Source organism: Canis aureus, chromosome 19 (assembly GCF_053574225.1).
Source record: "Canis aureus isolate CA01 chromosome 19, VMU_Caureus_v.1.0, whole genome shotgun sequence".
In the NCBI taxonomy this organism is placed as follows: domain Eukaryota; kingdom Metazoa; phylum Chordata; class Mammalia; order Carnivora; family Canidae; genus Canis; species Canis aureus.
In genome coordinates, this window is record NC_135629.1 from 50809821 (window position 1) to 50868987 (window position 59167).

General features: G+C 42.3%; 1 protein-coding gene and 1 long non-coding RNA gene across 2 annotated transcripts; both read left to right on the top strand.

Annotated features, from left to right (window-relative positions):
- The first annotated feature begins 717 nt into the window (after window positions 1-717).
- Window positions 718-23427, top strand: LOC144290514 (uncharacterized). The gene is made up of 4 exons (XM_077859830.1): window positions 718-897; window positions 19057-19183; window positions 19385-19445; window positions 20441-23427. Exons 1-4 carry the CDS (start codon window positions 895-897, stop codon window positions 22173-22175), a joined length of 1926 nt encoding a protein of 641 aa, XP_077715956.1. The 5' UTR covers window positions 718-894; the 3' UTR covers window positions 22176-23427.
- Window positions 23428-44365: 20938 nt separating this feature from the next.
- On the top strand, window positions 44366-56702 carry LOC144290519 (uncharacterized). The gene is made up of 3 exons (XR_013358130.1): window positions 44366-44980; window positions 45702-45851; window positions 56331-56702. It is a non-coding gene; the product is annotated as an uncharacterized LOC144290519 (long non-coding RNA).
- The last annotated feature ends 2465 nt before the right edge of the window (window positions 56703-59167 follow it).

Genomic DNA, 59167 nt, shown 5'->3' on the forward strand with positions numbered 1-59167 from the left:
CTGCAGTGTGGGAGGATTTAGGTGGGGGCAGTTTGACTCAGATAATCTTAAAGGTGACCTCAGGGAATTGAGAGGAAACGGTCAGAAATGGTCGGTGTGTCTGCTGTATACAGAGGATGCCTGCACGGAGTGATTCCATCATTGTCAGAATGAAGCCTACTCTCTAGGATCCTAGACTCACCAATCAGCAGGATTGTTATTTTATCGAAACCCAGTTTTCTGATAAGATGGATTAAATCGTGTAATCACAAGAAAGGGATGGATCAAGATTTTTCACGTCAGAAGCATTTTCTAAAAGTTAACCCACTTTAAACCCAGAAGTCACTTTTCATCTGAAGCGATGGTTTGTGTTTGGTCCCAACGATGTTTTCCTGAATCTGACTGACGTTTTGGAAGAGCGCCCACCTAGTGCATCCCTGGTTACCTGCTCGTGCACCTTTTTGGCAAAACTGCCATGTCAGACCCTGGTGGTCAACAAAGAGCTAGACTAATTACTGCGTCTGGAGAGCTGACGTCTAAGTGTCTGTGTCTGCAAAGGGAAGGTCAGACTTCTCGGTGTGAGGGCAGCTCCAGGTTCCGGCGCACACGTTCCGGGACCGGGAGCCTTGTGGCCGCGGTGCGGCTCAGACACCTAACCTCCGGCCCCGCTGTCACTCAGGCGTGAGGGGGCGAGGCCTTGCGAGCTGACCAATCAGGGGCGGCGGTGGCGGGGGTGGGTGGGGCGACGCTCCGCCACCACCCCGGACGTCGCGGCTCCTTTCAGCCTCCCTGGGGATCGCGGGTCGCCCGTATTTAAAGGTGCCACGTTGCTCTGCCGCTGTTTCTGTCGCGCCGTGAGCCCGACCGTGCGCCGTATTCTAGGGAGGGCCGCCGGGGAACCCAGGAGACCTTGCAATGGTGAGCGTGCCTCGTGGGGTGCAGAGACGGGCGCTGAGGGGCCGGTTGGAACCGGCCGGAACTGGCTGTGGCGGGACCCCCGCGGTCACCTCCGGAGTCTGCGGGTCCGCGGCGCCCCTAGGGCTGGGATCCCCTCCGGCGCGCGGCGACTTCGGCCCTGGAGCCTCAGGGCAGCTCTGCGCCGGCAGCCGCGTCTCCTCCGACTGTGCGGTGACGGCGAGGAGAGTCGTCAGGGGACCGTCGTGACTCCTCGTTCGTGCGTGGGAGCGGCTGCGGTCGGTGGGGTCCCCGGTCCCTGCTTTTCCCCCCGCGGGGGGCCCGTTTGCTCCTGAGCGGTCCAGATGTTTGGGAGGCTGGGTCTGCAGTCTCGGCCCCTGCCCCCTCAGCCCAGCTCTCCCCTGGGCAGGCAATAAATACCTCCTTTTCCAGTTCCTTCCCGCCGGCGCTCACGCCAGCTTCCCTTGGCCAGTTCACAGCATCGTTATCAACCATTGGTCCCACGGGTCTGTTTCAAACAGGTCCAGTATTTTAGTTCATTGTTTAGCCACAGTCAATGAGTAGCTGTTTTTTTTTTTTTTTTTCTTTTTCTTTTTTCTGTGTGGATATTTTACTTGAGAGAAACGCCGAGAATAATCACCCGGAGTTACTTTATCTGAAATCCGTGTGCTTCCCCACCTCCCCCAGGACGTGTCCTGGGCACCGACACCCTGTGGGAAGTACTTTGGGGGTGTGTGTGTGTGGTACCTCTTTGAAACTTTCCCGGGTCTTCTGTCCTTGTCAGCACAGTTCAGGCCCGCGCTGCCCCTCTCTGAGTAAGTCGCTTTTAAAAGATTTATTAAAAAAAAAAAAAGAAAGAAAAAAGATTTATTCATTTTATTCTAGTCTTTGTTTTTCAGTTTTTAAAAATTCACGTACTCAGTAAGAGCTTGAAAGACAGTATGAAATATTTCCAAAAAGGCAAGAAAGAGGTAACTGCAGAGAAATATACGCCAGGACTACATTGTGCGTATTAAAAGATTCTTGTTTCCCATTTCATGCCCCAGCATGGCTAATAGTCTTCTGAGGTTGGTTCTTTTACTCCGGATGAGTTCAAATGGATTTCCAGGGCTTAGATTTGCAGACCAGAAGTGTTCAAGTATGATTAAGAATTTATAAAACAGTTACTTGCCGTGTAAGTAGTAAATAACACCCTTCCCCCCCAGGAATGCAAGAATTACTTGGTGGAGGTTCTTGTTGAACTAGTAGAGTGCCTTACAGTTTTCGTCCCTCTTTTCCACATAAGCGCACTGGGTTTGGGTGATTTTGCTGGACTCTTCAAATTGTGGGTTCTGGTGATATAAAACACTAGTGGTGTCCAGCTCACTTTCAGGAGGAAGCAGAAGTTTGAGGTCAGGGTCTCTAAGCCGAGACTCCCTTATTAGGTCTTGTATTTTTTTTTTAAGGTGAATTTTGTACCCAACGTGGGGCTTGAATTTACAATCCCTGAGATGGAGGGTTGCGTGTCTCTGGATTGAGCCAGCTAGGTCCCCCTTAAGCTAAGATCCCTTTAAACCGGAGAAGGCAAATAACTTTTGAAGGCCCAGTGGTTCTGGGGGTCCTTCTTCTAGCAGGTGACCTACTTGCTCACCCACCAGGGAAGGAGCCGTTATTCTGAGAGAAGCTACCCACTCTTGGAATTCTGGGATAGCATTTGCATCACTGTTGGGGGGATGAGGCAGTAATGCCTTTCTGAAGGTAGCTGCGTACATGCACTCAGAGTATAAATTATGTACACTGAAGAAGTCTGTGAAAGTCAGGAATTCTGTGTCCTGGATTAGGGTCAGTGACTGGGGAGGTTACTTGGGTCAGAACTTTGAACTGAGTCCTGCTGAAAGTTTCCACACCTGTGAGAATGAATGGAGGCCTCAGGGAGGGAGCGGATCCATCATGCTGCGGGGTGGGATGGGTGTACGGGGAATCCCAGAAGTCATTCCTGTGACTGCTCAGGTGTCCCTACCCTCCGTCACCAGGGACTGAGCCACTCCAGGGCTTCTGTCTCCACCAGGAGAGTCTAGAATGTGGAACCTTCTAGAAGTACCTCTTTGCAGCTTTCCCTTTGAAACTTCTGAATGTGGGCTTTCCTTCTGTCCTGGGGAAGCAGGCTGCTCATCTGTGCTGAGTCCAGGGTTTCTTTCCTTTGGATTTCTTTATTGATTGACGAGGGCAGCCCTTTGGCCCTCCGACAGACTTGGGCTCCTACACTGTAAGTTGATTGAGAGATAGAGTGTGAAGAAAGGTAGAAAATTCTGGAAACCAAGTAGAATCTGTGATCTGTTTAATCACATGAATGTTAAGATATAAGATGAACGTGTTTAAGTTCATCTTAACATGTTAAGTCATTTGTTATTTTTAGATTAGTTTTTGTATGTGTATGTTCTGAGGCAACATAGTAAAAAAAAGATGAGCTGCCATGGTGCTGGAGGAGGTCCCCCCTTTCCCATCCCCTTTGGCTCCCTGGGGAGCTCCTTGGGCATACCTGAGAAAATCAATGGGAGTTCCTAGAGTTCAGGGATGACACCTCCCCATTTATACATGGTGCTTAGGCAAACTCACTGCTTTTCATGCCTTCTCAGCTGGGATGTAAAGCTGGGATGTAGAACAAGGCATTAAATGGAAGTTGGTCCTCTCTTCTAAGTCTTGGGATGCAGGCCTCAAGGAGCGCCATAATGGGTTATTGAAATGAGTTCAGATTAATGAATGAAAGATGTTCTGTTTCTGTCATTAGGGATGAATATTAATGCATCTGTCTTCATCTTTTTTTTGGCTTGTAGACTTTATTTTTCAAAAAAATTTTTTAAAGATTTTTATGTATTCGTGAGAGACACACACACAGAGAGGCAAAGACTTAGGCATAGAAACAGGTTCCATGCAGGGAGCCCTATGTGGGACTTGATCCTGAGACTTCAGGATCATGCCCTGGGCCGAAGGCAGGTGCTCAACCTCTGAGCCACCCAGGCATCCCAACTTTACTTTTTCTAATTTTTAAAAGATTTTATTTATTTACACATGAGACACACACACACACACACAGAGAAAGGCAGAGAGAGAGAGAGAGAGAGAGATCGGCACTAAAGCGCTGAGCCACCCAGGCTGCCCTATGTTTTTTTAAAGAGCAGTTATGTTTACAGAAAATTTGATCAGAAAGTGCAGACTTCCCATATAACTCCTCTGCCTGGACACTGTCATATATATATACACATATATATGAAGGGTTCATAAAAAGAAATATATACACACACATATCTATACACACATATTTCTTTTTATGAACAGCATTTTTTAAAAATTTTTTTTTAAATTTATTTACTTATGATAGTCAGAGAGAGAGAGAGAGAGAGGCAGAGACACAGGCAGAGGGAGAAGCAGGCTCCATGCATCGGGAGCCTGATATGGGATTCGATCCCGGGTCTCCAGGATCACGCCCTGGGCCAAAGGCAGGCGCCAAACCGCTGCGCCACCCAGGGATCCCTGAACAGCATTTTTTAACATTAATTTTTAAAAATCTCTACATCCAATGTGGGGCTTGAACTCATGACCTAGGGATCAAGAGTCGCATGCTGTTTCAGCTGAACCAGCCAGGCATCCCTGTCGTATATTTTATGTCTTGTATTACTTTGGTGCATTTGTTAAATTTGATGAGCCAACTTTGAAGTAGTTTACTTTAGGGTTGACTCATACAATCTCAGGTCTTGAGCTAACATGAAAAAACATGTTTTCATCGTTTCTGTAACATAGAGAATATTTTTATTGTCCTAAAATCTCATGTGTTCCCCACCCCTCCACCCTCGTTCATCCCCTGGCAACCAAAGATCTTTTAGTATCTTTTACTTTTATCTTTCCCAAAATGTCATATGCTTGGAATTGTATGGTGTGTAGCCTTGTCATATTGGCTTCTTTCACTTAATATGATTTTAAGGTTTCTCCATGTGTTTTTGGCTTTGTGATCTCATTCCTTTTTATAACTGAAGAATATATCATTCTGTGGATTTACCAGTGATTGTTTATCCATTCGCCTGTGTTTGTTTTGTTTTGTTTTTTTTTTAGTAAACTCTGTCTCAAACAATGTTGGGCCTGACTGAACTCACAACCTCAAGATCTAAAGTTACGTGATCTACCAACTGAGCCAGCCAGACATCCCCATTTGCCTATGTTTTGTGCTGGTCTCAGCTTGTCTGTACCAATTGCTGTGGTTGGACTGGTCCTTGTGGTTCCTATTCTGCTTGTAAGGCTCTCTTCAGCAATAACCAACAGGAAACTTTGAAAACAATTTTTTTTTTTATAACCTAGAGGATCTGGAAATTAGACAGCACACCCAGGGCTACACATCATCCATGTCCCGATAGACAGTACACAGGCTTGCTTTCTTCTTTTATTGGTCTAAGGGGGAGCTGTGGTTTTATTGACTACTCATTATTGGTGAATTAAAACTTAAAGAGCAGGAATTTTAATCACAAGAGAAAAAAACAAGTGGCCTGAATGGCCAGTTACTGTAATCAACCAAGATCTCTAAAACAAAGGAGGTGGTTTGGCTCTTTATCTAGTCATGTGGCTGGCAATGTGTTTATTCTAGATACTGTCTTTGAAGTGGATGCTTCTTTGAAGTGAATGCCTCAGCAATCAAAGCTTAGGTCAGGCACTTGCATTACAAAAAAGAGAAAACCCAAACTGTCCCGGCTTGTGTTACCATCCACCTTCTGAAGCAGAGGCCTGGAGTCAACGGTGAGAACTATAACTAACGGCCTGGTTAGCTAATCTGCTAGAAGTCAGGGATAGGATTTATCCAAACCCAGAAAATACACCTCTAAGTAGGATTAGAGTAGCAAATTCTGTAATAATTGAACAGACAGTAGTCTGAGGTCCAATCCATAACCATCGTCCCAAACTTGAAGAGTCTCATAATAAAACTAAATCAGTGGTCTCAGGGGCCCTGGAAATCTGTTCAAAGAATTGGGTAATATTGTGGAATATTTTAACATCATGGGCCATCTGGTTTAGGTAGGTTTGAACTTGTCCTGAGTTGGTAGATTAGTTCTGTTGCTCATTGATATAGTCTCTTAGTCCTGAGAATGGATCAGTTCAGGTAAAGGTTGTGTCTCATTGATGCAAGTTGGTTCCCAAAGTTAGGCCTATATGGTACAAGTATTTGAGTTGGGTTATTAGGAAGCATTTCTGTGGAAACAAAGGAAAATCTGGTTAATGATTGGAGCAGATTATAATTTCAGTATCTGAGTTTTGAAAGCAGGCAGTCAAGATGCTTCTAGATGTTGGGATTGCAGCATAATTAGACAGAGTGAGGGCAGGCGGGGGCAGTCTGATAGATTTCCCTGCCTTGTAGTTTGAATGTTTTGTGGTCTTTCTGAGTGGCCCACACAGCACTGACACTGAGATTGACCATATATATATGAGCTGTTGTAGTGGTTTCCTTCAAGTTTATGCCAAATTGTCCCACTTTAGCTTATGTGCTCTTTCCAGGTCAGAAAAATGGGAGAAAAATTGGAAACATTAGTTTGGAGAGTTGTAGCCAGATATTGGAGGAAACAAGAATTTAGCAACCAGTTTAGTTTATAGGTAGGAAACAAAACCTCAAAGATAATGAACATAACTAGAATCTAGTATCTGTAAAGGGGTATTAGTGACTTAATTTTTCTCTGTATAGTCACTCCCTTTGCTATCAAAGAGAACGATAATAAAACTAATTTGCTTGCAAATTAAGTCAGTTTTAATACATTTGGTCTGATATTTACATAAGTGCAATAAGAATAGTGATTGGCCATATAGAATGTCTTTTTTAAAAAAGATTTTATTTGGGCACCTGGGTGGCTCAGTAGTTGAGTGTCTGCCTTTGGATCAGGTCGTGATACTGGGTACTGGGATGGAGTCCCACATCAGGCTTTCCCACAGGGAGCCTGCTTCTCCCTCTGCCTATATCTCTGCCTCTGTGTCTCTCATGAATAAATAAATAAAATCTTAAAAAAAATAAAATTAAATAATGGGATTCTTTAATCTTTTGTTTTCTAGATACAAGGAAACCCTTGCTCTTAAGCTAGCTATGACTTACAGAAATTTGGTAAAGAATACCTTTGGGAACAAAGATGAAACAATCACCTTTTCTCCCTACTGGATCCCTCTAGAATTCAGAAACTTTTAATGAGCATTCGTATTGTCATGATGATATAATTAATTTACATAAAATAAAGAATCTAGTCTCCTTGTAAAAGAACACAGTTTAAAACAGTGGTTATGTTACCAAGTCTTGACTGCTTAACAGAGACGTACATAGATTCAGATATGACCAGACAGCTTTATGAAGCCAATAAAGCCCCATGGAAAAATCAGGGTTGGTACCTTATGGGGTTCCCAGCAGCCTTAATAGCAGGTTCGTAGGGAAGGTCATTTCCTGGCAGGTGCAGGAACTTCAGGATATTTTGAGGACCTCGAGATAGGAGGAATTAACTCAAATCAATGTGTTGCAGGCAAAGTCTGATGGTCTAAGAATCCCCGTATTTTAAATAAAAAGTCATAAAAATTCTAATCATCTTTATCAGTTAACTTAGTCCTATGTAATTAGTTCTTGATCTTGATCCTTGGTTAGCAGTTTTACAGATCCAGTTTTTCCTTATACCTGTGTGAATTCTTACCCAGGTCAGTGGAATGGTAAGAAAGTTATCAGAGACCTGTATTCTTGAGTACTTGTCAGAGTCCTTTCCATGAATATTTCTGAAGCTGAAACACTTCTGCAAAAGCATCATCAGAATAAAACGGCTGTCTGTAAATGACAAAAGACTTAAAAATGGCCATGGTTAAAGATCTGGTGAGAGTTCGTTATAATACAAGAAAATTTGTTTCTGTGGCACACAATATTCCAAGATAATAACTAGAATTAGGGGTGATAACATTATCCAAGACATGGCAGATTTTTAGGAATTTCATGTAATTTCTAGAACGCTTACCTTAATAACATTCACCCGTATCTTAGGACCTAAGAAAGTTTATCATCACTGATTTGACAGTGCTTCCGTGTAATTTAACATACTCGCTAAGCCTAATTAGTGACCTGTTTCTTTTTTTTTTTTAAGATTTTATTTATTTATTCTTGAGAGACACACACAGAGAGAAAGAGAGAGAGAGAGAGAGGCAGAGACATAGGCAGAGGGAGAAGCAGGCTCCATGCAGGGAACCAGATGTGGAACTCAATCTGGGGACTCCAGGATCACACCCTGGGCTGAAGGCAGACTCAACCGCTGAGCCACCCAGGCATCCCGACCTCTGTTTCTTCTGTCTGCAAGTGATGTTAGACATTTTTCATTCCTTCCTGGGGTGTTTACATTTCAAAGGCATAGTAAGATTTACATCTTCAAGGGACAGGGAAGAGTTTAGTGCCTTGTGGATGGTTTTGACAGTTCCAGTTAAATTGTAGTAGTGCCACCCTATAATTAGGGGGAGCGCCTTGCAAGGAATAATTCTCTGGACTCAAGGTCCAGCGGGGCTTCTTCAGGGTGGGAAATGGAGAGTTTGGGTTGAGGAATTCGTAAATCCATTGGATCATGCCAGTTTTGCACAGCAGGGAGGAGGACTTTCATGTTTTCCCTTCTCTGTGAGCCTTCCCTGTGGTCACTATAATGTCAGGATGGGCCTAGAGTGATGCAACACATACCCAGGTCTGGAGACGGTCTCTGGCATGAATATTGGTGGCTCTGGGAGCCTTTGCCTTCTCCTTTCCCTCTTTCTTCTCATGGGAGGCCTTGATAATCCCTTACCGGGATTCCATTGGTGGCCAGGGATGCCTTGTGAGTGTGTTTCTTGGTTCTGTCCTCTAAAGGGCAGAGCTGATGGAGCATAGGATCTGTAGTATCTCAGTGGGAAGAAGCGTAGAGCCCAGATGGATCTTTAAGAAACTTACTGGATTTTAGGGGCTTTGGAGATAGCAGCCAGTTGATGGGTTTTAGCAGCTGTGAGTAGCAATTCAGAACCTGTTCCAACTAATCAGAAACCGCGCAAATTAGCCAGCTAAGTCCCCTCTCTCCTTCCTGCTGCATAAAATTTTCAAGGAACATTTGAATTTTAGTTAAGGTATAGTTTTTGATCTCAGTTTCTACTTCTAGATGTTCTCCTGTTACGTTCATCTGGTATGTTGTTCCCAGACACTTCTGGAGATGTCGCTGTGAGTGAACCCTCTTAGCAGTTTTCTTCTCCAGGGTGTCCCAAGAGACTTCTGCTGTCTCCTTCCACCTGTGTGATACACACAGGGTCTTGGAGAAAAGCCCTTAGGCCTCTAGAACAAAAGGTCCAGAGTGTTGGCACGCCCAGGAAATGTCCATGGGCTTCAGCATTTATCAAGGAGCCAGTGTCCCTCTTCTGGATTCTTGGGTAGAAACCAGATATTGATGACCTTTATATTTGTCCATTAATTTTTTTTTTAAACAACACTCTGCCAGGGAGTGGTCCTGTATCCCATCCAGTCAGGGGATGAAGAGCCATTGCAGTGCTTGGGGTGGTGACACAGACACTATAGGCCTCTGTTGTGTTTTTCCCCTGGTGGTACCATTGGTTTCTTTTTGCAGGACTGTTTCACTCTTCTGGGCTTGGACTCCCAGTCCAGGCATGACCACAGACTCAGTGGTCACAGCTGGAGTTCTCTTGAACTGCTCAAATACAGAAGTATTTTTCCTTGAGCCTTTAGCCTAGAGCCTCTTTTTTGAGAAGTGCCAATAGCCTTGTGATTCAAGGCTCTCTCAGCCTCCAGGCGTGGAGGATTCTTATGCATATTAATAGTCCTTTAATAGGCCTTTAGAATTAGCAATCTAATTGTTCCATTAGAACAGGAGGCCTCAACTCTTGCTGCTCCAGGGAGATCATTTGATTAGTATGGCAGCTGTGACCTTTTAAGGGGTAGGATACAGCTGGCAGTGCAAAACAGAGGCAACATGTTAAAGCACTAGCAGTGTGACAGGCTCCCAGCAAGCAGGGCTCCTTTCCTGGATGGCAGAAGCAAGGTGCCGGTAAAGGGCATTTTTCTTAATGAATTTTGAGGGCAATCATGTGGTCCTTCCAACAGTGCCCACTGTTCTGTGCGGGTCTCAGCCTTTCAGTACTCAGTGTTGTGGTTGGATCGGCCCTTGTGGTTCTTGAGATTGCAAGACACTTTGCAGCAATAACCATCAGGAGACTGAGAAAAATGGGTTTATTAAAGAACCTGTTAATTACACAGCACACCTGGGGTCACACAACGATTTCAGATTAGTTGGGAAGGGGGCAGGGAGGACACAGGAGGCTTGGGATCTGCCTCTATTGGAGTAAGGATGGGCGCCTAGGGTTTCATGAGCTCTCTCTTGGTTGATGAATTTATTTATTTATTTTTATTTATTTATAAAAGATTTTATATATTCATGAGAGACACACAGAGAGAGAGAGGCAGAAACAAACTGAGGGAGAAGCGGGCTCCCCACAGGGAGCCAGTTGTGGGACTGGATCCCTGGACCCAGGATCATGCCCTGAGCTGAAGGCAAATGCTCAACTGCTGAGCCACTCAGGTGTCCCTTGGTGAATTTAAAACATCAGAGCGGGAATTTAAGTGCTGGAAAGAGAAAAAACAAGTAGCCCAAATAGTTATTGAAATCAATCAAAGGATCCTTTGGTGGAAGGCAGCCGCCTGTTATCTAGTGAAGCTGGCAGGCTGGCAACGTGTTTATTTGAAATGCCCATCTTTGAAGTGAATGCCTCAGCAATCTGCTTAATTCAGGCTCTTGCATTACAACAAATAAACAAAAAAACAAATATCTGGGCTTACCCAGGAGCCTGGTGATCACTCTTTCTTTTATGTGCAGTTTCCCAGCGACACAGAATTTTCAGATTGTTTTCATGTGCTTCTTTATCATTTCTTTCTTTCTTTTTTTAAGATTTTATTTATTCATTCATGAGAGAAAGAGAGGCAGAGAGAGACACAGGCAGAGGGAGAAGTAGGCCCCATGCAGGGCTCCCGATTCGGGACTCCATTCGGGACTCCAGGATCATGCCCTAGGGCCCCAAAGGCAGTCGCTAAACCCCTGAGCCACCCAGGGATCCCCCTGTACCATTTCTGTATCACTGCAGAAGTGCATGTTCTGATCTAGTTCCCATTTTTAATTGGGTTGTTTGTGTTTTGTTGAATTTTAAGAGTTCTTTGGATGTTTTAGATACCAGTTCTTTATTAGGTAAGTGATTTACCAAGATTTTCTGCCAGTCCAGGCTCGTGTTTTCATCTTAACACTGTCTTTCTCTGAGCAGTTTTTCATTTTAATGAAAACAAATTTATTTTTTTCTCTCTTGGATCTTGCTCTCATTGTTGTGTCCAAAAGGTAATCACCAAGATACCCTAGATTTTCTCCTATTTTACATTTTAGGAGTTTTGTAGTTTTACATTTTACACTAAATCTATGATCCATTTTCGTTTAATTTTTGTAAGAGGTATAAAACCTACGTATAGATTTTATTTTAAAATTTTATTTTTTGCTTATGGTTTAGTTCTCCCTGCACTATTTGTTGTTGTAAAGGCTGGATTTCCTATTGAATGGCATTGCCCTTGGTCCTTTCTCAAAGATCGATTCTATATACTTGCATGGATCTATAGAAGGTAATTGACTTTAATATATTGACATTTTTTCCTTCAGCCTTTCCTGATTACTCTCGGTGCAGTTGATGCTTGGACACAGTCTTGAACTCTGTGGGTATGCGGATTTAAAAAAAAAATTTAAAGAGGTGATAGCAAAAGCCACAAGGCATTTATTTACAGGTGCACACACCCGTCTCTCCTGGACTGAATCAAAAGTGACTGGCACAGAGGTAGTGCTTGCTGCCTTCTGAATACCAGTGGGAGGGGTGCTGCGGCTCTCAGCACAGCAGCCCCTGGGGACCCTGGGACTGGGCAGGGCTGCAGGTCACTCGTGTACTAACCCGGTGCTCAGGTGGAGTGCTGGAGGCTGGTCTTCAGGAGGCTGGGCTGAAATGGGGGAACGTGCCAGAGGCGGTGGGGGTGGGGTGGGGAGGTGGGAGAGGTGTGGTGTCAGCAATGCACTAGAAGGCCCACCCTAGTGCCCCCACCCACTGAGTCCTATACAAGCAGGTTGGCCTCTGGTACAGCCCGTGGGCCCCTTCTAGGCCCAACAGGGAACCTTTCTGCAGCAGGGCCTGGCCCAGGTTCTCCTGGGGCAGGAGCCCTCAGATGTGGCCATAAATGCTAGGGGCATGGGCCTGTGGTGTAGCTCTCGGCAGGTGGGCAGGTGAGCAGCTGTACGGTTCCTCCAGGCTGCTGTTGCCACCCTCAGGCCTGAACTGTAACTGCTGCTGAGCTGAAGCTACTAGGCCCTCTTGGGCCGGTCCCACAGTCACTACACACCCCTCTGTGCCCAGACCTGATCCAGCCCAGCTGGGCCTACCCATTGGCAGATTTTTTATTTATTTTTTTAAGGATTTTATTTATTTATTCATAGAGACAGAGAGAGGCAGAGACACAGGCAGAGGGAGAAGCAGGCATCATACAGAGAGCCTGATGTGGGACTCGATCCAGGGTCTTCAGGATCATGCCCTAGGCTGCAGGCGGCTCATTGGCAGATTTTTTTAAAATAAATTTTTCTTTATGATTTTATTACTTTTTATCTAGCTTACTTTATTGGAAGAATATATCATATAGTACCTATAACAAAAAATACATGTTAATCGACTTTATGTTGTCATTAAGGCTTCTGGTCAACAGTAGTTGTTTTTGGGTAGTCAAAAGATAGACAAAGATATTTGACTGCCTAAGGGTTGGTGGCCCTAACTAACTACCTGAGTTGTTCAAGTGTCAACTGTAGTTTATTTATTAAAAAAAAAAACATTTCATTTATTTATTCATGAGAGACAGAGAGAGGCAGAGACACAGGCAGAGGGAGAAGCAGGCTCCATAAAGGGAGCCCGATGTGGGACTCGATCCTGGGACTCCAGGACCATGCTCTGGGCCAAAAGGCAGGTGCTAAACCACTGAGCCATGCAGGGATCCTCTCAACTGTAGTTTAAAGGATTTTTCTTGTCACTTGGGACTCTTGGAGATTTTCTCAACCAACAGTCTTTGCCACACAAACAGTTGTATTATTTATTTATTTACTTAAAAAGTTTTATTTCTTGCTTCCCAGTCTGTGTAGTTTTTTTTTTTTTTTTTTTTTTTTTCCTTTTTGGGTCTAACTGCATTAGTTAAGAGTTCCAGCACAAGGTTTACTAGGACTGGTGAGAGAGGGCATCATTGCATTCTTCCTGATGTTACCAGAAAACATCTAGCTCTTTAAGGGTACTTCATTTCTATTAAACTAAAGTCCAGTTGATGTAGAGGCAGGTGTGGGCAGAGGGGAAGCATTCTCCATTCTAATGATTTGGTCTGAATCTCTAGGGAACCTCTGTACCTGGACTTTACTAGTGAGTAAGATATGTCATCTTTGTCCCTAGTTCCTAACAAAAATCTCCTGAAGCACTTGGAATTGCTCAAGTGATAAGGGTGATAGTATCTTTTATTTTTTTATAATGAGGCAACTCTTGGTCAGCTCTTAGATAGCTTCAGGATGGGTACTGGACACCAGGAACACAAAGCCTTGATTAGGGGTTGGGACTTAGAGCCCCAGCTCCCAGCCTCTGGAGAGAGGAGTCTATAGGGTTGAGTTAATCACCAATGGCCAGTGATTTAATGAATTATGTCAATTTAATGAAATCTCCGTCAAAACTATTAAAGACCTGATTCAGAGGGTATCCAGGTTGATGAACACATACATTTAGATGCTGGGGAGTTGGCGTGTCCAGAGAGGAGGTGGCAATTCTGCAAACGCCCCCCCCCCCAACTTCCCTCACCTATATGACCACCTTACTTTGACCTATGGGTCACTACCTTTTGTCTGTTTGAGTTGTATCCTTTATAGTAAACCAATATAGTTAAGTAAAGGGTTTTGCTGAGTTCTTACATCGTTTTGGTAAGTTACTAGATGTGATGGCACATGGAGGGAATCTGAATATGTAGATGGCTGAGCAGAAATGTCGGCAGCCTGGTTGGGCTCCCCATCTGTGGCTGGCATCTGAGGTGGGACCAGTGTGTGGGACTGAGCTCTTCACCTGTGGAGTCTGACATGAACTCTAGGTGGTAGTGTTAGAATGAATTGAACTGTGGGACACCTGTTTGGTGTCACAGAGTTGGAGAAGTGGCACTGGGACAGACATCACATACTTGGTGTCATGGAGGTGGGGGGGAACCTTGTCATCCTCAGAAATACTTCACCATTGAGAGAAGACTAAGGCTAGAAGAGACTCAAGTTAGCTATTTCCTTCCTCCCAGGTCAGTTAGGCTCTGGGAAAATCCCAGTCAGTTACACTCTTGTGAAATAGATTGTTTTGAGGACAGGCTTTGTTAAAATGCATAGAGTATTCTGGACATATCTTTAAATGTCTACTTTTTTGTCTTTCTAATTTTGGAGACAGTACTTTACCCTGGTACCTCAGTTCTGTGATGGAAGAGTTGATGATTCACATTTCTTGGCTCTTGTCCTCTGAGGACTGGAAGCCAGCTGCTAAGCTCCTTACATGCCCAATCAGAGACTAGAAGTGTGACTCCTTTTTTGATGTTTATTGAGAGCTTTAAACCCTCATCTCTCCTTTCTCCCCTTATGCCCCCCATCTGTACAAGGGGACAAGACAGCCCTGGGGGTCCTTCCTTTGGTTTTGGCAAATGATTCAATCTACTGTCCTGCCCCTGTTCCCCAAATCTCACATTAGCCCACCTCCAAACCCCAGTAAAAAACCCAGGCCAGGCTCCTTTCCTTGATCTCCCAAGGCATTTCCCACCTGCTTGAGAGGCCTGCCCTGCTCTCTCTGGACACTTGCATTATGGAAGCAAGAAACGCTTTCATATCCTCTAGGCATGTGTGTGTTGTCAGTGTAGACATCTGAACCAAATCTCAGGTGGGGGTACACCTGCCTGTGCGGTTGACCATAACAGTTATAAAATAGGTAACTGGTAAATACTTTGCTATCCTGTTTGCTTTATTGTTCTATTGATAAGTCCTCCAAATCTTTTGATATTAATGCATGCTATCCTTGTATGAGTCTCCATGTGCAAATGCACAAAAAAAATTCTATGGACATTGTTGAAAATTGCTGGGCTGTAGATAGTGATCAGGTCAGATTTACAGGAAATAGTAGATTAAATCACTTGACCCTCCTCCATTCTTACAATTTATTGAATAACAATTCACAATTCATGATGGTCTTCGACACTTGGGATTAGTAAAATTGATGAGTTTTTTTTTCTTCTCAGAATTTTTTGTTCTAATCACTGTGAAATGGCATCTACTGGACATTTTATTTATTTATTTATTTATTTATTTATTTATTTATTTTTTATTTATTTATTTATTTTTTACTGGACATTTTAATTCCCAATTACCTCTACCAAGGTGATGGAAATTTTTATTTTATTTTATTTTATTTTATTTTATTTTATTTTATTTTATTTTATTATTTTTCTAAAGATTTTATTTATTTCTTCGTGACAGACATACACACAGAGAGAGGGAGAGGCAGAGACACAGGCAGAGGGAGAAGCAGGCTCCTTGTAGGGAGCCCAACCAGGCACTGGATCCCAGGTCTCCAGGATCACACCCCGGGCTGAAGGCGGTGCTAAACCACTGGGCCACCAGGGCTGCCCAATGGACATTTTTAATACACGTATTTCATCTTCTGTTCAACATGTTTGACTTTTTTCCTTTTGAATCTGCATCTGTTCATATTAACTCTGGCAGTTGATCTTTCATATTGCAGGTGTTGCTGATGCTTTTTCTTTTCCCTGTTTGCCTTTAATTATCTTAATTTTAATATAATAGAATTTGTGTGTCTCCGAGTTTATAGCTTGCTGTTTTTCTTTGCTTTTTGTTTTTGTTTTGGCTTGCTCTTTTTCTTACGAGGAAATTCTCCCTATTTTGTGTCAATAAAATATCTGTGAATTCTATTTTTTTATTTTTATTTTTTTTTTAAATTTTTTATTTATTCATGATAGGCACACAGTGAGAGAGAGAGAGGCAGAGACACAGGCAGAGGGAGAAGCAGGCTCCATGCACCGGGAGCCTGACGTGGGATTCGATCCTGGATCTCCAAGATCGCGCCCTGGGCCAAGGGCAGGCGCCAAACCGCTGCGCCACCCAGGGATCCCATATCTGTGAATTCTAAAAGTTTCCTAGTTTTATCTTGCAGTTATTTTTTTAAAGATTTTATTTATTCATTCATGAAAGACACACAGAGAAAAGCAGAGACATAAGGCAGAGGGAGAAGCAGGCTCCATGCCAGAAGCCCGATGTGGGACTCCATCCGGGGACTCCAGGATCATGCCCTGAGCCACAGGCTCAACCGCTGAGCCACCCAGGCGTCCCTATCTTGCACATTTAAAGATTTTTAAAATTATTTTTTATTTTATTTTATTTATTCATGAGAGGCACAGACAGAGAGAGAGAGGCAGAGACACAGGCAGAGGGAGAAGCAGGCTCCACGCAGGGAGCCCGATGTAGGACCGGATCACGGGTCTCCAGGATCACTACCCGGGCGGAAGGCGGCGCTAAACCGCTGGGCCACCGGGGCTGCGGTATCTTGCACATTTAAATCTAAAGTGAATTGGGTATTTTCCATGGAATATTGGGGAATACAATGCATTTTCCAAGTAATTAACAGTGTATGCCTGCCTTTTCATAGTGTTCATGATATTTGCAACTTTGCTACAATGACTGCTCTGCCCTTGACTAATTTCATATTAAATACCAGCCTATTGAAGGCACTTTCTACTCTTGTCTGCTTATATCTCTGTCTGGAATAATATAGCTTAAAAATCCTTGATGTGTGTTAGGTACACCACCACCTTGTTCTTCAGAAGTCTCTGTCCGGTTCTCAGCATTTGTTCCTTCTATTGGGCTTGTATGAGTACTGTTGACTACTGAAGAATCTGTTTTGGGGACTCTGGAGTTTTATAAAGATACCATTAGGGAATGGTGACATCTGAGGGACACTGAATTCTTGTTAAGAACAGTTGGCATCTGTTCACTTATTTCATTCTACTTTGACATTAAGCAACAATTTTTGCATTTTTCCATGAGGATCATTAAATATGCTTTAGTCTCCTTTGATACTGAAATTGATGTGTATAAGTTAGGAGAAAGTTTTCAAATGTCATCTCTTAGTGTAATCACATAGGATGGGCTCAGTTCTTCAACATGTTGTGAGTATACATGTAAATTATTGTCTACCAGGGAATTTTTTTTTTAAGATTTTATTCATGAGAGACAGAGAAAGAGAGACAGAGACACAGGCAGAGGGAGAAGCAGGCTCCATGCAGGGAGCCCGACATGGGACTCGATCCCAGGTCTCCAGGATCACACCCTAGGCTGAAGGCGGCCCTAAACCGCTGAACCATCTGGGCTGCCCTACCACGGAAGTTTAATAGAGACTCAGTACTTGGAATGTTTGTTGGGCCTGGTCCTGTCAGCACTGTTTGCCAAACCTGTAACAAATTAGATTCTCAAAAGGAAGATAGGGGTTTATGTACTGTAATGTTTGCATAAGTGCTTCAGGCACACTGAGGCAGTCTTATCTGTAGGGTTGGTGGAGTCACTCCCAAAACCCCAGTTCCCAGATACCAACACAGGATGAACTTTGTCTTTGTCATCCAGGATTTCTAAGGGTAAGCAATCTTAGACCTGCTAATGTTCACTCTCTTCCTCACACTAGATAATAGAACTGTTTGTGAGCATGTCTGCACTTCCCATGTGGAAAGAGTTGTTAGAACTGACCCAGGCAGCTCATTTCTCCCTGGATTCACAACAAAAGAGGTGTTCCTAGTTTGCTGTCACTCTACAGAATAGGTCAGTTCTAGCATTAAAATTGCTGGGTGGAAACTTTTCTCTGTGCCTTAGATGCAGACATCATTGTGTCAATCAACATGATTGATCTCTTTCAGGGACCAGCATTTAGGGGAATTAATCCACTGAGGGATTCCTGTGTTTGGGTTGGACCATCCTGCTGCCTTCCCAACAGAGGAACTCAGAAATGGGAGGAGAGCCTCTAGAGTGACTGGTTGGGGATCACTTGCAACAGAAATCAGAAAAAAAGGGATTTGGTGAGGTTTTTGGAGGAAAGCACCATTGGACTCACATCATGTGCAAATTCATTATCAGTACTAACATGGAATTCAATGAAGTCACTTGTAAATTTCATGTCTTTACATACTCCTCAAGGTCACCAAGCCCTAGTTACAGTCATACAATTCTGTCAAAAAAATCTCTTCTGGGATCTTATCTCAAGATCTGTGCCTTTGTGTCTTAAAAATTGGTAAGAGGCAGCTGTGAGGCTTATGAATATATGGATTTTGAGGATGTCTAAGTTGTCATGCCTTTTCCTCATGTCTGAGTTGTATATTCTAAATATTTCCTGGTCCATGAAATGAGACAGAACACGGAAGATAAAATTGATTCTTTGATAAATATTATATAAACAAATTATAATTATACTCTTCTGTGAAAATATTCTTGTTCATCCAGCTGGATATGACTGTTTGTAATGATCTGGAGGACTTCAGCACACACTGGCCAACTGGATCTTGTAACAGTTTGGCTTCTCCTGGCTTCTCATGTTTGGGGTTGGGAATAGAAGAAAAAGTTTCCATTTTTCCCCGTTTTTGTTAATAAAATATCATGCATTTGTGACCCTGTGCTTCATCGGAGTGCTATGTGACATTGTGAGTATTTAAGGAGGAGGTAAAAGTTTTTCTCACAAGGAATTAATTGATGGTCTTAAGATGGAAATAGTTCTTTGATTCATACAGCATTTCTCCAAGGTGTTCTGTTTCCTGACAGTAGGGAGCAATGGAGGTTTAAAGTGATGACAATAAAAATGTAGCAGTGAATTCCTGTGGTCATGATGCTGTTAAATTCATGAGGAAGCAAGTGTGACCAGAGAGGAAGAGTCTGATGACCGAGTCATACAATAAATGTTGAAAAATCAGTCTTATGTGAATTTCTTATGAACTGAATATAGATCACCAGTGTTGTCCATCTCACTCCTCCTCCTGTACACATATATGGGATATTTTAGGACACAGTGGCCTTTGAGGATGTGACTGTGAACTTCACCCTGGAGGAGTGGGCTCTTCTGAATCCATCCCAGAAGAAACTCTACAGAGATGTGATGCAGGAAACCTTCAGGAACCTGGCCTCAATAGGTAGGGATGACATTATTCTTACTTACTTAATCAACCAGAAATCCAGCATCACTCACTCGCTCATCAATGCTGTTATAAGAGGTGATAGGTGGAAAGGGCATATGTCAGTAAATAAATCAGCCATGATGACAGTTCATCATGGACCTAGAATCTAAAAAATATTCTTTTATAATGTGTGCTTTTTCTTGGTCTGTATTTTAGGGGAAAAATGGGAAGACTGTAACAGTAAAAGTCTGTATAAACATCATCAGACAAATCTAAGGTAAGAACTGTGTCCCTGGGGATACCTGGCTAGCTCAGTTCGTAGAGTACACAACTCTTAATCTCAGGGTTGTAAGTTCAAGCCCCATGTTGGGCATGGAGCCTACTTAAAATTAAGAAACAAAACCAGTGTTCCCATGAGAAAATCTTTGTCATATTAAAAAAAAACACAAGCAAATAAAATGAATCAGAGCATTTCTAAGTTTATTTATTTTTAGGATATTTTCATCAAAATTTTTTTCCCTAATATGACCTAGATGTTCAGTGTTTGAAAGATAGTAACATGTGGAAAAATATCCAGAAACTATTTTTATTTTTTTATTTTACAAAATATTTTATTTATTTGACAGAGAGAGAGAGAGAGCGCGCACAAGCAGGGGGAACAGCAGGCAGAGGGAGAGGGAAAAGCAGGCTTCCTGCTGAGCAAGGAACCCAATGTGGGGCTGGATCCCAGGACCCAGGGATCATGACCTGAGCCAAAGGCAGACACTTAACCGACTGAGCCAACCAGGTGCCCCACAGAAACCCCATTTTTTTTTAACAAGCTATTTATTTTTTTTAAGATTTATTTATTTATTTATGATAGAGATAGAGACACACAGAGAGAGGCAGAGACACAGGAGGAGGGAGAAGCAGGCTCCATGATGGGAGCCCATTGTGAGACTCGATCCCGGGACTCCAGGATCGCGCTCTGGGCCAAAGGCTGGCGCTAAACCGCTGAGCCACCCAGGAATCCCCCAGAAACCCCATTTATGATTATCACTTTTGATAATAGCAATGATCATCTCCTTGCAGAACACTTAGGATATACTCACTTTCTTTTTTTTTATTTTTTTATTTTTTTTATTTTTTTTTTTTTTTTATACTCACTTTCAAACAGTGTGAAAGCATAGGAAACATACACATTTTTCGAAAAATGGTAAAAAGTCATTGAAATAATTTAATAAATAGGAAATTATTAAGCCATTAATAACATGCTTCTCATTTTTACGACAGGCATGTGATAGAGAGACCCTGTAAAAATAAAGAAGGTAGTAAATGTGGAGAATCCTTCAGCCAGAATCCAAATCATAAGCAGATAAAGAAAACTCCTACTGGAATAAAACTACGTAAATGTAGCTTCTGTGGACAAGTGTTCAGACATCATTCATCTTTTAGCAGGCACATGATCTCTCACACTGGCCACAAACTATATGAATATCAGGAATATGAAGAGAAGCCTTATAAGTGTAAGGAATGTGGGAAGGCCTTCAAGCATCGACAGTCCATTCGAGTACATGTAAGGACTCACACTGGAGAGAAGCCTTACAAATGCAAGCACTGTGGGAAGGCCTTCAAGCATTGCCAGTCCATTCGAAAGCATGAAAGGATTCACACTGGAGAGAAGCCCTATGAATGCAAACAATGTGGAGAAACTTTCAGGTATCGCCACAACTTTCAAAAACATGAGCGAACTCACACTGGAGAGCAGCCCTATAGATGTAAGCACTGCGGGAAAGCCCTCAGTTGCCTTAGTTACTGCCGAATTCATGAAAGAACTCACACTGGAGAGAAACCATATGAATGTAAACAATGTGGGAAAGCCTTCAGTTATGCCAGTTACATTCGAATACATGAGAGAACTCACACTGGAGAAAAGCCCTATGAATGCAAGAAATGTGGGAAAGCCTTTAGTTGTCCAAATTATTTTCGAAAACATGAAAAGACTCACACTGGAGAGAAACCCTATGAATGTAAGCAATGTGGTAAAGGCTTCAGTTGTCCCAGATCCTTTCGAAGTCATGAAAAGAGACACAGAGGCGAAAAGCCTTATGAATGTAAAATATGTGGTAAAACCTACAGTTGTCCTATATACTTCCGAAATCATGAAAGGAGACACAGTGGAGAAAAATCCTATGAATGTAAAATATGCGGTAAGTCCTTCAGTTGTCCAAAGTATTTTAGAAAACATGAAAGAAGTCACACAGGAGAAGAACCCTGTGAATGTAATGAATGTGAGAATACCTTGAGTCCTCTCACTATATTCCAAAGACACATGATGAAGCACACTGGAGATGGACCTTATAAGTGTAAGGAATGTGGGAAAGTCTTTGATTGTCCAAATTACTTTCGATGTCACGAGAAGATACACAGTGGAGAAAAGCCATATGAATGTAAGGAATGTGGCAAAGCCTTCAGTTCCTCCATGTCCCTTCAAAACCATGAAAGAAGTCATAGTAGGAAAAAACCTCATGAATGTAAAGAATGTGGTAAAGCCTTTAGCTTTCCATGTTCCCTTCAAAAGCATGAACGAAGTCATACTGGGGAGAAACCATATGAATGTAAGCAATGTGGGAAAGCCTTTACTTATCTCAGTTCTATGCAAAAGCATGAGAGAACTCATAGTGGAGAGAAACCCTATGAATGTAAACAATGTGGGAAAGCCTTCATTTATCTCAGTTCTATGCAAAAGCATGAAAGAACTCACACTGGAGAGAAGCCCTATGAGTGTAAGCAGTGTGGGAAAGCTTTCATTACCCTCTCAAACGTTCAAAGGCACATGATCAAGCACACTGGAGATGGACCTTGTAAATGCAAGGAGTGTGGGAAGGCCTTTGATTGTCCTAGTTCATTGCGAACTCATGAACGTACTCACACTGGGGAGAAACCCTATCAGTGTAAACATTGTAGTAAAGCCTTCACTCGTTCTAGTTCTTTACGAAACCATGAAAGAACTCATAATGGAGAGTAGCTATGTGAATGTCAGAAATAGGGAAAAGTCTTCAATTGCTCCAGTTCTTTCTGACTACATGAAATAACTTGCACTGAAGAGAAACTATAAACAGAAACAATATGGTAAATTCTTTATTCCCTATTATGTTCATATACATGAAATTCATACTAGAGAGAAACTCAATGTAAGGAAAGTTATGAAAGCTTTCATTTATCACACAGTCTTTCAAGGACACGTGAGAGTGCACATGGGGGAGAAACCATATAAAAAACTAAAGAATCAGGGAAAGCCATTGCTGCATTCCCATGGGAAGCCATGGAAGAACTCACTGGAGAGAATTACATTGAATGATAAACATTGTAGGAAAATGCACTTGCCCCACCTTTTTACAAAACCATGTGAGGATGTATAATGGTTAGATAGATACCTACCTTATAAATGAAAAATAAAGGAAGCTTTTTAGTTAGAAAAGGATTCTCAAAGTCACTTAAAAACTGCACTGTAAAGAAACTAATATAAGTAACATGGGTAAGCCTGGTGCAGATTACTGTATAATACTCCCCCAGGTTTGACAACACAATAGAAACATTATTAACATTTTACCTATGTTGTCTTCATCAGTGGCTTTTTTTTCCCTCCAGTTTTATTGAGAAAAGTTGACCCATTACTACATAAGTTTAAGACATGTAGTCTGATGGTTTGATTTACATATATTGCGAAAAAGTTACAGTGGCTCAGTCTTTTTTAAAGATTTTATTTATTTATTCATGAGAGACACACAGAGAGGCAGAGACACAGGCAGAGGGAGAAGTAGGCTTCCTGCAGGGAGCCTGATGTGGGACTTGATCCCAGGACCCTGGCATCATAACCTGAACCAAAGGCAGATGCTCAACCACTGAGCCACCCAGGTGCCCCAACGGTGGCTCAATCTTAATGTGATTCTCTGTTTGAGGGATTTCTACTTAGTTTTGCAAAAGCATTGAGGTGGGAAAATACTGTAGGTACTCATTAAGCAGTGGTTTCTAAGTCTGATGGGTTATTTTTCCCCCTCAGTAAACAGCTAACATTTCCATTTTTTAAAAAGATTTTATTTATTTATTTGAGAGAGTGCATGAGCAGGGAGGAGGAGACAGAGGGAGAGGGAGAAGCAGACTCCCCACTGAGCAGGGAGCCTGAGGTCTGGGGTTTGACCCCAGGACCCTGAGATCAGGACCTGAGTTGAAGACAGATCCCTAACCAACTGAGCCACCCAAGCACCCCGAGTGTTCCCATTTTGTTTTTTTTTTTTTTTTTTTAAAGATTTTATTTATTTATTCATGATAGTCACACAGAGGGAGACAGAGAGGCAGAGACACAGGCAGAGGGAGAAGCAGGCTCCATGCATCGGGAGCCCGACGTGGGATTCGATCCTGGGTCTCCAGGATCATGCCCCGGGCCAAAGGCAGGCGCCAAACCGCTGCGCCACCCAGGGATCCCAGTGTTCCCATTTTGAAGACTGTTTTTCATCCATAGATGAACTAAAGTATGTTTTAACATGCAAGTAGTTTTAATTTTTATACATTTTTCTTTTTCCTTTTTTTTTTTTTTTTTTTGGTAAGGATAGGACTTGAATAATGAGGTGTCATCCTTAAAAACTGCCAATTATTTTATCAGCAAAAAATGAGTTTATTCAGAATAGGAGAGAATTGCAATTCAGGGCAAAGATGCTATGCAATGCCATAGGCAATTTTGGAGAACAAAGGAGAGAAATACTCTATATAATAAAGCAGAGGACTTGGGAAGGGCTGTTATGAACAAAACATTTGTTGGAATAAACTGGAAGTTCAGAATATAGTGGCTTCTCATTGGCTGAGTTGTTACTGTCATTGGTTGCACTGTTGCTGGGTGTGGAGGAACTCTTCCTCCTGCTGGAATAAAAAGGTGGTTGCTAAAGTGGTATTTCAAGATATGTCTCTTCCTATTGAGTGTGTAACTGAGGAGGAGTGGTAAGGCTGGAAACTTCTACTACTGAACTGATTCCATTTTCAACAGGTTTCCTTTTTTTTTAATTTTTATATTTCTTTTGATAAGATATTTTTTCCTTAAAGCATTACCAATTAAGAGTCAGGTTTTCTGGGATCCCTGGGTGGCTCAGCGGTTTAGTGCCTGCCTTTGGCCCAGGGCGCGATCCTAGAGTCCCGGGATCGAGTCCCATGTTGGGCTCCCGCCATGGAGCCTGCTTCTCTCTCCTCCTGTGTCTCTGCCTCTCTCTCTCTCTCTCTCTCTCTCTCTCTCTCTCGTCTATCATGAATAAATAAATAAATCTTAAAAAAAAAAGAGACAGGTTTTCTGAGGTGGTTTGATCTTTCAGTGCCAGGAAGGAGCATCCCTGGTTGTTATATCCTACATTAGAGAAAAATTCATAGTTGTACACTACTTATAGCCACATTTGAGTGACTAGTATGGGTAGGGGGGAGAACTCTCAGGCATTTCCCTTCCAAAGTCTGTATCTTCGTTGTCTTTTTTTTTTTTAAGATTTTATTTATTCATGAGAGACACACAGAGAGAGGCAGAGACACAGGCAGAGGGAGAAGCCGGCTTCCTGCAGCGAGCCTGATGTGGAACTCGATCCCAGGACCCCCAGATCACAACCTGAGCCAAAGGCAGATGCTTAACTGCTGAGGCACCCAGGTGTCCCTAAAGTCTAGGTCTTCTCAAGGTGGGAAGTAGTGATCATCTTGGAGTGTTGAGCCAGCATCACCTTATTGGGTACATTTTTAAAAAGAATTTTAAAAATTATTTGAGAGAGAACTCAAGCAGGGGGATGGGCAGAGGCAGAGGAAGAAGCAGACTCTCCGCTGAGCAGGGAGCCCAACACAGGGCTGATCCCAGGACCCTGGGATCATGACCTGAGCCAAAGGCAGATGCTTAACCAGCTGAGCCACCCAGGTGCCCTTGGGTATATTGTTTTTAAACAGCTTGACAGGCAACCAAATATAACCAAAGAAACATGACAATTCTAAATTGTATGATGGTTCAGAACCAAGACTCTGGTAGTAGCTAGTATTGACAGTTATTCCAACTCAGGAAGAAGGTACACTCTATGACTGCAAAACTTGTATCTCTCTTTGAAGTCTCTGCTTAAAGCAGCCATGGATACAGAATAGTGACTATTGCAAAAACACATGGAAATAATTAACCACGTCCATTTGGGAAGATACAGTACAGGTGTAAACATGAAGCAATAGATGATGAATTTTTGGTAGAACAGCAAAGCTTCAAATAATTTTAAAAGAGTATTCTTATCTCAAACTGTAACCAAATATGTTATACCCAGTAGGATTGATTGCTAATTCAGAGATCAAGAATTTGGAGGAGAATCCAGAATCCATTAACATTTCAGATGAAAGACTTGTGAATTTTGAATCTTCTAACCCTTCAGAGTAAGCTATTGAGAAGTTTCTCACAGGATTATGATTAGACTATTTTTGAAAGGCCATGGTTAAAAAAAATTTTTTTTTGCAAGGGTTTGGGAAATGCAGACAAGGGCTTTGTGTTTCCACAAAAGTGGGAAGAGGCAACAGTGAGAAAAAGGTATACTGTCCCAGTCCAAACCATTTGGGAAAGCTATCTGGTCAAATGTTGGCCCGTTCAATTATGGGAAATCTTTACCTTCCATCCACCAGAAGGTGTGTGGGTCCAGTCAGTGTTTGGTACTTTCTTGAGATGTATATGTATTCAAGGGTCTGTTCCCTGAAGTTTGGCAACCCAAGGGTTGGTTAGCAGTTCTGAAAAAGACATTTCCAATGAGGTTGAAGAGTCTTTCTGGAGTTGTCTTTTCCAACACATGAAATCTCCACATTGCAAGATGTAATATTTTAAGGTGGTTGACTCTCAGAAGTGCACTATTAAAAGATTGTGCTACCAAGGCATGATTATTATTTTAAAGATTTTATTGGGCATCCCGGGTGGCTCAGCGGTTTGGCACCTTCGGCTCAGGGTGTGATCCTGGAGACCCGGGATCGAGTCCCACATCGGGCTCCCTGCATGGGACCTGCTTCTCCCTCTGCCTCTGCCTCTCTCTCTCTCATGAATAAGTAAATAAAATCTTTTAAAAAAGATTTTATTTATTTGACAGAGCATGCACAAGCAGGGGGAGTGGCAGGCAGAAGGAGAGGAAGAAGCAGGCTGCCTGCTGAGCAGGGAGCCTGACATGGGGCTCAATCCCAGGACCCTGAGATCATGACCTGAGCCAAAGGCAGACACTTAACCGACTGAGCCACCTGGGCACCCAAAGCATGGTTATTTTTAATAGAAGCAATTAGGCCTTTGCAGTATTGAAGTATATTTCCTATTAACTGGGAGTCACAGGAGGCAGGGCAAGTGCATTGGATGTCTTGTGACTCTCCAAGAGTGAGAATCTGTGAGTTTCAAAGAGGATGGTTCTGGGATTTTGGACTAATGGCAATGTTATTGCTAAGGTATTTGGAAGGTCTCTACAGATTTTGCCTAATGAGTCTTAATAGTGTCAGTGCGTTCAGCTAATTCTCAGGTTTGAGGACGATATGCATGATGACCATTGTAAAATCAGACAACACAGAGTTGTGGAAGCACCTGTTAACTTGGTTCCTTGATTGCTATGCAGTCCAAGAGGGGATCCCTAGGTAGGGATAATCTTCTCTAACAAAAATTTTTTTTTAACAAAGTTGTTGGGTTTTTTTAGTAAAGATTTTATGTATTCATGAGGGAGAGAGAGGCAGAGAGGCAGAGGCACAGGCAGAGGGAGAATTTCTACAAGTTTTGGTAGGACTGAGTTATTTGACCCAAACCAGTGTTCTTTTAATCAGACCAATGATTATTAGATTTCTAATATCCTTTATTTCCTGGGGCCAGTGTTGGGTGTCTGATTTTTCTGATTATCATTTGGGAGACTATCCCTTTGGAACATGATGGAGGTTTGGCTATTGATTTCCTTGAATGGCATATTTTGTGGAAATATTAGTGAGGTGGTTTCCTTTTGCCTTGAGGGAATTCAATATGGAATGCCTTTAAGAATAGTCAGAGCAGCTGGGTAATAAATGACATAATGAATTTTGAGCATAAGAGACATTTAAAATTTTTTATTGGAGATAAGGACACCTTGTTCCCATAATATTGTGAGGTCAGGAGCAACCACAAGTAGCTCAGTCTAAGCGTTTGTGTTTTTGCCCGTGGATAATGTATAATGTGAAATACAGGCTTATATAACATAGCCTATTTGGCTGAGATAGCCAGAGGTAATGGTGCTGTCTCATTGACTTCAGAAGGAGTTGTAATAGCATACCCAGCACAATAGTTTTTATCTTTTCAATAGGAATAATCAGTAAACCATTAAAAAACCTTCATTAGTTAGAGGAGTTTGCTATACATTTCCTTGAGGAGTCAAAAAGGTAATTTTTCAGCATTAAGCAGTTATGAGGGATTTTGTGTGGATCCATATATAGTTCTTGTTTTGAGATCAGATGCCCTTACTATCAAACTTGAATGAACAAAGTGCAAGTTTTTTGGGCACTTTATCTCTTGAAGGCCAAAAGTTTTGACAGATGGATACTGTCTCCTGTGAAAGGGAGGCAGAGAAGCTAATTATCTACATCTGTAAGAAAGTAGAACCTGCAGGAAACTATATCCTCCCAATCAGCTTATAAGATTTGTGAAAGGTTTCGAAAGACTGTCTGAAACCTGAAGCATGACTACCGTCCAGGTGTATTTCAGTCCTCACGTGAAAGCATAAAAGATACTGGGTATCTGTATCACCAGAAATACTAAAAATGCACTGCATAGATGAATTCTAGTGAAGAATTAGCTTTCAGTGGGTTGGACTGTATGGGAGTTAGAACAATGTAGGGGGGTGCTGGGGAATAACAATGTTATTGCTTGGAGGTCCTGTACAAACCCTCACTCTGCCCATTGCTTTTATTCATACGTATAATAGGAATATTACAGGGACTAGTGTAGGGGATAATGAGGCCCTGTGCCCTGTGATTGTTTTGGGTGTGACCCCTTGAAAGGCTTATTTGTAGGTTATTGATTAATTCTGGAGAGAGGTTTTGAAGGATCTGGAGCTGGATCATGATGGTAGGTATACTGTGGATTCTACCAGTATCAGTTGAAGATGTGCCCATTAAAAAAAAAAAATGAGGGATCCCTGGGTGGCGCAGTGGTTTAGCGCCTGCCTTTGGCCCAGGGTGTGATCCTGGAGACCCGAGATCGAATCCCACGTCGGGCTCCTGGTGCATGGAGCCTGCTTCTCCCTCTGCCTATGTCTCTGCCTCTCTCTCTCTCTCTCTCTCTGTGACTATCATAAATAAAAATTAAAAAAAAATGATAGCAGTTCTAATAGGGAAAAGTGATGAGTGTTTCTAGACTTAGATACGGTGTCTTCAGAGAGGGAGCAAATAAAAGGTATTTAAAGGTCTTTTAACTCACCAGTTTAGCTATTTTGATTACTCTAAGTCAAGTTTTAGGATTATATGCCCATCTGGGAGAAAGAAATTCCAGGTGATGCTTTTGTAAGAAATTTTGGCACAGCATACAAATGGGAGCCAGGAACTCAGGAGAAAAGCATGTGCATCTCAAAGGGCTATAGAAAAGGGAATTCAGAGACAGGAACCTACTAGCATTTATTACACACACTATTAGGAACTATTTTAATAGTCTGAGGCAGGGTTGAGTACTGAATGTGTAGCTCCATTATGCCAGGTCTTTCTCCAAGTTATTTAGAAGAAATGATTATGAAGAACCTTGATAATTTCAGAGCCCTGTCATTGAGAATTTGGAAAGACATTGGAAACACTGACTAGTGAGTGGGCTAAGGGCACCTGGAGGACTTAAATTTGTAATGGTCTTTTTTCCAGTTACTGGGCTGTTTTCAATGATAGAAGAAACTAGGTTTTTAATTTTATTTAGAGATCTTAATTTCGTGGAGTTGAACATTGAGAATTTTTTAAAATTTTTATTTATTTATGATAGTCACACACAGAGAGAGGCAGAGACACAGGCAGAGGGAGAAGCAGGCTCCATGCACCCGGAGCCCAACGTGGGATTCGATCCCGGGTTTCCAGGATCGTGCCCTGGGCCAAAGGCAGGCGCTAAACCGCTGCGCCACCCAGGGATCCCAAACATTGAGAATTTTATGGTCTTGTAGGTGACTAGGTAGCAAGCAAATGAGCCGATTTGTCAGATCTGGAGTGGATATAGTTTCTCATTCCATCTTGGTCCTTTTATTTTTTTAAAGATTTTATTTATTTATTCATGAAAGAGAAAGAGAGAGATGCAGAGACACAGGCAGAGGGAGAAGCAGGCTCCATGTAGAGAGCCCGACGTGAGACTAGATCCCGGGTCTCCAGGTCCTGGGCTGAAGGCAGCACTAAACCACTTAGCCACCCGGGCTGCCCATCTTGGTCCTTTTAACTAAAGGAGAAAGATTCTGGTTGACAGAGTTAAGTACTACCCTAGTGGATTCAGTGTTTAAAGACCAGGACTTTTTTTTTTTTTAAGAGAGTGTTTGTGCACACATGAGAGGGAGGGACAGAGGGGGAGAATCTTAAGCAGGCTCCACGCCCAGTGCAGGGACCAACACAGGCTCGATCTCACACCCCTGAGATCAGACCTGAGCCTAAATCAAAAGTCAGATCTTGGGGCACCTAGGTGACTCAGCTGGTATAAGCGTCTGCCTTTGGCTCAGGTCATAATCCTGGGGTCGTGAGTTTGAGCCCCACATCAGGCTTCTTGCTCAGTGGGGAGTCTGCTTCTTCCTCTCCCTCTACCCCTACCCCACTCATATTCTCTCACTTTCTCTCTCTAAAAAATAAATAAAACCTTGGGACACCCGGGTGGCTTAGTATGATTGAGCATCTGCCTTTGGCTCCGGTTGTGATTCCGGGGTCCTGGGATTGAGTCCTGCATCAGACTCCCTTCAGGGAGCCTGTTTCTTCCTCTGCCTATGTCTCTGTCTCCTTGTGTCTCTCATGAATAAATAAATAAATAAATTCTTTAAGAATAAATAAAATGTTAAAAATCATGCTCAACCGACAGACCATTATGAACCCTAAGACCAGGACTTTTTCAGAAGAGTTTGGAATTGGCTGTAATGGTCATGAATCAGATTCATCAGATTTTTGTGTAGAAGCCTCAGTTTTGTTTGAGTCAACAGGATTAGGGAAAAGCTGCTGTATTTGCTTAGTGTAGATTTCCAGTGAGAGTTCTAGAGTTTTGCTAAAAGATACAGGTTTGTTTCTCTAGATCTTTTTTTTTTTTTTAAGATTTTATATATTCATGAGAGTCGCAGGGAGAGAGAGGCAGAAACACAGCCACAGGGAGAGGCAAGGCTCCATGCAGGGAGCCTGACGTGGGACTCGATCCCTGGACTCCAGGATCATGCCCTGGGCCAAAGGCAGGGACTAAACTGCTGAGCCACCCAGAGATCCCCTCTTTTTTTTTTTTAAGATTTTATTTATTTATTCATTAGAGACACAGAGAGAGGCAGAGACATAGCCAGAGAAAAAGTATGCTCCATGCAGCAAGCCTGATGTGGGACTCAATCCCGGGACTCTAGGATCAAACCCTGAGCCGAAGGCAGATGCTTAACTTCTGAGCCACCCAGGTGTCCCTCTCTAGATCCTTTTTTAATAATTTTTAAAATAATTTTTAAAAATATTTTATTTATTCATAGAAACAGAAAGAGAGAGAGAGGCAGAGACACAGGCAGAGGGAGAAGCAGGCTCCATGCAGAGAGCCTGATGTGGGACTCGATCCAGGGTCTCCAGGATCACACCCTGGGTTGCAGGCGGCGCTAAACCGCTGCGCCACCAGGGCTGCCCTCTGGTGCCCTCTGGCTGCCCTCCTTTTCGTGAGGTTTTTTTTAGGCTAGTTTCATTCATTGTCTGGCCTGGCCCTCGTGAAGCATGTAGACTGATTTTTTAAAAAAGATTTTATTCATGAGAGACCCACCCACAGACAGGAGGCAGAGACATAGGCAGAGGGAGAAGCAGGCTTCTCACAGGAAGCCCGATGTGGGACTTGATCCCCACATCCTGGGATCATGCCCTGAGCTTAAGGCAGATGCTCAACCGCTTAGCCACCCAGGCATCCCTGGGCTCATTGATATGAATCTGGGAAACCAGGCTTGTAAGGTTGAATGACTTTATTAAACCCTTCAGGAAATCTAACAAGGACCTCAGCCATTTTAGGAAACATTTTTAACTATGGCTTGTAATTTACGTTTAGGGAACATAAGAAATCTGGGGTCTATTTAGATAATCAGAAGACTTAACTTTAAAGGGGTATTTTAAATAGGTTCTGGAGAAGTGGGAGTGGGGAGTTAGAGGGAAAAAATGTTCAGTAGATTGAATAGAGGAAAATGGTGCCAGAGTAGGAGACGGCACAAAATGGCTTCCATGTGTTTGGTTATAAAGAAGATGCAAGAGGGTAAAAAGAGGCCACAAAAGCCATTTAAACTTTTTTCAGCTGTTTGCCTCAAGTTAATTTAGGAGAATTTTGCTGAGAAGCAAACTACTAAATATAATAATAAAAAATAATATAATAAAACAGACATACTATTTATTCTGTAGGCCATTTTTAATTTTGAGAGAAATGTTTAAATTTGGGGAGAATAGGGCAGCCCAGGTGGCTCAATGCTTTAGCGCCGCCTTCAGTCTAGGGCGTGATCCTGGAGACCTGGGATCGAGTCCCACATCAGGCTCCCTGCATGGAGCCTACTTCTCCCTCTGCATGTTTCTCCCTCTGCCTCTCTCTCTCTCTGTCTCTCATGAATGAATGAATGAATGAATGAATGAATGAATGAATGAATAAAATAAATTTGGAAAGAATAAAAGTTCACAATGCCCATTGAGGTTCAAAATTACTTTAGATTGAGTCCATCCACTTAGTTAGAAATGCATATGAGGAGAGACCATTGTTTTTTAAAAACATATATTTGTTCCACACCCAGGAGGCCTTGACACCCTCAAAGCATTTTCATTACTGGGATCCTATTTCTGAGAGTTTTTTTTCTTCAGAGCAGAGAGAAAAAAAAATAACATAGTTTCAATAGGAACAGCCTGGTTCCAGAAAGAATTGGTACAAAGCATACACAGTTGGAACAGGACTGCCCAGTTCTAAAGGAATTAGACCAGAGGTCATACAGTTTCAGTAGGGACTATCCAGTTCTGAAAATGAATCAGTTCAAAGTTAATAACACAGTCTTAAGTCCAATTCCAAACAAGAGAGGAACTGAAGGCCAAAAAGGTACTCACAGAAAGGCCATGTCCTGAACAAAGCCTAGAGAGCTTAGTCCTTGAACTGAAACCATAGCTTCAAACTCCAGGGATAGCAAGAAAGCAGTGAGCTCTGTTACCTCTGTGAGTACTGGCACATTTGTACACCATCCTGAGTTGGGGGTTGTCTCAGGATCCCATTTCTGACACCAAATGATATTTTTTTTTTTTGACACCAAATGATATTAACCAGCCAGTTATTTTACCAGCAAAAAAGGATTTATTTGAGTGTAGCGGATTCAGGAGAAGCAAGCTCTGCCAAAGCCATAGGCAGGTCTGGAGAACAAAGGAGAGGAATACTCTTTTTATAAAGGAAATGGAAAACAAGAAAAAAATAAAAGGAAATGGGAGGAACGCTTGGGTGGCTCAGCAGTTTGGCACCTACCTTCCACCCAGGGTGTGATCCTTGGGTCCCAGGATCGGGTCCCACATCAGGCTCCCTGCATGGAGCCTGCTTCTCCCTCTGCCTGTGTCTCTGCCTCTCTCTCTGTATCTCTCAAGAATAAATAGATAAAATCTTAAAAAAAAAAAAAAAGGAAACAGGAGGTTGAAGCCTAGTGAACTTTTATTGGCAGAATTGTGAGTCTCATTGGCTGGGCTGTTGTCAGGGGAGGAGAAAATCCTCCTAGGGTAGTTAAGTAGTAACTAAAATAGTTGTGTCTCTTCCTGTTGGGGGTGCTATAGTCAGTGAGTGGTGTGAGAGCTCCCCCTGTTGGCCTCCTGACTGCATTCTCTCTCTCTTTTTTTAATATTTTATTTATTTATTCAGGAGAGACACAGAGAGAGGCAGAGACACAGGCAGAGGGAGAAGCAGGCTCCACGCAGGAAGCCCGACGTGGGACTCGATCCAGGGTCTCCAGGATCAGGCCCTGGGCTGAAGGATGTACTAAACCGCTGAGCCACCTGGGCTGCCCCCTGACTCCATTCTCAAGGAGATTTCTTTGTACTAATTTTCACAGAAACTTTGTTATTTATTTATTTTTTCCTATTGTATTATGATATCAAGTACTAGATAGGCCTTACTTGTTTTGAATATACATTTTATCTTTTTTTTTTAGATTTTATTTCTTTATTTATGAGAGGCACAGAGAGAGAGGCAGAGACATAGACGGAGAAGCAGGCTCCCTGTGGGGAGCCTTAAGTGGAACCCAATCCCAGCACCCTGAGATCACTACCTGAGCCAATGGTAGATGCTCAACCACTGAGCCACTCAGGTGCCCTTATCTTTTTCTTTTTTAAATATTTTATTTTTAAGTAATCTCCACACCCAGTGTAGGACTCAAACTTACAACCTCAAGTTCAAGAGTTGCATACTCTACCAACTCAGCCAACCAGGTGCCCCTACACTTTACCTTTTTTCATCAAAAATGTTTTCATTGGCCTGAAGAGCCTTACTCTGTTTTCTTTGCCAGTAAATGTTTATCGTATATTTGTAAGTATGCAAAGTTGTTCATAGAGTATAGTCTCCTGTAAATATTTAATCTTTTCTCTTTCAGTTGTCTTTTCTTTTTGGGATTTGAACTACAGATTGTGAATTAAGAATAGAGACCTATGCAAGGACAATAAAATCTAGAGCTAGGAATGACTCTTCTTGACTATGTCAGAATGAGTAATGTTGGGAACTGTAATTTTTAGAATCATGATTTTGTGTTAAAATCCACCAAAGCCTCACACACATGAATCTTAGGATGCAGAAGTGAACTAGGATTTAGTCAGGTTTTGGAGCCAACTTTGTAGAAGGAGATAGAAGCATAGGGCCATTGCAAACATGTGCTTCCAACCTGTATTCCTTATTCCTTGCGCTGCCAATCAAGTATATCCTCCAAACCACCATTGCCTGTTAGACTTCCATTTGATCTGAGCAGTAGGGATCTACAGTTGTCTCCACAGTTTAACTTTGAAGATCCAGTGCAGTTTGGATTTCCTGCAAGTTGTCATGCATTCACCAGGAAACAGATTTATATAATCATGGTTGAGAATGTTTTCTGAAGCACTACTCTCCTCTTCTCTCGCTTATTTTTAGATAAGGTCTAATTTGTATAGTAAAAACTTTGTTCTGTTAATACCCCTAGTGACTGTGTGTTCCTGATTCCACTATGAGAGCTACATGGTGCAGTCCAAAAGAACTATGTGAGAGTTTTCTTCTGCACCGTGCAGTAACTGCTGTGACCCAGTCCTTTCCTGTGGGAATTGACACCTTTCTCATAATTAGCAGATTCTGGGTGTTTTGTGTTATGACTCATAGCTAAGTGTAATCCATCAGTATTTTTTCAGTTAAGTTGGATTCTGTGTGATTAAAAGTATGTGCATTTTTTTCTCTAATGAGTGTTTGTAATTTTTTCTTAGAAATATTTTATTAAATTATCCCTTTGATTTAGGGATTTTTCAGATCAACTTTGTCATTTTCTGCATACAACTACTATATATTCTGAATCAACTTTGTTTGGGATACAAGTTCAGGTATTTTTTTTTCCTCAGGTAAATTTTATTTTATTTTTCAAATATTTTATCTATTTGACTTGGAGAGAGGGATGGGGAGAGCAAGCACAAACAGAGGGACTGGCAGAGGGAGAGGAAGAAGGCTCCCTGCAGAGTAGGGAGCCCAATGTGGGCCAGGACCCTGGGATCATGACCTGAGCCAAAGGCAGATGCTTAACCAACTGAGCCACCTTGGTGCCCCTATTTTTTTTCTAAAGATTTTATTAATTTATTTGACAGCATAAGCAGGAGGAGTGGCAGGCAGAGGGAGAGGGGCTCCAAGAGAGCCTGACATGGGGCTCAATACCAGGATCCTGGGATCATGACCTGAGCTGAAGGCAGCTGCTTAACTGACTGAGCCACCAGATGCTCTGGCGCCCCTATTTTTAATTCTTTATACTCATTTTTGTCATGAGACTAGTTTCTCATTTATTCATAATACCAAAAACTTAATTCACTTTTTTCAGTGCCCTCTTCCCAAAGACCACCAGTATCATCTATTATTAATGTGAGTGATATATTATCTAATTTTAAGAGTGACAAAAAAGTATAAAAAACTGTGTGGTGTAACAGTAACAGTGCACTCAAAGGACTTCTTAATTGGATTTTGTTTGTGTTAGATGAATGCTTGTTTAAAGAAGCAAGAATTTTTTTTTTTTTGTATTGGATGCCCTAAGGAAGTGAGATTAATTCTATCTTGGGAAATTATGGTAGTTTTTATCTAGAAGGCAGACTGAATGGCTTGATGCTAAACCTAATTTGTAAGAAGCACCATTTGGGGGATCCCTGGGTGGCTCAGTGATTTGGCACCTGCCTTTGGCCTGGGGCATGATCCTGGAGTCCCAGGATGGAGTACCATGTCAGGCTCCTTGCGTGGAGCCTGCTTCTCCCTTTGCCTGTGTCTCTGCCTCTCTCTGTGTGTCTCTCATGAACAAATGAATAAAATCTTTAAAAATAAAAAAGCACCATTTACATTAGAAAAGAATTTTGGTCATTTTAAGTCTTTGGAATGTTATCATTTATAGAGACATGGTTACAGAAAGCATTTGTCTTGATTGTGGTCAAAGAGTAGCTTTTTCTGATAATGGACATGTGTGATATTTATCTCTTCAGGGTATATCTAGGCCTTGTTGGCAGTGCAAAGGTCAGTTCCTAGTCCTCTGGAACAATTTTGCTTTTGTTATCTAGATACTGAAATAATTTCATACAGTGTATTGGATGGTTTCTATAATGTACCTCCATCAAAATGCATGTATTTCTAATCACACATTTCTTAGCAAAGTATATGACTTTTGTTACCTCTTTTATGAGTCAAGTGAGGGTTATAAATTTAGGCAAATTGCCAAAGAATACAAACCAAGCAAGAGAGAAAGTCAGGATCTCTTTTCCAATAAAGATTTTCTTGCTTTAGGGACTATGGTCCTGGTACTAATTTTTCAAGATACCTCATATGCTAAACAGTCTGAACTGAAAAAATAGCCAGTTTAGGACAAATATTCAGAGCACTCCAGGCGGGCAGCCTGGGTGGCTCAGCGGTTTAGCGCCACCTTCAGCCCAGGGCATGATCCGAGAGACCCGGGATTGAGTCCCACATCAGGCTCCCAGTGTAGAGCATGCTTCTTCCTCTGCCTGTGTCTCTGCCTCTCTCTCTCTGTGTTTCTCTCATGAATAAATAAATAAAATCTTAAAAACAAAAAAACCGAAAGCACTCCAGGCTGTGGATATAATGGTATGAAGGTAAGTTTTTGTTTGTTTGTTTAATGATTTATTTATTTAAAATATTTAGGAAGGGTGCTCGCTTCGGCAGCACATATAATAAAATATTTAGGAAGGGAGAGAGCATGAGAGAGTCAGGGGATAGGCAAAGGGAGAGAAGCAGACTCCCTGCTGAGCAGAGAGCCCAACATGGATATCAGTCTCATGACCCTGAGATAATGGCCTGGGCTGAGATCAAGAGTTAGATGTTCAAACAACTGAGTCACCCAGGTGTCCAAGAAAGAAGTTTTTGTAGTGTTAGTGCTTATGTTTTTGTTGGCTAAGGGAAGTAGTAAATGAGAAAGCTTTACTTTCTAGGTAGAAAATTAAAGGCATTGAAGGAAAGGCAATGCTAGGTAAGATAGGGAAGTAGGTACAATGTGTCTCTTGTCTGTGGAAGGATCGGGGCCTCAGTGAGTGAGAATATCTTTGATCGTTTTCTTCCCACTAATATAAATTAAACACTGTATGAGAAACTGCTTGTATGTAGATGTAAACAGTGGGAAGCAATGCCTAAAGTCCTGCATCCTGGGATTAACAACGATGGTTCCCCATAAAGATGAAGATATAGACATGGTTCTTGGTGTGTATGACTGTGTGTATATCTATACTTATGTATCTACTCGGGAAAATTGCTGACTGTATGACTGGTAAGAAAATATAATAGATGAGCCTGGAGCATCTTATTTTTTTTAATTTTTAAAAAATTTTTATTTATTTATGATAGTCACAGAGAGAGAGAGAGAGAGAGAGAGGCGCAGAGAGAGAAGCAGGCTCCATGCACCGGGAGCCCGATGTGGGATTCGATCCCAGGTCTCCAGGATCATGCCCTGGGCCAAAGGCAGGCACCAAACCGCTGCGCCACCCAGGGGTCCCCCTGGAGCTTCTTATAAAATTGGGAAGTATTAAATAAACCACAATTGGGATGGTATGTCAAAGGGACACAGAACCAACTGAGATCCCAAATGTCAGAGCTGCATCAATTCGAGCAAAAGAGGAAATAGGGCAGCCCCGGTGGCACAGCGGTTTAGCGCCGCCTGCAGCCCAGGGTGTGATCCTGGAGACCCGGGATTGAGTCCCATGTCAGGCTCTCTGCATAGTGCCTGCTTTTCTCTGTGTGTGTGTGTGTGTGTGTGTGTGTGTGTGTGTGTGTCTCTATGAATAAATAAAGTATTTTTTAAAAAAAGAAGAAATAGTGTTGCTTTATATAACCCAAAGTTTAAAATAAATATATGTGAGCAGTATGGTTCTTGTGATGAGTAGGAAATAGGTAAATATGCAGATGCCATGATTTATTGCCTCAGTATACAGAAATGCTTTCCGATGTTCTCTTTTGGTATGTTTATCATTTTTAACACTTAACTCTTTAATATGTATAGAATTTGTTTTTTATTTTTTGTTTTTAAAGATTTATTTATTTGACAGGAAGAGCACAAGCAGGGGGAGTCAGAAAGGGAGAAGCAGATTCCCTCCTGAGCCCAACAGGGGGCTTAATCCCAGGACCTGGAATCATGACTTCCCCAGAAGACAGACTCTTAACCGACTGAGCCACCCAGGCTCCCCTAGAATTTATTTAGATATAGTAGATAGCAGAATTAGAGATTGGCACAATTTATCATATATTTTGTTAAATCCTTATATGTGTTTGTAGATAGACCTTCAAGGTATCATCTGAGTAGCTCACAGTTTTGCAACATTGACAATACTGACTTCTTTTTTTATCCATGTTTTGTCAGAGGACACACAATGTTGTGTCTTGGAGGATCACTAGATGTCTGCGATAGCACCACTACCACCTCCCTGCATCATGACACCCAAAGGTGTCTCCAGGTATTGCCAAATATTCCTGAGTGGCAAATCCCCTCTCTGCCTCATGACAACCAACTGGTCAGTTCCTGTGGTGACAACAGACCATGAAATGATCACTTCTCATTATTTTTGTAATGGGTACCTCTGGGGAAACTTGAGCTTCATTCTTTTTTTTTTTTTTTTTTTTATGATAGTCACAGAGAGAGAGAGAGAGGCAGAGACACAGACAGAGGGAGAAGCAGGCTCCATGCACTGGGAGCCTGATGTGGGATTCGATCCCGGGTCTCCAGGATCGCGCCCTGGGCCAAAGGCAGGCGCCAAACCGCTGCGCCACCCAGGGATCCCCGAGCTTCATTCTTTATTTGCACTACTTTCCTGACCCTTTGGAGTTATTTGCAGACCTATTATTTAGAATTATGTCATGATGGGGCAGAAGAGAAGATCCTGAGGCAAATTCGATTGGAAATTTGTAGGGAGATCTGCATCATGAGTTCAGGACTCTTCTGTGCACCAAAATCGATTACATTACCGTGGAGGCAATGCTTCTGTCCTTCGTCAGAAACCACTAAACTTCCCTCCATGTAGATCCCACACATGGCATTAGACTGCCACCTCCACATTTTACATATATCTTGCAAGATGTGTTTTTAGTCCAATAATACATGTTATGTGTATGGTATGTATTTACACAATGTTTGACTAATCAACTCCTTCATCAGTGGTAGTAGTTTTCCGGTTGTTTCATCTTTAGTTTGCTAAGTAAACAATGCTGTCCCCTCCAATAATAATATTTGCTTCTTCCAACCTATTCTTCGTATTGGTCATTGTGTTTTCTGACACGAAGTTAGAAATGAAAGCTAGGATAAGTAATTGGAGTGTGGATAAACTTCTTTGGATTTTGATTTGATTCCTCCTTTCAATGGGAGGCTCCTCACACACTGGTTCCTCATCATGCTGTGCTCCCAAACATCTTGAATGAGTCCTAGGCCAGCTTGGTACTTACTGTGTCTGAAAATGACCCCAAGAGCTGAGCACTAAAAAGTGGCTAACACTAGTATGGCACCCTTCTCAGATTTCTTTCTTTCAAGATTTTATATATTTATTCATGAGTGACACACACAGAGAGGCAGAGACATAGGCAGAGGGAGATACAGGCTTCTGCAGGGAGCCTGATGTAGGACTCGATCCTAGGACCCTAGATGATCTGATCCAAAGGCAGATCCTCAACAACTGAGCCACCCAGGCATCCCTTAGATTTCAACCAGGGGCCAGTGAAATCGATTCCATAGTGGGGATTTTATTTTATTTTACTTTTAAAATACTTATTGATTCTAGAGAGAACATAAGCAAGAGGGACAGAGGGAGAGAGAGATAATCTGAAGCAGACTCTGCTGAGCACAGAGCCTGATGCAGAGCTCAATCTCACAGCCCTGAGATCACAGCCTGAGCCAAAACCAAGAGTGGGATACGTAACTTACTGGGCCACCAGGTGCCCCTGTAGGAGGGATTTTAATAAGGCTAGAGGAAAATAATAAAGATGTTTCTGAGTCACACAAAGGAGTCCACTCTAGGCAATGAACCATTTGTCCCAATTTCCTAATGAGACGTGAAGTCTATTGGGTGGCAAAGGTTGGTCTGAGTCAGACAGCCTGGTGCTGAATCTGAGCGCCCCTACTGATGGCCTTTGTAATGTGAAACAGGTCACTCTGTCCTGCTACACCTCCATTTCCTCTCTCATCAAATGGGATCATATTAGTACTTCCTTGCTAAGAAGTCTGTGAAGCTAATGAGTAAAGAGCTGATCCAACTGTAGTACTGAGTGGGGTGCCTAACCCTTAGTAAATCTCCGTAAAGTAATATTGGTGTTAGCATTCCTGTTACTACTCTCATTGTCATGGTCTTCATCATCTCTATAAAGACTTAGGATTAGGAAGTAAAACTTCTCCTAGGGGTGTCTAGGATATTTTACACTGCAGATGAATCAATGTCCCTAAAAATGTAATAGTACACTTGACTGTAAAACTGAGAAGTAGTGTTCATAATGACATTCTGTGATGACTATTTTTATTTATTTGGGTGATACTTTCCCATACTTTGAAATCTTCACTAAGTAAATGCTGTGATTACTCACTTTTGGTAATTCATGCCTTCTTTACCAGATAGAACAGTTTGGTTGATCCTTCCTCCTGTTACTACCTAAAACACCATGTCAATATTTCAATCAAACCATGAAGAAACAATTAAAAAATACAAACCTAGGGGCATCTGTTTGACTCAGTCACTAGATCATGCAACTCTTGATCCCAAAGTTGTGAGTTCAAGCCCCACATTTGGCATAGAGCCTATGTATATATATATATAAATCCAAACATACATGTATTTTTTAAGATTGTTTATTTTAATAAACAGAGGGGCACCTGGGTGGATTAGTGCGTTAAGCATCTGACTTTGGTTTAAGTCATGATCCCAGGGTCCTGGGATCAAGTCCTGCATCAGGCTCTCTCTCTTCAGTGGGGATTCTGCTTCTCCCTCCTCCTGTGCCACTCCCCCTACTTGTGTTCTCTCTATATATCTATCAAATAAAATATTTTAAAAACAGAGCAAAGAAAAAAAAAAAAAAGGACAGCCTGGGTGGCTCAGCGGTTTCGCACTGCCTTCCGCTCAGGGGATGATCCTGGAGACCCGGGATCGAGTCCCACGTTGGACTTCCCTGCATGGAGCCTAATTCTCCCTCTGCCTGTGTCTCTGCCTATCTGTCTCTCTCTGTGTCTCTCATAAACAAATAGATTTTTTAAAATCTTAAAAAAATAAAAACTAAAAACAGAGAGCGTGTTGGGGTAGGAGGGGCAGAGGGAGAGAGAATCCTCAAGCCAATTTCCCATGGAGCATAGAGCCCGACTCAGGGCTTGATCCCAGGACCCGGAGATCATGACCTGAACTGAAATCAAGAGTTGGCTGCTAACCAACTGAGCCACCCACATATTCCAAAATACAAACCCATATCTTGATGTTCTACTTACAGATAGTTCATGCTTTCTACCACAAGATGGATTGGTTGCTACCTTGTCTTTCATTCAGAGCTGAGAACAACTTCTTGAACCTTGGGTAACTCATTCCATTAGGGGCATACCTAGTTCAACATCATGGGAGAAATATCTCCATATGTACAAAGAACTCCCTGAGTTCTGTAAGTGGAGCTTTGTGTTTGGCTTAGGAGACCGTCTTTTAGGATGGGCCTTGAGTTTTCACATGCTCTCCTCAGGGCAGGATGTACCAACACTCTAAGTACATTCTGGCCCACATGTTGCCATGATTAGAGGTCAAAAACTACCTGCTCTTATGAAACACAACCTCAGGATTTAACATGTTGAGTGTGTCAACCACAGTGATAAAAGGGCTTTTGAGAGCACCATGATGTGACCTCAGGACATGACCAGACTATCCCTATTGTTACTGAGCAGAACAATTCAGTATATGTATTTTTTGTTTTTAAGTAGGCTCCATGCTTGGCATGGAGCCCAAAATGTGGTTTGAAATCATGACGCTGAGATCAAGACCTGAGGTGATTTCAAGTGTCAGATAGTTAACCAACTGAGCCATCCAGGCACCCTGAGAAGCAGAACAATTCATGACTATCTGTGCAGGAAGCACATCAGCATTTTCTGTCTAGATGGGGCCACTACTGGAACTGTACAATCCCCACAGGTGTAAATGAAAGTAAGGTGGGAAATGCAGAGATGGAATGTAGCTTTATCAGCACCATATTCCTGCAGCTCAATAGTGTGAGAGCAGGGAGCTAGACTTAGGCATCTTCTCTGGTGAATGCATATTCTTAGTATGGTGGGTGTTTTATATGAGGTGGAGATGAGTTAGGAGATAAAACAAAAAAAATCCAGAGGTGTTCCTGACTTTAGGAAATCAGTGATTTCCTGGGAACCTGCTCTCTAGCTGTTGTTTTCAAGTCAGTTCTGGAATGGACAAATGAAAAACAGAATACTGAAATTAAAGTATCTTCTCCATCTCCTGATTCTTGAAGCTGAATATCCACAGAACTCTTCTGTTTTATGGGGGACCAGTTTATGATGCTACTGCCTGCAGTGTCCCCTTTGTGTGAGGAGCCCTCGTTGACAACTGGCCCTTTTTGTCTCCTTTCATTGAGATTAGTTATGGTTCTTTAGCTCTCCCTTTCCGTTGCCACCTGATAGATGTCTCCAGGGATGCTTCTTAATTCTTGGTCATGGTGGAGATTGGTCGGAATGGTCATTGCTGTAGTCTGGGAGGATTTAGGTGGTTCAATTCGATTCAGGTGATCATAACAGTGACCATTTTCTCAAATAATTGCAAGGTAGTAATCTCTCAGTGTGATTCCATCGTTGTTAGAATGAATGCTATTCTGTTATCCTAGTCTCATCAATCAGCAGGTTTGTTATTTTAATCACAGGAGAGAGACCACTGGGAGTGATTGGATGACTGGTGAGAAAGAGTCCTGTTTGTATTTTCACATGGTATCTGCATTTTCATGTCAGAAGCATTTTCTAAAGTTAACCATTATAAATACCGAGAAGTAATTTTTCTTCTGAAATGCTGGTTTGTTTTGGTTCCAGTGTTCTTTTTCTGACTGTGAAGTTCTGGAAGGATGCCCACCTAATGCATTCCTGGCACTGTGCCTGTGCACATTTTTGGCAAAACCACGACAGAGTCCAGCTGTCAAGAATCAAAGAGTAAAATGGGGCTGTAACCAAACCCAAGTCTCTACCGGATGCACAACAAAGCTAATTATGGAGACAACAGGTTTGCAGCAAGGAAAGATTGTTTGATTGGCAGCCAAAGGAAAAGATATAAGGACAAGCCTCAAATTCACCTCCCTGAAGTGGGAGAAAGGTTTCTTTCTTTCTTTCTTTTTCTTTCTTTCTTTCTTTCTTTCTTTCTTTCTTTCTTTCTTTCTTTCTCTTTCTTTCTTTTTCTTTCTTTCTTTCTTTCTTTCTTTATCTTTCTTTCTTTCTTTCTTTTTCTTTCTTTCTTTCTTTCTTTCTTTCTTTCTTTCTTTCTCTTTCTTTCTTTCTTTCTTTCTTTCTTTCTCTTTCTTTCTTTCTCTTTCTTTCTTTCTTTCTTTCTTTCTTTCTTTCTTTCTTTCTTTCTTTCTTTTTTTATAATCAGGGGTGTGATAACACACATTTCAATGAAAAGGGTGTGCATGAGGAAAAATGGAGCATGCACATTGAACAAACATTAAGGTGGAGACACCACCAGGAAGAGGCAAAATTCCACTCCTGAGGTTAAGAGGTTCTCTTAGGAAAAAAAATAAATAAATAAAAGAGGTTCTTTTAGGATAGGAAGGCGCTTTGGACATGCTCTGAGATCCTGTAAAAACTGGATGGGGTCTTAGGCTGGATTAATTGATAAGGAATGTAGGGCCTTTCCTGTTCATAGGCTGGAACTATACTAGATGACCTTGAGTCCTGGCTTCTGCAGAGATCGCTGGTGTTTTCTTTTCTTTTTTTTTTTTTTTACTGAGGTCTGAAGAGACACAATAGCTGATAAGGGGGTAAAAGTTCTCCAAAAAACAAGCTTTAAATTCAGGTAGTTTCAACCACCTGAACGCCATGGTGAACGGTTAGAGTAGACTATGTGAGTCTGGAGAAGTGATTTTTAAGTGTCTGTGTTTGCGAAGAAGGATCAGACTTCCAGGAGTGGACTGGCAGCAAGCAGTACGTTACCACGCACAGGTCCGCGGACCGGGCGTCTTAATAGCAGGTGTTAGGCTCAGACACCTAACCTCCGACCCCGCGGTCACTCAGGTGTGTGTGTGGGGGGCCGAGGCCTTGCGAACTGTCCAATCAGAGGCGGCGGCGGGGCGGTGGGTGGGGCGTTGCTGCGCAACCGAGGCGGAGGTCTGCTCTTTTCAGCCTCGCTGGGTACCCCAGGTCGCTTGCCTTTAGGGCCCACGTTGCCCTGGCCTCGCTTCTGTTCCGCTGTGATTCCTTTGTCCGCGGGAGTAAAGGGAAACCATTGGGTAACCCAGGAAACGTACAAAGGGTGGTGCGCCCGTGGTGTTGGGTGACGAACGTGTCGCTCTCAGCAGGCGCGGATCCGCAGTGGCCCGACTGGCCTCCCCGCGGTCATCTCCCGCGTCTGCGGACCCGAGGCCCAGGTGGCGCCGCTCGGACTCTGATCCCCTCCGGCGCGTGGCGTCCCGGCAGGTCCGAGAGCGGGGACCCCATTCCAGCGCACCCCGACTTCTGCGCCCGCGGCAGCGTCTCCGACTGTGCGGTGACCGCGGGGTGTCGTCAGAGGACCATTGTGACTCGTTCTCGTTACTGCGTGGGAGGAGCTGTGGTCAGTGGGGTCCCCGCACCCTCCTTGGTCCCCATCAGCGGCCCGTTTCCTCCTGCGCGTTCCAGACGTTTGGGAAGCAAGGTCTGAAATCCACGACTGTTTCCACGACAGCCAAGCCCTCCTTAAGGCTCGGAGTAAATGCCTGAACTTCAGGTACATCCCCGCCTGCCAAAACGTGAGATTCCCATCTTCCATTTACAGCGTCATGACCAACTTATTTTTTCTCTGTGGTGCAATTCTAACAGTCCCAATATTTTACTTGTTCATCATTTTCCCACAGTGAACGGATGGCTCATTTTAAATGGTTTATTTTTTTGTCTGTGGATATTTACATCTGAAGATGTAAATCTGAAGATAGCAGAGAATAACTACTTGGAATTACGTTTGTGAAAGAAATTTTTTTTAAAGATTTTATTCATTCATTCATGAGAGACACACACACACACAGAGGCAGAGACAAGGGCAGAGGGAGAAGCAGGCTCCAAGCAGGGAGCCCAATGAGGGACTCGATCCCGGGTCTCCAGGATCATGCCCTGGGCCGGAGGCGGCACTAAACCGCTGAGCCACCCGGGCTGCCCACGTTTGTGAAAATCTTGTGTTTTTCCTCCCAGGGTCTTTATTGGGTGCAGGCGCCTGGGTGGTTCAGTGGGTTAAGCAGCGGACTCTTGGTTTTTGGTTTAGGTCAAGTAAGGGTGGTGTGTTGGAGACCTGCGACCAGCTCGGGGCTCAGTGAGGACTCTGATTCAGGAATCTCTCTCTCCTTCTGCCCTCTCAAATAAATAAATACATCTTTAAAAAAATTCTTTAAAAAATAAATAAAAACTACTCTTTTAAGTATAATTTTAATTATTTATTTTTTATATCAAAAAAATAGGTCTTCTGTATTTATGTAAGCTCTACACCCAATGTGGGGCTTGAACTCAGAATCCTCAAGAGGAAAGGTTGCATGCTCTCCAGCCTGAGGCAGCCAGGTCCCCCTGCTTGTATTAAAAATTCTTGCTCCCCTTTTCTCCTCATACCATGGGTGAGTAACATTCTTAAATATATTTTTTTAAATTTTGGTTTGTTCAATGGATTTCCAGGGCCTATATGTGCAGACCAGAAGTGTTCAAGTATAATTAAGAGTTTTTTTTAAAGAGTTTATAAAACTTTTTCTTGCCCTGGAAATAATAATTAGCTTTTAAAAAAATAATTAACATTTTTCATTGAATTTTATTTGTTTTTTAAAGATTTTATTTATTTATTTGGGAGATAGAGCACAAAAAGGGGGAGGAGCAGAGGGAGAGGGACAAGCAGACTCCCTGCTGATCAAGGAGCTCTACTGGGGCCTCAATCCCAGGAACCTGAGATTGTCCCCTGAGCCTAAGTCAAAACTTAATTGACTGGGCCAACCAGGCACCCTTAATCTTTTTTTGAATCTAATAATTACTTGTGGGGTTTCTTTTCCTTTTTTTTTTTTTTTAGATTTTATTTATTCATTCATTCATTCATTCATTCATTCATTCATTCATTCACAAGAGACACAGAGAGAGAGAGAGAGGACATAGGCAGAGGGAGAAGCAGGCTCCATGCAGGGAGCCTGATTTGGTACTGGATCCTGGATCTCCAGGATCACGCCCTGGGCTGAAGGTGGCGCTAAACCGCTGAGCCACCGGGGCTGACTCCTTGGGCCTTTTCTAGATAGAAATTGGAGTTTTGCATCCATAACATTGGTGCACCTCAGAGTGTGAATTGTTTACATTGAGAAAGTCTGGGAAAATCAAATTCTGTGTTCTGGATTAGAGTCAGTGACTGGGGCAGTTATTTGGGTCAGAACCTTGAGTTGAATTCTGCTAAGAGTTTCCACACCTGTGAGAATGGAGGCCTGAGGTAGGGAGCGTATCCATCATGCTCCAGGGAGGGGAGGGTGTGTGGGGCACCCAGAGGTCATTCCTGTGACTGCTCAGGTGTCCCTACCCTCCCTCACCAAAGACTGAGCCACTCCAGGGCTTCTGTCTCCACGGGGACAGTCTAGAATGTGGAACCTTCTGAATATGGCTTTCCTTCTGTCCTGGGGGAAGCAGGCTGCTCATCTGTGCTGAGTCCAGTGTTTCTTTCCTTTGGATTCTTTTATTGATTGATGAGGGCAGCCCTTTGGCTCTGGTTTCCCCCAGTGCTTGGGCTCCTAAACTGTAAGTTGATTGAGAGATAGGGTGTGAGGAAAGCTAGAAAATTCTGGAAACCAAGTAGAATTTATTTAAGTAGCATTCATTTAAGTTCTCAGGTCACTTTTCATTTTAGGATCAGTTTTTGTTTGTGTGTCCCTAGAGAACATTGATACTCAACAGGCTAAAAGCAATTGAATTCATTTTTTTTAAATTAAGATTTTATTTATTTGAGAGAGTGTATGCATGAGTATACACACACACAGAAGTGGAGGCAGGGACAGAAGGAGAGGGAGAAACAGACTACCTCTCAGTGAGGAGCTCCTCATGGGGCTTGATCCAGGACCCTGAGATCATGATCTGAGACACGGTCAGATGCTCAACGGACTTTGAGCCACCAGGCGCCCCTAAATTCCTGTTTTAATTGATGTGAGGAAAACTGCTCAAAGCTTATATTAATCTTTGAAAATCCAATGCATTTAAGGAGCTAAACTCAAACCTCTATATGCTACTTAATCCTGAAAATAGAAAATATCCCAAGTGGTGGATAGAGGAAGGACAAACTACACTGCTCCATGTTGTGTTTGAAAGAGACTTGAGGAGGGAAAAGAGACTTGAGAATTTTTATTTTGTGTGGTTTACACTTTTTTATCTGTTAGTATTATAAGGAATTAAATCTTAGAATGGCTTTTTAAAAAAGATTCAATTCGTTTATTTAAGAGGATGGGGGAGGGCCAGAAGGAGAAAGAATCTGGAGTGGACTCAGTACTGAATGCGGAGCCTGTCTTGCACCTCAGTTCAGTCCTGGGGCTTGATCCTGTGACCACACAATCTTGACCTGAGCTGCAATCAAGACTCAGTAGTTTAACTGACCAAACCACCTAGACACCCCTTAGAATGGCTTCTCATATATGAAAGTTAAAAATAAAAATAGGGATCCCTGGGTGGCGCAGCGGTTTGGCGCCTGCCTTTGGCCCAGGGCGTGATCCTGGAGACCCGGGATCGAATCCCGCATCGGGCTCCCGGTGCATGGAGCCTGCTTCTCCCTCTGCCTGTGTCTCTGCCTCTCTCTCTCTGTGACTATCATGAATAAATAAAATCTTAAAAAAAAAAAATAACCATTTAAAAATAAAAATATAAATATGTCTTTATTATAAGGAAATCTGTAAGACAGGAAGTCTAACTTAAGAAGACTCAATGCTCATAAATCCTGGACCCCTCTAGGTCATTTCTTGAGCCTCCTGTTAAGGTTTCCTTTTTCTTAATTTAAATTCAGTTTATTAATATATAATGTATTGTTAGTTTCAGAGGTAGAGTTCAGTGATTCCTCAGTTGTTATCACACCCAGTGCTCATTATATTACATGTCCTCCTTAATGCCTGTCACCTAGTTACCCCATCCCCCCCACCTCCCCTCTAGCAAACCTCATTTTGTTTCCTATGATTAAGAGTCTCTTATGGTTTGTCTCCCTCTCTGATTTCATCTTGTTTTATTTTCCCCTGCCTTCCCCATGATCCTCTGTTTTATTTCTTCAATTCCACATGAGTGAAGTCATATATTTGTCTCTTTGATTGACTTATTTTGCTAAGTATAATCCCCTCTAGTTCCGTTCATGTCATTGCAAAAGGCAATATTTCATTTTTTTGATGGCTAATATATATATATACACACATTTTCTTTATTGGTTCTTGTGGACATGGCTGCTGTAAACATTGGGATGCAGGTGCCCCTTTAGAGCACTACATTTGTATCTTTGGGGTAAATATGTAGTAGTGCACTTGCTATATTGTAAGGTAGCTCTATTTTTAACTTTTTGGGGAACCTTCATACTGTTTTCCAGGGTGGCTGGGCCAGCTTGCATTCCCACCAGCAGTGTAAGAGGGTTCCCCTTTCTCTGCATCCTTGCCAACATTTGTTTCCTGACTTATTCATTTTAGCCATTGTGACTGGTGTGAAGCGACATCTCATTGTGGTTTTGATTTGTATTTCCCTGATGCTGAGTAATGTTGAGCATTTTTTCATGTGTCTGTTGGCCATTTGTATGTCTTCTTTGGAGAAATGTCTGTTCATGTCTTCCACCCATTTCCTGATTGGATTGTTTGATTTGGGGAGGGTTTCTTAATATTAAAACAAGCAATTGCAAATTCCTATTTTCTTTGCTATGTTTATTTATTCTTGGAACAAGTCTTCAGGCTCTTAAGCTAAGAGCTTAATTAAGCCTCACCCTGCCCTCTGCCCTCTGCCCCTTGTGCTCCCTGCTTTATGAGTGAATGAAAAAGCCTAGGTGGTCTCTCCTCTAGAGCAGGTGGGATATTCCAACCAGAAAAGTTCCTGCTTGTGTACAGAACTCTTGCCCTTTCCCCACTTCCCAACTGCAATGAAAACCCAGGCCAGGCTCATTTCCTCACTTTCTGATGCTATTTCAGAGCTGAGCTCTTTATTTTGGGAGTCATAAGCTTTTTCTTCTCTTATCTGTACAGGTGAGCCCACATGTGGGACACTGCTCTCTGTGTGAATCGCACATCTGCAGGTGACCATAACAGTTGATGCTCTGAGCAGCATGTCCATACATGACCATGACCCATGGTTCTGTCTTCTCTTGCTCTGACTTGCCCATCTGCTCTGCTGTTTGATGAGGTCATATACTGTGAGCTGCAGGGTGCTGGGGAGCTTATGCTGTGACCTGTGCTGGCCTGTGCTGCATTCGTGACCCCATCAAGCCTTAGGTCTAGATTAGGTTTATCTGAGTTGGTAGTTTGGAGATTTCCTAGGCATTTTTTTTAAGTTTTTATTTATTTATTCACGAGAGACACACACACACTCAGAGAGAGAGAGAGAGAGAGAGAGAGAGAGGCAGAGACACAGGCAGAGGGAGAAGCAGGCTCCATGCAGGAAGCCCGACATGGGACTGGATCCCGGATCTCCAGGATCACGCCCTGGGCTGAAGGCAGGCGCTAAACTGCTGAGCCACCTGAGCTGCCCTTCCTAGGCATTTGGGAACAGGAGTATAGGTTCAGGGCTCTCCTCAATGTGGTCCTGGGTTAGGGTCTTTGCCAGTGTCTACCTATGTTTTAGAATGAAACTATGACAGGAGCTGAGTTGGTCTAGATATACCAGGGGAATGGGAGTGGCAGAGGAGAGTATACCCTGTGGAAGAGGAGGGCCCAATGGGAATTGCTCCTAAAACAACTGTCATTTATTTTATTTTATTTTAAAGATTTTATTTATTTATTCATGAGAGACACACAGAGAGAGGCAGAGACATAGGCAGAGGAAGAAGCAGTCTCCCCACAGGAAGCCCGATGCAGGACTTGATCCCAGGATCCCGGGATCATGCCCTGAGCCAAAGGCAGAGCTCAGCTGCTGAGCTATCTAGGTGTCCTGAAACAGCTGTCATTTAAAAAGAGACAAGAGTGGCTCAGTCAGTTAAGTGTTTGCCTTTAGCTAAGGTTATGATCCCAGGGTCCTGGGATAGAGTCCCACATTGGGCTCCCTGCTCAGTGGGGAGTCTATTTCTCCCTCTCCCTCTGCTCCTACACTCTGCTCGTGCTTTCTCTCCCTCTCTCAAATAAATAAAGAAAATCTTTTTTAAAAAGAGAGAGATAAAGATGAGAAAGGAGAAAGGTGGCCATTAGAATACAAGCTGAGTCCAGACTCTTAACCCTAGAGGGTTCACCAGGACACTGAAGTCCCTCTGCTGCTGCTGCTGCCACTCACGTTCCGTCACCCACTCTTCATTCTTATTTCTCTTTAGAGTTTCCCTCTGTGGATGAGGTCTCTACTATTGCAAAGATCCTGAGCCTCTAGGTATAGGGGACAACACAGGTCCCCCTGTGGCATAGCAAAAGGATTAATTCAAACCTGACTTAGGTCCAGGGTCCTTAAATCCTATAAGGCAACCAGTTGTCATCAGGGAGGCTCCTAATCCTGATGGCACTGCTTTGAGGGTCTCTGAAGGGAAGAAAGAAACTTTACATATATATACCAATCTAGAGAGGACACTCCCTTCCCCCAAAGTGCATTCAGTCAACAACAACAATAACAACAACAACAACAACAACAACAACAACAAACCAGAGAGGGCAGCCTGGGTGGCTCAGCGGTTTAGCGCCGCCTTCAGCCCTGGGCATAATCCTGGATACTGGGAATGGAGTCCCATGTTGAGCTTCCTGCATGGGGCCTGCTTCTCCCTCTGCTTGTATTACTGCCTCTCTCTCTCTCTGTTTCTCATAAATAAATAAATAAATAAAATCTTAAAAAAAAAAACAGAGGAAGACAGGAGGGAGGGAACAAAAGGAAATAATACTGAAACAAAGGTTTATGACTTGACCCATTTGGAAATCCAAAATATACAAAAAGAACTGACATAACAAAGCAGATAAAGGTCCACTGATTGGCTTTTCAGCCTCTACAACATAAATTCCAGATTGATTTTTTTTTCAGATTAATTTTTCTAGTGATGTTGTGCACTAACCCAGAAACCTTCAAGCAGTTAATCAATACTAGGTCTCAAATTACAGATCTACCTGGGATCTCACTACATTTAAGCAGGGTGCCCCGATGATCTCAGGGCTGTAACTGTAGGGGACAAATAGAGCAGCTATTTCTCCTTGACCATCAGAAGTATGATCCTGTCTAAACCCCCATGATCATAGCACGTACTGTCCTAAAATATCCCATAGTGAGCTGGGAAGCTCTGAACAAATGATTCGTAGACTAAAATTAAAGAAAGCCATTGCCACTTACAAATGATCTTGAAAAAATGGGACCCCATGAACCTTATCCTTCAAATAGAGTGCTTGATATGGCCCAGTGGAAATTGCACAGGCCCTAAAAGGATTGAAAGCATATACAAAGTCTGCTTAGTGAAGGGTTGATTATTCCCAGTGCCTTTCCTATGAACAGCTGAATTTGGCGTGTTAAATCTGGAATGAACAAATGATACCTCCCAGTGGATTACCACCACCTTGTAGCTGTGGTTGCACCCAATAGACCTCTATGCCCAGTCCCCAGCTTTATGGAAATTACTGACTCCCACTTAGGACCAACAGGCAGCTATCCTGCCACCACAGATTCAGTGGGGTCTGTTCTGTCTCAACAGCCTTCACTTTGAAGGAACAGAATATACCTTTAATGAGTTTTCCTGACAGATCTTGAACACCTTTGCCATCCCACACAGTCATTGCAGGCAAGATCTGAACTGTGTCCTAAGTGCTCCAAGAACACAGGTGCCACATTACATTAATGACTTCCTCCTCCTCCAAGGACTTATAGGAAATTCAAATACCAAAAAGAGTGGCTAGCAAAAAGTAGAACATTGTCATGCATATAAAGTGAGCACTGCCAACTTTGTTAAATTTCTGGAACTTTTTAAAAAAATTAATTTATTTATTCAGGAGAGAGAGAGAGAGAGAGAGAGAGAGAGGCAGAGACACAGACAGAGGGAGAAACAGGCTCCGTGCAGGGAACCCGATGTGGGACTTGATCCCAGGACTCCAGGATCACACCCTGAGCCAAAGGCAGGCGCCAAACCAATGAGCCACCAAGGGATCCCCCTAAATTTCTGGAACTTATTGATAATCTGATACCCTGTGCTTCCATGATAGCATGACAAAATAGCTGTTCTCCCCCCAGCACCCACAACATCTGCTACATTTTTTTGTTCCAGAGGTAACATATTCCTTGTTTACAAATCTTACTTGAACCCATTTATGCTTATTAATTGCAAATTGGCTCAGCTCTAATGGACTCCTGTACCACAAATGGGTGGAGGCTCTTCAAATCATCATGTAATTGGCACTCCTAGCACCCACAGACTCCCTCACTAGAGACTTCATTGACTTCATCTTATGTTTCCTGGAGTTACTTGTGCTGCTTTAAGTTGTCTATAGGTATCTGATGCAAGAACTTGCCATAGGCCTCACACTATATGCCAGTAGGGCTGCAGTTACTTCTGCTTAAGGGGTTGTCTTTAGTAGATAGCTTTGAGTATATGACCACCTATCCAGTGGTCTATTTTGCCTTGGAATCTGGAAACAGCACCCCAAGGACTCAGTACATAGACCCACTTGAGACATGGTAGAGCAGATGCTTGCCCTCTATGATATTCCTCCTGAGGGAGAGGGTCTCCCTCCCTTTCCTCTTGTGAGATGCCCTAGTGCTGGAGGAGGTCCTCCCATAGGATTACTTGAGGGAAAAGCAATGGAAATTCATAGACATTAGGTATAACATCACCACACTAGTACATGATGGAGCTCAGGCAAAGATGTTGCTTTTCATGTCTTAAGTAGGATGTTTTATGAAGGAATAGGCCCAAGGGTCATCACAAGTGACCACACAATATTCATTTTTACACTCACCAATAGTACCAATAGCACTCACCTATTTGCTACTCTAAGAGTTGCATCTTTGGGTAACTGGGAAGCGTTGCCACAGTTACCCTCATTATCAAAGTGGCTCTTTTCTCTACATATACTATAGCCTCACCAGGACACTCCTCATGTATGTCAGAGTTCCAGACACAACTCAGAGTAATAAAGGGAGTCATTTCATTTCCCAGAATATACAGTGTTGGGCTCTCAAACAAGGCATTCAATGGAAGTTTATTATATTTTTTTTATTAGTTTTGTTTGGCACTGAATTAAAATTTGCTATGGAAGGGACACCTGGGTGGCTCAGTGGTCGAGCATCTGCCTTCGGCTCAGGGCGTGATCCTAGTCCAGGGATCAAGTCCTGCATTGGGCTCCCTGCGAGGAGCCTGCTTCTCTCTATGTCTGTGTCTCTGCCTCTCTCTTTCTCTGTCTCTCATGAATAAATAAATAAAATCGTTGGGATCCCTGAGTGGCTCAGGGGTTGAGCATCTGCCTTCTGCTCAGGGCCTGATCCCAGGATCCAAGATCGAGTCCCACATTGGGCTCCCTGCAGGGAGGCTGCTTCTCCCTCTGCCTATGTCTCTGACTCTCTCTCTCTGTCTCTCATGAATAAATAAATAAATCTTTAAAAAATAAATAGAATCTTTTTTTTTAATAAATAGAATCTTAAAAAAAATTGCTGTGGAAGAAACCAGGAGCAAGCTTTCAAATGTAGTCTCAGTGTAATCACAGAGGATAGGCTCAATTCTTCAAGCAACAAGTTGTGAGTACACAAGTGAAATGTCTACCAGGGAAGCTTTGTAGAGACTCGGTGTCCAGAGTGATTTTGGGGTGGCTGATTGTATCAGCCCCTCTGCTTAAGGTGTAACAATAACAGATTCTCAAAAAGGAAGACAGGAATTTACCATGTACCATGTTTGCATAAATGCTTTAGACACACTGAGACACTCATTGATACGGTTGGTGAGGTCACTCCCAAAATCCCGCTTCCCAGACACCAGCGAAGGATGAACTTTGTCATCCAGGATTTCTAAGGGTAAGCAATCTCAGGGCTGCTAATGTTCACTCTCTACCTCACACTAGATAATAGAACTGTTTGTGAGCATGCTCTGCAGTTCCCATGTGGAAAGAGTTGTTAGAACTGACCCAGGCAGCTCATTACTCCCTGGGTCCACAAGAGAGGTTTCTAGTTTGCTGTCACTCTACAGAATAAGTCAATCTTAGCACTAGAAATGCTGGGCTGAATTGCTAGAATTAGAATTGCTAGTACTAGAATTTCTCTGTTCCTTTGACATGGACATCATTGGGTTACTGATCTCTTTGAGGGACCAACATTTAGAGGAACTAATCCATTGAGGGATTCCTGTGCTTGGGATGGGCTATCCTGCTGCCTTCCCAGCGAAAGAACTCAGAAATGAGTGAACCTGGGAGGAAAGCCTCTAGAGTGGCTAGTTGGAGACCACTTGCAACAGAAATGGAAAAAAGGGATTTGGTGAGGTTTTTGGAGGAAAGCACTGTTGAACTCTATGTTTCATATTATGATCAAATTCACAGAATTCAGTGAAGTCCCTTGCAAATTCCATGTCTAACATGTTCCTCAAGGTCTCCAAGGCCTTGGTTAGAGTGATAAGATTCTGTTGGAAAATCTCTTCTGGTATCTTAGCATCTCACTATGTGTGCCTTTGTATCCTGTAAATTAGCAGGAGGCAACTTTGAGACTCATGAGTATATGGACTTGGGAGATGTCTAAGTTGTCATGCCTTTTTCTCATATCTGAGTTATATATTCTGACTATCTTCCTAGTCTATGAAATGAGACAGAAAAGGTAAAAATGAATCAGTGATAAATATTATACAAATTATAATGATAATATATTATAAGTATACTCCCTGTAAGAATAATCTTGTTCATCCAGCTGGATATGATTGTAATGGTCTGGGGGACTTCAAGACATTCTGACCAGCTGGGTATTGTAACAGTTTGGATTCTCCTGGCCTCTCATGTTTGGGGATGGGAATAGAAGAAAAAACTTCCATTTTTTTTCCTGTGTTTGTTCATAAAATATTATGCACTTGTGACCCTGTGCTTCATGTACTGTGTGGTATAGTGGGTATTTAAGAAAGAGTTGAGGAGCACCTGGGTGGCTTAGTTGGTTGAGTATCTAACTGTTGATTTCATTGTGATATCAGGGTTGTGGGGTTGGGCCCTGCATTGGGCTCTATGCTCAGCACAGAGTGTGCTTAAGATACTCTCTCCCTGGGGGATCCCTGGGTGGCGCCTGCCTTCGGCCCAGGGTGTGGTCCTGGAATCCCGGGATCGAGTCCCACATTGGGCTCCCTGCATGGAGCCTGCTTCTCCTTCTGCCTCTCTCTCTCTCATGAATAAATAAATAAAATCTTAAAAAAAAACAAAATAAAAAATAAAAGATACTCTCTCCCTGTCTTCCTTTTGCCCTTCCCCCTGCTTATGCTCTAAATAAATAAATATATAAATAAATAAAATCTTTAAAAAAAAAGATGAAAGTTTTTCTCACAAAGAATTGATGGTCTTAAGATGGAAATATTCTTTCATTTGTATAGCATTTCTCCAGGATGTTCTGTTCCCTAACAATGGAGAGCAATGGAGACTTGAAGTGATCACCATAAAAATGTTGCAGTGAATTCCTGTGTTCATGATGCTGTTAAATTCATAAAGTGAGTGTGGCCAGAGAGGAAGCGTCCGATGACCAAGTCATAGAATAAATGTTGAGAAATCAAAGTCCTATGTGAATTTCTTATGAAATGAGTATAGACCACCAGTGCTGTCCATCTCACCTATCCCTGTAGATGACAACATTCTTACTTACTTGGTCAACTAGAGATCCAGTGTTACTTGCTCATCAGTAGTTAAATAAACCAGGCATGGTCACGTCTCATCATGGACCTAGACTCTAGCAATTTTTCTATAACCTTTCATAACTTACAATGTTTTCCCATATCTGAATTTTAGGAGAAAAATGTGAAGAATATGACAAAGATGAAAATCACGAGACAAATCTAAGGACAAATCCTATTGCATGTGAGAACAAAATGTTCTGAGAGAAAATTAAAGTTTGTCATGAACTTTTAAAAACATGCAAAGAAATAAGCTCATTTTCAAATTTATTTTAGAATATTTTCGTCAAAATTTTTTCCTCACAGGCCTAGATGTTCAACGTTTGAAATAAATATCACTTTTGATAATAGCTTGAAGAGCATTTAGCATATTCACTTTTAATCAGAAAGTGCAAAAATATACACATTTTTGAAAATGGTAAAGTTTTAAAAGCATTGTAATAACCATTAATAAATATGAAGTCATTAATAAAGAGCTGTTAGTGATATGCTTTTCATTTCTTATAGCAGGCATGTGATAGAGGGACTCTATAAAAGTAAAGAAGGTTGTCAGTGTGGAGAGACTTTCAGCCAGGTTGCAAATCACAATCAGAAAAAGAAGACTCCTACTGGGATAAAATTATGCAAATTCAGTTTGTGTGGACAAGTATTCATGCATCATCCATCCTTTACCAAGCATATGAGATCTCACACTGGACACAAACCACATGAGTATCAGGAATATGAAGGAAGCCTTATAAAAGTAAGCACTGTGCAAAATCCTTCAAGCACTGCCAGTTTATTCAAGTCCATGAAAGGATTCACATTGGAGAGAAACCCTTTTAATGTAAACAGTGTGGAGAGACTTTCAGATATTGCCACAACTTTCAAAAACATCACCATAACTTTAAAAAACTTTCAAAAGCCTGAGCAAACTCCCACTGGAGAGCAGCCCTATAGAGATGTAAGCACTGTAGGAAAGTCTCTAGTTGCCTCAGTTACTTTGAATTCGTCAAAGAACTCACACTGGAGAGAAACCATATGAATATAAACAATGTGATAAAGCCTTCGGTTTTCCAAATTCCTTTCAAAAACAGGAAAGAAATCACATAGGAGAGAAGCCTCAAGAATGTAAGGAATTTTTTTTTTTTTAAGTAATCTTTCTCTTTTTCTTTTTAGTAATCTCTACAACTAACATTGGGTTTGAACTCACGACCCCACAATCAAGAGTCACACACTCTTCTGACTGAGCCAGCCAGGTGCCCTGTTCCAGTTCTTTCAAAACCGTGAAAGAATTCAATGGAGAGTAGCCATGTGAATGCAAGGAAAGTGGGCAAACCTTCAGTTGTTTCAGTTCATTCTGAATACTTGAAAAACTCACCCTGCAGGGAAACCGCATGAATGAAAACTGTATGGTAAAGTCTTATTATGGTCATATACATAAAAGGTCTCATATTAGAGAAATTCTATGAATCTGAGGCATTTCAGAAAAGCCTTTATTTATTAAATGACTTTTTAAAAAATATTTTATTTATTTATTCATGATGGACACACACAGAGAGAGGCAGAGATATAGGCAGAGGGAGAAGCAGGCTCCATGCCAGAAGCCCAATGTGGGACTCGATCCTGGGACCCTCAGATCACACCCTGAGCCAAAGGCAGGTGCTCAACCGCAGAGCCACCCAGGTGTCCCTTGAATGACCTTCTGAAGTATACAAGAAGGCACTTGGAGAGAAACCACATTAACATAAGGAATGTGAGAAAGCCATCAGTGCATTTCCCTCAGAAGCCACTGAAGAACTCACACTGGGAGAATTGTATTGAATGTAAACATTGTAGGAAAATTCACTTGCCCCCACATCCTTAACAAGGACATAATTTTTAATTTATAAGATAGATACCTTGTAAATGAACAACATAGGAAACTTTCTGATTTTAACAAATATTTTCAAAGTCATGCGAAAATTGCACTGGAAAGAAATCATATTATTCTGGTGTAAATTAATTAGTGTATAACATTCCCTAAAATTCACAACCTGAAAAAAATTATTATTATTATTATTTATCATAGTCACAGAGAGAGAGAGAGAGGCAGAGACACAGGCAGAGGGAGAAGCAGGCTCCATGCACCGGGAGCCCGATGTGGGCCTCAATCCCGGGTCTCTAGGATCGCGCCCTGGGCCAAAGGCAGGCGCTAAACCGCTGCGCCACCCAGGGATCCCCTGAAAAAAATTATTAATGTTCTACATATATTGCCTTTATCAATGGTTTATTCTTTTTTTCCAGTTTTATTGAGAAATAATTGACATGTATCACTGTATAAGTTTAAGACATACAGCATGGTGGTTTGATATATATATATGTTGTCAAACAGTTACAATGGTTCATTCCTTTTTTTCTTTTAAAGTAGGCTCTACACCCACTGTGGAGCCCATTGTGGGCCAGCTGAGCCACCAAGTGGCTCATTCTTTTTTTTTTTTTCTTTTAAAGATTTTGTTTATTTATTTATTCATGAGAGACAAAGAGAGAGGCAGACATATAGGCAGAGGGAGCCTGATGCGGGACTCAATCCCAGGACCCTGGGATCATGCCCTGAGCTGAAGGCAAGCACTTAACCACTGAGCCACCCAGGCATCTCTCAGTGGCTCTTTCTTTTTTTTTTTTTTTAATATTTTATTTATTTATTCATAGAGACACAGCTAGAGAGAGAGAGGCAGACACAGGCAGAGGGAGAAGCAGGCTCCATGCAGAGAGTCCGATGTGGGACTCGATTCCGGGTCTCCAGGATCACGCCCCGGGCTGCAGGCGGCGCTAAACCGCTGCGCCACCGGGGTTGCCCTCAGTGGCTCATTCTTAAAGTGATTCTCTGTAGTATGGATTTCTATTTCATTTTGAAAGTATACATGGATGTGTGGTCATTTTGTAAATGCTCATTAAAACACAGTTCCTAAAATTAATAGGTAATTTTTCCCT

Excerpts from the sequence above, each read along its gene's own strand:
- LOC144290514 (XM_077859830.1), top strand. Across the intron at positions 19,184-19,384 it reads CAGGAACCTGGCCTCAATAG|GGGAAAAATGGGAAGACTGT; the intron begins GTAGGGATGACA and ends TCTGTATTTTAG. Across the intron at positions 19,446-20,440 it reads CATCATCAGACAAATCTAAG|GCATGTGATAGAGAGACCCT; the intron begins GTAAGAACTGTG and ends TTTTTACGACAG.